A 72089-nucleotide genomic window follows, 5' to 3' on the forward strand; every position below is an offset into this window, starting at 1 on the left:
GGAATCTGATGATAACAAAGCACACTATCTCTGTCAAAATAATTCAGAAATAGGAGAGATAAAAGTGAGATCAAATAAAGATGACATCATGGATAAAGCTAAACTTAAATTGTGTGTAAAGTATGGGAAGGATTTGAGAAGAATGAGGGAAAAGTATTCCTGGAATGGGCAGCAATACTAATGAAGACTGAATAAAAAGATTTAACATAGAGGCCAGAATGACCGTACAGCAGGTAGCATGCAGCCGACCCAGGTTTGATCCCCAGGATCCAATATAGTCACCTGAGTCAGGAATGATTCTTGAGTGCAGAGATAGCCAGAAGTAATCCCTGAGAGTGCTGGGTGTGCGGCCCCCGCCCCGCCCCCCCCCCCCCCCCCCCCCCCCGCCAAAGTGGAGTACTTACCATTATGTGGAGTGGTTATGCTCAGAAACAAACACAAAGTAATGCAATGTAAATTGAGTAGTTATATTATGTGAGTTTTACAAATTAGGCATTAGACATTCAGGAGGTACAACTGCTGAAACTGGGAACGCCTCACCAGAACTGAGAAATTTCCATCAGGATTTTTTTCAAAGAGAAACCTAAAGAAACTTGGTGGTGGATGAGGCATAGTAACTTTGCACATCAAAACCAACAACATAAACCCTATTGTGACCATATTACCTAAGTACAATAAAATGGGAGAGAGAGAGAAAAAAGAGTGAGAGTTACAGAGAGAGAGGGAGTGAGAGAGACACAGAGAGAGGGTGAGAGTGAGAGAGTGCTCTGCCTAGCTAATTACTAAAGAAATGGAGACTAATAATGGTGATACAGGGAACAAAATGAATAAGGAGCTTGTAGATATGGGCAACTTAATTTAAAAAGTTACCAAGTGCATATATGTGCCAAACTAGAATGGTACTGGTTTGGGTACTTGGGGGGTTTTAAGGATTACATAATAAGAGTTGCTCATTTATGAAGTTTATAGCTTAGGTATAGGAGATTTCTGACCTTGTCTATTTCTAGTCATCCTGCAGCCTCAGCCACCAGCATTTAATCCATCACAGGAAGCCTGATGGCAAATGTGCTTGAAATCTACAGGTACACCGGAGAGTGAAGCATGACTCTCCAAGAAAGAATCTCATTATAGAACACCAAATTGAAATTGGAAAGAGATTACTAATCCCCTACACAACATCAGACATACTGAGAATTGGAGGAATTCGTCTGCTGGGAAGAACCCCAAACAAATCAGAGCTTTTTCAAATTTCTGGTTGAAGACTTCAAAAGACCTATCATAATGATGTTTACTGAAATGAGGAAATCAGTTGAAGAGAATGTCAACAAGGGCAAAGAAAGTATGAGAAATATTCAAACAGAAAGGATATAGCTAAAGAATATAGTCGTTGAACTAAAAAATACAACAACATATTGAAAGAAGATTAAGATTGTACTATTAAGCTCAAAGATAAGGTAGAAACCATTAAAAAGAATTAAAAAAAAGAAAAATTAAGAAATGAAGACAACATAGAACAACATTGTTGTCCCAATGTGCGTGGGACAACACCAAGAGGAACAATATTCACTTTATAGGAGTTTCAGAAAGACAAGAAAGCAAGAGGAAGAATTCTTAGTTGTACCAAAATAACAATGCAGATCTTCCCACAAACTAACAGAGACCCTGATCTAGAAGCTCAAAGAGTTCTAAATAAAACAACCCCACACGTATTCAAACTAAGACACATTGTCAAAAAGTAAAGACCAATCAACCAACTAACCAACCAACCAAACAAAAAAAAATCTTAAAAGCAGCAAGAGAAATGCAAGGACTTAATCACATATTAGAGAACCCCCTTAAGATTCAAAGTACAATGCAGTAAACTGGTAGCCTACAAAATCATTAAAACAAAATATTGGTACATTTCCATATGCAAAGAATGACTAGAAGGGAAAGAAATTAAGCAAATTATCCCAATTTCTATCTGCATCAAAAAGAATCAAGTCACTAGGAATCAAAAAAAGAGGTGAAAGATTTGTATATCAAAAATAGTAAGTCATTATTAGAAAACAATAAATTAAAAAATATTTCATATTCACTGACTAATTTGGGAACTGCTGCTGCTGCTCAGTATCAGAGCACTTACGTTGCAGTGTAAGGCCCTAGGTTTGATTCCTGGTAGTAAAGAAAATAAAATAAGATAAAACAAAAATATATTCATGGATTGGAAAAATTAACATTGTAAAAGGGCATTCTTACCCAAAACATTATGCAAATTCAGTACAATCCTTGTCAAAATTCCAAGGGCATCCTAAAAGAATTCAGGACATACATTACTAAAGTTTAGAAAACTACACAATTCCCTGAGTAGGCAAAACAATTTTGAGAAAAGAGAATGGGTGATATCATGTTCTTAAACTATAGTATAAAATCTATGGTTTATAAACTGACTTAAACTATATTATAAAGCTATTTTAATGTGAGCAATATGGTATAGAAGTAAATGCAAACACTCAAACCAATGGATTAAAATTGAGAGTCTGGAAATAAACCCTCACATGTGTGGATGGTAAAATTGTGGAGTCAAGAGTTATGAAATAGAAGATCGAAAGCCTCTTTAGACAAATGGTATTTGAAAACTGGATAACCACTACAAAAAAATTAAATTGGATCACTATCTCAAACTAAGCACAAAAGTTAACTCATGTTAATGGGTCAAAGACTTAGATACTGAACCTTAATCCATAAAATATATGAAAGAAAACACAGGAAAAACACTTTATGATATTGACTTCAGTGGTATACTCAGGGATTCCATTCTAATGCCAAGAGAAACAAAAGCAAAAATACACAAATGGGATTACACCAAACATCTGACAAAAGACTAATATACAGATATAAAAGGAACTAAAAAATCTTAGCAACCCTAAACCAAACTACTCCAACAAAGAACGAGGTAAGGAGCTGACATATACTTCTACAAAATAGATAGTTAACATGTGCATGAAAAACTTCATCATCGCAGATGATCAGAGAAATGTAAGTAAAAAAAGACGAGATAGCACTCACACCGCTAAGAATGGCCTGTTTCAAAATGTCCAGAAATGGCATAACCTTGTGGATGTATGGCGAAAAAGGAACCCCCATTCACTGTTGGAAGAAATATAAACTGGTTCAGTCTTAATGAAAAATAGTAAGATTTCTCAAAAATTAAAACTACCACATAACCCAGGAATCCCATATAACTCCTAGAGTTATAATACCATGAAAAAAAGAAACTTCCCTTGATAAATTGAGTTGGTGTTGAGTGAGAAGAGATGTCTGAAGATAGAACATGAAACAATGCAAGCATTTAAAGTCTGGGAAATCTTCAACAAGTGGTGCTGGGAAAACTGGATAGATACCTGCAAAAAAATGAACTCTGATTTCTGTCTAATGCCAGGCACAAAAGTCAGATCAGCACAGCGGTAGGGCGTTTGCCTTGCACGCAACCAACATGGCCGACCCGAGTTCGATTCCTCCGCCCCTCTTGGAGAGCCCAGCAAGCTACTGAGAGTATCTCGCCCGCACAGCAGAGCCTGGTAAGCTACCCGTGATGTATTCAATATGACAAACACAGTAACAACAAAGTCTCCAATGAAAACGTTACTGGGCCTGCTCGAGCAAATATCAATAAACAATGGGAGGACAGTGACAGTGACAGTGAAAGACCTCAATATCAGACATAAATCCATAAGGTACACAGAGGCAGAACTCTCCATGACATTGAAGCTAAAAGCATCTTTAAGTATGAAGCAGCATTGACCATACAGGTGGAAGCAAACATAAACAAATGGGACTACATCAAACTAATAAGCGTCTGCACTTCAAAAGAAACAGTGACAAAAATACAGAAAGACCCTTCAGAATGGGAAAGAATATTTAGCCAATACCCATCTGATAAAGGATTTATATCCAGGATATACAAGACACTAGTAGAATTGTACAAGAAAAAAAAAAAACCTTCAACCCCATCAAAAAATGGGAGAAGAAATGAACAGAAGTTTCCTCAAAAAAGAAATACAAATGGCCAAAAGGCACGTGAAAAAATGCTCCACATTGCTAGCCATCAGGGAGATGCAAATCAAAACAACAATGAGATATCATCTCACACCATAGAGACTGGCACACATTCAAAAGAACAAAAGCGGGTCTGGAGCAATAGCACAGCGGGTAGGGCGTTTGCCTTGCACACGGCTGACCTGGGTTCGATTCCCAGCATCCCATATGGTCCCCTGAGCACCGCCAGGGGTAATTCCTGAGTGCAGAGCCAGGAGTAACCCCTGTGCATTGCCGGGCATGACCCAAAAAGAAAAAAAAATTTAAAAATAACAAAAGCAACCAGTGCTGGCGTGGATGTGGGGAAAAAGGGACACTCGTTCACTGTTGGTGGGAATGCCCACTAGTCCAGCCTTTCTGGAAAACAATATGGACAGTCCTTCAAAAACTAGAATTGAGCTTCCATTTGACTCCGCAATACCACTTCTGGGAATATATCCCGAGGGTGCAAAAATGCACAGTAGAAATGATATCTGTACCTATATGTTCACTGCAGCACTGTTCACAATAGCCAAAATCTGGAAACAACCAAGTGATTTAGAGCAGATGACTGGTTAAAGAAACTTTGGTACATCTGCACAATGGAATACTATGCAGCTGTCAGGAGAGATGAAGTCATGAATTTTGTATATAAATGGATAGATATGGAGAGTATCATGCTAAGTGAAATGAGTCAGAAAGAGAGGGACAGACATAGAAGAAGTACCTCATTTGTGGATTATAAAACAACATAACATGAGGCTGACACCTAAGGATAGTAGATACACGGGACAGGAAGATTGCTCCATAGCTGGAAGCCTGCTTCATGAGCAAAGGGGAGAAGGCAGCTGGAATAGATAAGGGATCACTGAAAAAATGTTGACTTGAGGAACCGGTCGGGATTGGAGGTGTCTGCAGAAAGTAGGTAAAGGACCAAACATGATAACCTCTCAGTGTCTGTATTGCAAACCATAATTCCCCAAAGTAGGGAGAGAGCATGTCTTCCATGGAGAGAGGGGGAGGATGGGAAACAATATACCGGGGATATTGCTGGTGGGGAATGTGCACTGGTGGAGGGATGGGTGTTTGATCATTGTGTGATTGTTACCCAAACCTGAAAGCTTGTAACTATCTCACGGTGATTCAATAACAATTAAAAAAATAAAATTCTGGGCAAATAGGCTTCCTCTTCAAGCCCTTATTCTCCATTCAACACATATCTTTCATGGTTGTCTCTATGTGTCTTTGCTTGCTGCTGTTTTCCACTTTGTAGAAGACCTAAAGAAGCACATGTAGGAATGACATCTGCGCATGTATGTTCACTGCAGCACTGTTCATAATAGCCAGAATCTGGAAACAACCTGAGTACCCAAGAACAGGTTACTGGTTGAAGAAACTATGGCACATCTACACAGTGGAATACAATTCAATTGTTAGTAAAGATGAAATCATGAAATTTGCTTATAAGTGGATGGGCACAGAGAGTATCATGCTAAGTGAAATGAGTCAGAAAGAGAGGGACAGACACAGAATGACTGCACTCATTTGTTTAATATAAAAGTAACATAATATGAGACTAACACCCAAGGACAGTAGAGACAAGGGCCAAGGATATTGCTTCACATTTGGAAGCCTGCCTCATGAGCTGGGGGAGAAGGCAGCTGGGACAGAGAAGGGATCACTAAGTCAATTATGATTGGAGGGATCACTCGGGATGGGAGATGTGTGCTGTAAGTAAATAAAGGACCAAACATGATGGACTCTCACTATCTGTATTTCAAACCACGAAGCCCCAAAGTAGAAAGAGAGTAAGAAGGACATTTTCTGCCATAGAGGCAGGGGATGGGGTGGGGTGGGGGTAGCAGGAGGGATACTGGGGACATTGGTGGTGGAATATGTATCCTGGTGGAGGGATGAGTGTTCAATCATTGTATGAAACTCTTCTCATGGTAATTCATTAAAAAATAAAAATTAAAAAAGAAGTTAATGCTCTCTCTTGAATGTGTGCTTTCTTTCTTTCTGCTTGCATACTTCTACATAAATTTTGTTCAATAAAATCTTGCTTCACTAAAAAATTTAAAATTAAGCCAGGACAAATAAAAGCATCTGATAAAATAAAATGAGAAGAACGTTGGGTGTGGGAAAATAGTTTAACAAAAATATGACACAACAATTTCAGAAGTCATTTTGAAAAGAATTTTCCAAATGGAGAAAATTTACCATATTTGTAAAACAAGAATGAGCGAAGAAAGTGTTGAGAAAGGAGATGAACTGTTGATAGCAAAGCAAGTTCATCCTGGATTGTCATTACTTACCAGAGAAATGGAAATTGATGTCTTTGCAGCACATGCATGTCAGGAAGTCGGAAATAAATTTCATTGAATAAGAGATTGGGCTTTGAGGCCAGAGAAATAGTATAGTGGTTAAGCTGCTTGCCTTGCATGTAGTGGACACTGGTTCAGAACTCGGTATTGCATATGGTTCCCTGAGTACCACTACGTGTAATCCTTGAACACAAATCCAGAGTAAGCTTGGAGCACTCTTATGTATGGCCCTCAAACAAAAAACAAACAAAAATATTGTGTCTTCAGGAGGTTCACTCCATGACTTGGAGGCCAGCCGCTCATGCTAGGGGAAAAGGCAGCTCAGATAGAGAAGGGAACACCAAATAAAGGGTGTTGGGAGGATCCTCCCAGGATGAGAGATACATGCTGAAAGTAGACTATAGACCAAACATGATTCCCACTCAATGCCTCTTTTTCAAGCCACAGCACCCGAAAGGAGAGAGAAAACAAAAGGGAATGCCCTGCCACAGGGGTGGGGTGGGATGGGAGGAATAGGACCTGGGAGGGATGCAGGGAGCACTGGAGGTGGAGAATAAGCACTGGTGGAGGGATGAGTACTCAATCATTGTGTAACTGAAACCCAAGCACAAAAAAATTGTAAGTCTACAACTGTACCACATAGTGTTTCACTAATAAAAAATATTGTGTCTTAAATTCCTTAAATTGTAAATTACTCCATCCCTGATAGTCATGTTTAATTTATTTTTAAGCAATTTATTCATATTTATAATGATTGACTAACACACCAGTAAAATTAAAAGATGGTAGATTTTCCTTTCTAGTAGTTTCTGGAGATATGAGACATGAAAGGTGTATTTTTTGCTATTTCTCTTAGCACAAAAATCATGTTTTACAGTCTAGAGGCTGAGAGACTAGACTTAAGTAAAACTGAATATACTAACACATGAGGGATGCCTCCCAAACAGTGCACAAAGGGCCCAAATATTATTACTAGTGATTCTCAGCCAACCAGGCCAGTAATTCAATGCTCAGAGAATGAGGAGTTGCTTGGGTTCCATGAAACACTAGACCAACAACTGGCAGTGCTCAGGAGCCTCCAAAGCTATAACAGGGAGTGTTGCAAGGGACATGTGGTGCCAGCGATGGAAATCAGGTTATGGCACATGTGAGGCATAAGAAGACTAGGGCCAGAGAGATCTGACAGAATGTAGGGCACTTGCCTTGCAGTGGCCGATTTGTGTTTGATTACCCCTAGCACAGCCAGCAGTGATTCCTGAGCACAGTCAAGAGTAGTCCTGAACACAGGGATAGAGAATAAAGCATATGAAGGCAAATGAACAACTAAAAGCTTCATTTATGTCGCAGGGTGATTAAAAGGTAAAATTTTGCGGACTGAGAAAGACAATGGCCATATGAACTCACTCATACACAGAATCTAAACATTAAAAAAATTAAAGCTCTGCTTTCCAGAGCTGAGGTTTGGAGTGGATAAGTAAAGTGGGTGAAGGAGCTCAAGGGAACAAACAAAAAGTTATTAAATAAATATCCTACAGATGTACTTTATAACAAAGTGACTATAGTTAATGATAGTGCATTCAAGGACTTAACGCAGAAAACCAGCCGCTTGGAGCAGAAAAGCGAATGGACTATGTGTTAAACCACGACATCAGGCCTGCCCGGAGGGGAAAGGGTGTTGCCCCATTCGCCCTGGCCTCTCTGGAAAGAAAGATGGCGGCCGCACGGGAGCCTTGTGGACAGCAGGTTTGAGCCGGGGGTCGGGGGCAGCAGGGACCTCATGGGAAGGGGGGCGCTCCGGTCCGTCCTTCACGCCCGACCGAGGTCACCAGTTGCCCCCCACGAGCGGCTCTCCAGCACGGCCACGACTCCAGAGCACAGAAACCAATCTCTTAACTATCTAACTTTTAATAGAAATACTTCCAGGGCTAATAAGTAAAATAGCAGAAATCAAAACGGCCGCGCGACATCATTTAATTCTTAAACCCAGCTTTAGAAAGCAAATCATTTCACAACGCTTTTTCAGCATGTCTGATTTGGGGGGGGATCGTAAACTCTAAATAATAATGGTGCAACTTATATCGAAACAATGAATCTAGTCAAAGTAGATAGAGTGTTAACTAGAACTCATCTGCCTCACAGGAATTGGGAGGGGTGGGAGGTGGGGTTCTATTGGGGTTCGCGGTTAAAAATAAGTATTGGTAAAGGGAAATGTGTTTGATATTTACATGACTGAGACCTAAACCTGAAAGCTCTGTAACTTTTCCCACAGTGATTCAATAAATAAATAAATTATAAAAAAAACAAAAAAATGATAGTGCATTGCATATTTGGAAGTTTCTAAGAGAGAAACTCTCATCAAAGAAAAAATAATTACTATTTATGGGAATGGATCTTGCTTACATTGATTTTGGTAATGGTTTCACAATATATTCAAATATTAAGTCATTATATTTTGCACCTGAAATTTATTCCATGTTATATCAGTTATACCTCAATTTTCAGAAAGAACATACACTTCAACTGGTTTCAGATTTAACACTTTCATCACAGTGCAATATAAAAAAAACACTGTTTTCCTGACTGGAGATTCTTACATACTTGCTTGAAAGAATTCTTGCCCATTCCATACATACATGATTTTGCTTGGAGGGAAGAAAAGATGAAAAATAAGAATGATGTAGGCCACAAACACAATCTGAAAGATTCATCTGCTTTTCTAGAAAAGTCTGACCAAATATTCTTCATTGACCTATGTGGATGTATAAAAATAGGTTTGTATGTACTTTACGTTACAGCTATTCAATAACATTACAGAGTGGAACTAGGAGAGATAGAAAGACTCAAAATATTTCATGCCCTGAAACAAGTAATATTAACTTGTCAAAATCATAATAGGACAAGAAACAGTTTCCCATCTATTGACCCTCTAATTCAGGTCTTAGTAATGATTAAATCTAGGGATTCTGCTTAGTCCTTTACAGATGACATCATAAAGATTATCACTCTGCCTCCAACACCATTGACAAACTATCTTCCTCAGCAATTGTCAAGATGCCGGAAATCCTACCTTGAGGAAAACATTCCATCAAGTATTGAAAACTCAACTGCTGATTTTCTTCAAGTATTAAAAACTTCAAGTTTTAAAAACCAAGCAAGTTTTGTTAACTAAGCTTGGTAACACCATAGGCTAAAAAATCCTAGCCAGAAAACAATATTCTAGCTTCCTTTTATATCTCTAAGATAGTTACTCCAGTCATGCTTCATTATTTTCCACTTTCTGGGATCTTGCTTACTTTTCTCAATCTCATTTCCCTTCCTTTTTCTGTCTCTCTTTGTTTCTCTGTTTTGTGGCTCTGCCTATGTATTTATGTCAGTAATTCTCTTTTATGCACACACACACATACACACACACACACGTTAGAAATTCTTGATTTAAGCTTCATCAACCAAGACTCAATCAAGAGCTGTCAGTGATTGTTAGTTTAGCTGAGCATATAGTAAATATTAGGGAGGACAAGGCAGAAATTCTAAGAAACTTAAGGGGATGGCAGTAAATAAAATTGTGTCTTGGGCCCAGTGTAAGACACATATTCAGAATCAAGGGCTATATATACAAGTAATGATAAGTCAGACAGTCATATAACCTTTGATTTCAAAACTGAAGTCTTTGAATTTTGTGTGTGTGTAGTATGCTGTGAGCTGGGTGTAATCTAAAGTGTATAGTGTAACTGAGCTGTTTCATACTGCTTTACCCAAGGGAAAATAATCAGATCTCAAGAATACCACTGAATTGTCTGTGTTTTTTAGATTAAAGGAAAATTCCATTTTTATCACTGCTGAAGGATAAAGCTCAACATTCCTAAAATAGTTACTTAAAGCAGCAAAATTCTAAATCTTTCTCAAATTCATGAAAACAGATAAAATTAGGAACACAAAGTATGATTTGAACACTTTGATAGATTTGAAGCTATGCAAGATATAATCCAGGAAGAATTAAAAAAATTAGACTTTAAAGTGGTTTCTTTTTATGGGGAACTTATGATAACAAGTCTACCATTAAATATGGCACATTCATTTTTAAAATTAAATTGAAAAAGCAGGGAATCTAGATAGTGGTTATTTTTTAATATTGGTAGTTTTAAGGGAAACGAATTAAAAAATGTGTGCTGGATAAAATAGGAAGTTAGGGGAAAGATCAACTTTGTATCTAGCTCTAAATAATTTATTTGGTCTCATCTTATTTTTTGTAAATCATCATAGTAGGTATGCTGGGATGAGTGCTGTGTCTATACAAAGTGAAATGCTGAGTGGATTTGATTAAAAATTAAACGCAGGCCAGGAAAAAGATTTTACAAAACTCTGCTCTGTGTTGTTCACATATGGCCTAGGCTCTGTGTAATCCTCACATTCAATAGTTACTTCTGGTTTTCAAAGAACAGGGTCATTTTCTCAGCCTACACTTCTCATTAAGTTCCAAACACATCCCTAGGATATGAAACCTCCCCTTTGTCTTTCACCACTCCTAGTAAAGCCAGCTTGTTCAGACAATACTGAAAGGGGTTCCTCTTTGGTACTCAGACAGGATGTTCCATTGATATATTTTGCTGGGACAGACCATAAGCATTCGCCTGTTGGTGTCTCATACAAATGTCAACTGTTTCTACCCAGACTGAATTAACCGTGTGATTTTTTCAGCATTCTGAAAGAATTTATTGAATATGTAGTTTGTGCAAGGTGCTGGGCTAAGCTCTAGGAGAGGAAGAATGTTGGAGGGAGAGGAGAGGCTAGAGGAAGTGTCACAGATATATAAAGATAGAGAGATGGTAGCATCTGTCTTTAGCAATAAAAACTATTATTTATTATAATATTGGGCAAGCAGAGTCTCCTGCCTCCGCACCTGGCTGTCCTCACTGGAGCCCCTTGGAGGAGGGTGGGTTGAGTTTCCCTCCCCACCTTGAGCAGAGCCTCAGCAGCTGAAGACCTCCAGTTCCAGCCACAGCCATGCTTAAGACCACTCTCCACACGTTCGGACGAGCCTCACGAATGAAGGAATTGGCAGAGGAACCCAGGTGTGTGGGACCTGGGGCGTAGATCTCCAAGCCTACTCGGATTAGGACTGGGGCCTCCTCCACCCAGATCCTCCATCTTCCAGTATGTAGGCGTTACATCCGCCAACTGCCCCCTGCACCATGTAATTCCATCAACAGCCAAGACCCAGAGACTATAAAACCCTGCTCCCAGAAGCGCACAGCTGCATTTGTGGCCACACATCTTATTATCTAGTTCTTACTCTGGAGAACCTGGCAGGCTACCAAAAGTATCCTGCCCGCACGGCAGAGTCTGGCAAACTCCCTGTGGTGTATTCAATATGCCAAAAACCAGTAACAATTATGGGTCTCATTATCCTGGCCCTGAAAGAGCCTAGAATGTGGCACTTTTTTTAAAAAAAATTTTATTAGTGAAACACCATGAGGTACTTTTTAAAATCTCAGGGCTAGGACGAAGGAGACATTACTGGGGCCTGCTCGAGGCAATCTATGAACAACAGGATGACAGCGACAGTGAATATTGGGCCAGAGGCTAAGGCAGTGAGATGACACAACAAAATCCCCATAACTACTGGAGAACTTCACTGGGGACTGCGTGTTTGGAATTGTCACAACAGGTGCACTGTATCCAATAGAAACTTCACTGAGGCCTGAGTTTTCTGGAATTGTTACAATGGGTACACCATGTCTGGTAAAACAGGATCTGACAACCATCAGTGGCGCAAGAAAACCAATTGAAATAGTGCCCACTTCTTGGCTTACCCAACCCCTGCTTTTTTTCCAACCCTATAACTCTAACTCAGTTTATGCCCACAGCTTGACTTTGGCTCTATGAGAGAACTGCATACCTTGTCTGGGATCTCTTAAACTCTTTTGCTGCATTTTATTCATCTCCTCTCCTCTCATTGACTCTCTGTCAGGTTTTATGTTTATTAATAGTTACTCTCTTCCAGGTACTGTGATGATGGCTTTATATTAGTGATAAAACTTCAATCTTACCATTTGACAATATTCCCCACCTCAACTTTTTTTTGGTGGTCTTTTATTCTTTTGGTGCCTCACCTGGCGATGCTTAGGGGTGACATCTGTCTTTGTGCTCAGGAATTGCTCTTGGCAGTGCTCAGGGTATCATATGGGATGCTGGGGATCGAACCTGAGCTAGCCACATGCAAGGCAAATGCCCTACCCTCTGTACTATCTCTTGTTACCCCCACATTCCCTTTTTAACCTATAAGGAAACTGAGACTTAGAGAGATAAGCTCAAAGTCATACAGCATAAAGGTTTGAATTTGGTCTTTTTGAGGCCAGAATTAAGAATGTGTCAGTAGTAAAGAGTAGAACACTCTACTGTGTCCAAGGACTTAGAATCTGGTAAGGGAAAGAAATTATACAATACACAAATAAATGGCCTAAAATATGCCACAAAACATAAGTAAATTCTTATGTGGAAACAAATATACAATCAATTAATTTCTGGGAAGACTTTTAGGAGAGAGCCAAAGGTGAACTGGGACTTAAATGAAAAGTGGGATTTGGACAGGTGGTGTCAAGGGAAGAGTATTTTAAGTAAATGAGTTAAATCACAGAATTACATGTACAATGTATGTATAGCATTACATGCATCATAAAACACTTGTCACTTTTCACTTGTCATCCTGTTGTTCGATTTGCTCTAGCAACAGTGACATCTCCATTCGTCCCTGCCACGTGATAGTGTAGCCCAGCGGTGTATTGGGGGATCTTTCAGGGTCAGGGGAATGAAACCCCTTATTGTTACTGTTTGTGGTATATCGAATATGTCATGGGTAGCTTGCCAGGCTCTGCCTTGTGGGCAGGATACTTTCGGTAGCTTGCCTGGCACTCCGAGAGGGCCAGGAAATACTGCCATCATAAAACAAGGGATAACAATGAAAAGTTTATAAAGATTTGTCCTTATTGCCAAATACCTTGAATACTGTGTGAGGTTTTTTTTCTGAAATAATACAGGGAAAGCCAACAATTTGAATTTGTGAATTCAAATGATATAATCCATCTGAGATTTGGAGTTTTGGTGGCAACTTAATGGTAAAGGTAAAGGTAAAGGCCCTCCCGTTGATCGTCGATTTGCTCGAGCGGGCCCAGTAACGTCTCCATTGGAGACTTTGTTGTTACTGTGTCTGGCATATTGAATACTCTCGGTAGCTTGCCGGGCTCTCCAAGAGGGGCGGAGGAATCGAACTCGGGTCGGCCATGTTGGCCGCGTGTAAGGCGAACGCCCTACCCGCTGTGCTATCGCTCCAGCCCTGCAACTTAATGGAATGACTATAATAGAGACCACAAAATCAGAGACCAGTTGTGCGAATATGAATATTGTTTACTTGAGGGCCAGAACCAAGGCATTTTAATGGGAAACGGGGTAGAAACAAGTACTCTGAAACACTGATGATAATCACTGGAATTGGTAACTAGGCATAAGGGAAAGGAATTATTTGAATAGTATATAATATCTTGATTTAGCAATTAAGCAGTTTTTTTATGCCTCTAAGACAGGCAACATAGGAAAGAAACTGAATTTGGGATGTTGCAGGGTGGAGAACACCATGAAATAGGCGATTCACATGGGACTATGCAGCAGGGAGTTTTTAATTTTTTCTAAAAGTCGGAGGATAATATAGATTGAATGTCACACAGAAGAAAAATTTAGACTAAAGCAGCATTTCTTACTTGGGGGAGGAGTCTATATGGATCTTTGTGGGCCCCCAGATATTTTAATGGGGCCATAGGTAAAAGTAACTCAAATGGGAGTTACTGCATGAGATTAGCAGGCAACTGATAGGGGGTGGCATTCAAAGAAAGGAAACAGGTAGAAGGGGCCAGCATCAGGATAGTGGTTGAGAACACTTGTCTAAAACGAAAATGAGACTATCTGGGAAGAAAAATATAAGAGAATATTTTTGTGTGTATCTCACAATGGGGCAATCATATGTAAAATGCATTCTAATAAAGCCTAAACTTTTTGATGAATTGGTGAGGGGAGGATGGTGCGAGGGTTTGCTTACAGAATCACTCAAAGAATCTAAGGCTTCTATATACAAAGTGTGTACTTCAGCTCATAGAGCTACTTTCCCAGTCCTTAAAAGTCGCTTGTCAGAAACTTTCTCAAAGAAGAAATCCAATGGCAAAAAAGTACATGAGAAAATGGTCTACATCATTAATCATCAGGGAGATGCAGATCAAAACCACAATGAGATACCATCTCACACCTCAGAGACTGGCCCACATTCAAAAGAACAAAAGCAACCGATGCTGGCGCGGATGTGGCGAGAAAGGGACACTCGTTCACTGTTGGTGGGAATGTCGACTGGTTCAGCCCTTCTGGAAAACAGTATGGACGATTCTCAAAAAATTAGAAATTGAGCTCCCATTTGACCCAGCAATACCACTCCTGGGAATATATCCCAGAGAGGCAAAAATGTATAGTCGAAGTGACATCTGCACTTGTTTGTTCATTGCAGCACTCTTTACAATAGCCAGAAACTGGAAGAAACCTGAATGCCCAAGAACAGATGACTGGTTAAAGAAACTTTGGTACATCTACACAATGGAGTACTATGTAGCTGTTAGAAAAGATGAAGTCATGAAATTTACATACAAGTGGTACAACATGGAAAGTATCATGCTAAGCGAAATGAGTCAGAAAGAGAGGGATAGACATAGAAAGATTGCATTCATCTGGGGGATATAAAGTAACAAAATATGAGATTAATACCCAAGAATAGCTGAGATCAGCACCAGGAGGATTACTCCATAGCTTAGTGGCCAGTCGGGCATTCTAGAGGAAAGGGCAGCTCAGATAGAGAAGGGAACACCAAATAAAGGGTGTTTGGAGGATCCTCCCAGGAGGGGAGATGCATGTCGAAAGTAGACTATGGACTGAACATGTTTGCCACTCAATGCCTCTTTTGCAGACCACAACACCCAAAAGGAGAGAGAGAACACAGGGGATTGCCCTGCCACAGAGGCAGGGGGAGATGGGGGGATGGGGGTGGGGGGATATTATCCATGGTGGTAGAAAATGGGCACTGGTGAAGGGATGGGTATCTGATCATTGTATAATCAAACCCAAGCACAAAAAATTGTAAATCTACAACTGTACCTCATGGTGTTTCACTAATAAAAAAAGAAAAAAAAAGTCGCTTGTAAAGTGAAGCTGAGGGGCCAGAGAAATTATATGGCATGTAAAGCTGCCTTGAAAGCAACTGAACTGGGTTCAATCTTGGCAAAGCATATAGTCCCTCAGGCATAACCAGAAGTAATCTTTGAGTACAGTGTCAGAAATAAACCCTGAACACTGCAGGATATACATAAAAATAAAAATAAAAAATTAAGTGCATCTGAAATAAATCCAAAGGAAGAATCAGAGAAAACAATAAAGCTTGGTTTTCAATTTGTTTGTTTTGTGACTATCTGCTTATCGCTGATAACTTAGAGTAGGTATTAAAGGACTGTGTGGTGAGACCAGAAATAGGACGTGAAGCCTAAAACCAAAGCAAGGTAGTCCATCTGACTGGAAATTAATGCAGGTAAAACTTTCTCAGGGTGACTTCCTTAGCAAGTAACTTAGATTATTCTCTATGTTAAGCTTACCACCAAGGGAAGTTTAAGCAGATTAGTTCTTTCCCTGAGAATTCCTAAACCACACATCTACACTCAAGAACTTTTGGGAGAAGCTACTTTTGCTTTTTCTCCAAAATCACCACACAGAAATGATTCTTGTGCTCGTTGGACAGTAATATCTCTAGGCATGTTGCAGTATTACATACAAAATTTCCCTGGGAGAATTTTAAAGTGTCTCAAAGGATTTCCACAGATAAAATGCTGAAGATCATGAGCTCAGATTTAAAAATTATCCCTAAAGCAACAAAGAAGCGAGACTTTATAAGTGGGAGCCTGCAAAAACATACAAAATATGTAATAATTAAAAATAATATATTAAATACAAGACATATATTCTTCATAAAAGGAAAGGCTACCGTATCAGGTCTACTCCTATCTCAGTGCTTGTGTTCACTCCTGGTCGTGCTATTGGTGACTCTGTGACTGTGGGGGTTGAATCTGGGTCTCTTGAATGAACACCATGCACTAAGTCTGCTGAGCTACCTTTCTTGCCACAGGAAAGAGAATTCTGAGTTGATTAAGAAATAAACTATGTGGGTGGAGAAATAGAATAGGGTTAAGGTGCTTGCCTTGCATGTGGTTTGATCCCCCAGTACTGCATATGGTACTGAAGCACTGCCATGAGTAGTCTCTGCACAATATGAGGTCTGAATCCCATATACAAAAAATAAAATAAATTGAGCAGCAGGTTTTAAATTTTTATTGAATATTTGGTCTTGGACCTTACCAGTGGTGCTCAGGAGCTACTCCTTGATCAGTGCTCAGGTGACTCCTGGTGGTGTTCAGGAGATCATGCGGTGCTGGGATCAACCCCATTCCCAACGTATCAATAATTTTCATACTATTCGTATATTTGCATCTTATTCAACTTACTGGGTACTATCATCAACCTGCTTTCCAATTCACAAATTCTTTTTAGCTATCTTGTCAAATTCATCAAATAAGATTTTATATTGTACTTAAATAAGCACTTTTTCAATTCTGTATGTTTTAGTTGTTGTTGTTGTTTCTGTTGGTTGTGGTGGTGGTGGTGGTGGTGGTGGTGGTGTGTGTGCGTGCGCGTGTGTGTGTGTTTGTGTGTGTGTGTGTGTGTGTGTGTGTGTATGTGATTTGGACCAAATTGAACAGTACTCAGAAGTTGCTTCTAGTAGTTCCCAGGGAACCATACGATATTGTGAATTGAACCTGAATCTTAGACAAGCCTGTTGTTTGGGGATATCTCTGTGGCTAGAGTACATTCTGTTTATATCAGAGGTCTAGTTTCAATTTCTCAAGCATCACCAGGTGTAATCACAGAGTAGTGAGTTAGCAGTAACTCCTAAGCATTACTGGGTATGGACCAAAATACAATATATATATATATTTAAATAAAAAATTAAGTTTGACAACCAACATAAGCTATCTCAGCTTTACCTTCACATCTCCATCTCCTACACAACTTAGCCACATATGCAGTGGCACAACAGCTCAATTTACTGCACCTCCTACTGCATATACTTATACCACCCATCAGTGGGTGAAGACCAGAAGGGAAGGAAGATAGAAACACCCAGAATAATACCTCAGATATTCCTAATAAAGCTAACTACAAAGGTTATGGGGCCGAAGGATAGTACAGTGGGTAGATCACTTGCCTTGCACATGGCACACCTGTGTTTGATCTCTGGCATCCCATATGATCCCCCAAGTTTGTATGGAATAATTCCTGAGTACAGAGCCAGGAGTAACCTCTGAGCACTGGTGGTATGACTACAAAACCAAACCAAAACAAAACAAAGGATTCACTCTCAGCACAGCAGGAATACAGCAAACACAATGAGAAAATTCATGTAGAAATCCACCAAGTTCAAAGAGTAATAGTAGTATGGAAAGCTCAACCAATACCAGACAACTGTGTTATCTCTCAGAGAATTAATTTAATTACGCCATGTTGAGAATGTTTAATAAACTCAAAAGAATGATGGCACAGTTAGTTATCAAAGTACAAGAAAGTATGAAAGCAGAAATGAGAAAATCATAAATTAAAAGTATAATAGGTGGTATAAAACTCAAAAGAAGGTCTAATTAGCAAAATATCAGCTAAGGAAAAGATCAAGGAAGTCTAAGATGAGATGCAGAAAACCTTTAAAAAACAACAGAAGACTGCAAAAAGTGTAAAAGAAATGAACATCTCAGAAAACTATGGCGTAAGTTTAAGAGGATCAATACAAGTGTTTTCAGTTCCCCTGAAGAACAGGAAAGAAAAGTCAATGAAAAACCACTAAAGAAATCATAGACATTAATTTTTCAGAGTTGAATAGTGCAGGCACCCAAATCCAAGAGGCTATATGCGTCCCATAGAAAGTAGACCCAAATAGAAATACACGAAGACATATTGTAATAAGAATGACAAAAGCCAAGGACCAAGGCACTATTGAAAGCATCAATACCAAAAATGGAATTTGCATACAAAGGAAATTCTCTAAGATTAATAGTAGATCTATCAAATGAGACTTTACAAACTTGGATATAAAGGGATAGAGTAAAAAAACAAATAAACTCAATGGAATAAACCCCTCCTCAAGAATACTTTATTCAGTTGATTAACATTCAAATTTGAGGGAACATCTAAGGCTTCATAAAGATGCAGAAGCTTAGAGAATTCATAACTTTGAAACCAGTGTTGCAAGAATGTAAAAATCAAGGGGAGAAGAAAACAAGAAGTAATGGGTGAACAGGTATCATGGCTTCAGTTATACCAGTGATACGGATGGTGGTATACCATATATCCAAAACACAGACTAGACAGAACCAAAAACATGAGCTCTATGTTGCAACCTTTGAAACTTTGTAATGTGCCCATCAAGTGGAAAGATGGGGCATGGGGTAGGGGTTAGGGGTGAGGATAGAATATGGGAACGCTGGTGGAGGGAAGTTGACACTGGTGGAAGTTGAAATATTATATGCCTAAAACTCAACTATCAATAACTTTACAAAGATTTACAAAGAGTCCTTTTTTAAAAGGACTCTGATTCTATTGGGGTAAAAATAGCTTCTTTTAAAAACAAGACAAAATTCTTAGCACCTTGTCACAGAGTATGGCATTCACTCATAATACTTATAGTTTCCCTCACTAGATTAAGAAAATCCTGTTTTCCATAGGTTTTTATTTTTATTTTTTTTATGGTTCCATACAAATTTTATTTATTTTTTAATTGAATCATCATGAGATACAGTTACAAAGCTTTCATGTTTGAGTTTCAGTCATACAATGATGGAACCCCCATCCCTCCACCAGTGCACATTGTCTACCACTAGTGTCCCCAGTATCCCCTCCCCCTCGCCTGCCCCAACTCCTTTCCCTGCCTCTGTGGCAGACACTTTTCCCCATACTCTCTACTTTTGGGCATTATGGTTTGATATACAAATACTGAGAGGATATCATGTTTGGGCCTTTATCTACTTTCAGCACACATCTCCCATCCTGAATGATCCCTCCAACCATCATTGACTTAGTGATCCCTTCTCTATTCCAGCTGCCTTCTCCCCCAGCTTATAAGGCAGGCTTCCAACCATGGAGCAATATTCCTGTCCCTTGTTTCTACTGTCCTTGGGTGTCAGTATCATACTATTTTATACTCCAAAATGAGTGCAGTCATTCTATTTCTGTTCCTCTCTGACTCATTTCACCTAGCATGATACTCTCCATGTCCATCCACTTATAAGCAAATTTCATGACCTTATCTTTCCTATCAGCTGCATAGTATTACACTGTGTAGATGTACCAAAGTTTCTTTAACCAGTCGTTTGTTCTCGGGCACTCGGGTTGTTTCCAGATTCTGGCTTTTGTGAACCGTGCTGCAATGAACATATAGGTGCAGATGCCGTTTCTACTGTGCTTTTTGTACCCTCAGGATATATTCCCAGAAAGTGGTATTGCTGGGTCATGGAAGCTCAATTTCTAATTTTTTTAAGGAATGTCCATATTGTTTTCCCAAAAGGCTGGACCTGTTGGCATTTCCACCAACAGTGAAAGAGAGTTCCTTTCTCCCCAACCGTGCTAGCATTGGTTGTTCTTGTTCTTTTTGATGTGTGTCTCTGTGGTATATGATGATATCTTATTGTTGTTTTGATTTGCATCTCCCTGATTATTAGTGATGTAGAGCATTTTTTTAATAAATTTTTGTGCTTGGGTTTCAGTTATACAATGATCAAGTGCCCATCCCTCCACCAGTGCCCATCCTCCCCCACCACGGGTCCTAGCAGCCCTCCCACCCCCCATCCCCCCCCGTCCCACCCTGCCGCTGTGGCAGGGCATTCCCCCTTGTTCTCTCTCTCTTCTTTTGGGTACTGTGTTTTGCCAAAGAGGCATTGAGTGCCACAGGTTTTTATACTTTACAATAATGAATTAATGCTTCATTTATACTGCAAGTTCTTTGTTCAGGTAAGCCTTTTATGTCTTTATAGAGAATTTTATTACAATGTTTTATTGCTAGTGCAGACACAGCATTATCTATGATAATATTTTAAATGTAAAGCCAATATTTTCTTTTAAGAATAAAACACTTTTTGGGTTGGCCACACCCAGAAGTGCCCAGGTCTTACTTCTGGCTCTGAGCTCAAGGATCAGTCCTGATGGTGCTTGGGAGACCGTATGGGGTGCTGGGGATAAAACCTGGGTTGGCTGTGTGTAAGGTAAATGCACTGCTCCCTTGTACTATAGATCTGGCCCCTAGGATAAAATATTTTTAAGCTTTTATAAGACTATTCATATATACACATATATATATAAATATATGCCTCTCAGAGAGCCCACCAAGCTATCAAGAGTATCCTACCTGCATGGGCAGAGCCTGGCAAACTCCCCATGATGTATTCTATATGCCAAAACCAGTAATGAGAACAGGTCTCATTCCCCTGACTCTGAAAGAGCCTCCAATTGTTGGGAAAAGATGAGTAAGAAGAGGCTGCTAAGCACTGTTTACAATAGCCAGAATCTGGAAAAAACCTGAGTGCCCGAGAACAGATGACTGGTTAATGAAACTTTGGTACATTTACACAATGGAGTACTATGTGGCTGTTAGAAAAGTTGAAGTCATGAAATTTACATACAAGTGGTTCTACATGGAAAATATCATGCTAAGCGAAATGAGTCAGAAAGAGAGGGACAGACATAGAAAGATTGCATTCATCTGGGGACCATAAAGTAACAAAATAGAAGACTAACACCCAAGAATAGCCGAGATAAGTACCAAGAGGTTCACTCTATGGCTTGGAGGCCAGCCGCACATGCTAGGGGAAAAGGCAGCTCAGATAGAGAAGAGAGCACCAAGTAAAGGGTGTTGGGAGGATCCTCCCAGGATGGGAGATGCATGCTGAAAGTAGACTGTAGACCGTACATGATTGCCTCTCGGTGCCTCTTTTGCAAACCACAGCACTCAAAAGGAGAGAGAACAAAGGGGAATGCCCTGCCAAAAAGGCCGGGTGGGATGGGAGGGATGGGGGGTGGGAGGGATACTGGGATCAGTGGTGGTAGAGAATGGGCACTGGTGGAGGTATGGGTACTGGATCATTGTCTAACTGAAACCCAAGCACAAAAATTTTTACGTCTACAACTGTACTTCATGGTGTTTCACTACTAAAAATTTTTTAAAAAAAAGAAAAAAGAAGAGGCTGCTAACATCTAAGGGTGTGGAGAAATTACTGGCACCTGCTCAAGTAAATCAATGAACAATGGGATGACAGTGATACAGTGGTGTATATATATATAATATATATATATATATATTATATATATTCCTCATTCTCCTAACTTAGGAGTCACAACTAGCAGAGCTCCAAGGATCATATGGGGTCCCAGGAATAAACCCTGGGTCAGCTGCATGCAAAGCAATCACATTACTCACTGTGCTTTATCTTCAACCTCATATTTTCTTTTAACTATTTATTTATTTATTTAAAATTAATGTAGGAGTATTGCTAGTTGTTCAGCCATTGATTAAACTGATTGAATTGAGCATGAACTCCACATTAATGTTTTATTTTATTGTATCACCATGAGATAGATTTACGAAGCTTTCATGTCTGAGATTCAGCCATACAATAATGGAACACCCATCTCTCCACCAGTGCACATTTTCCACCACCAATGTCCCAAGTATCACCCGCCCCCCTCACATACATACACATCGCAGTCCTCACTCTGCCTCTATGGCAGACAATTTACCCAATACTCTCTCTCTCTAATTTGGGGCATTAATATTGCTCGAATTTTACCACCACCATTCAAGCCTACCTGCCAGGGCAGATGCTAGATATTATATTTTCCATAGCTCATTTCAAATATCATGAGAGCTCGTGTGGCAGCAATTGTAAATGTAAAGTTCTAGATTGTAAATGGTTGTGTTCCAGAGACATCTCTGTATGGCACTAAGCCATTTTGGGATTCAATTGGGAGTCTCTGGGCCAGGGCTGTTGGTGCGCTAAGATGGTGTCCAGAGGCAAATTGTGGGCATGACATCCAGTCTGCTGGGTGGGCAGAGACCCGGGGAGGGAAAGCCCAGGTCCTCTACAATCATGTGGCTTGAAAATTTAGTCCTGGATCCCACATACCTGGGCCTTGCTTGTGGAAGCTCTGGGTCACTGGGATTCCATCTGGAGTAGGTGGGGAGACTGCACCTGCTCCATGTGGGGTGTCCCGGTGATATTGGCTCTGTATATGGGGCCTGGAGAGATCTCCTCTGGCACTGTGGTGAAAAATATGGGATGCTTCACGAATTTCCTTGTGCAGGGGTCATGCTAATCTTCTCTGTATTGTTTCAATTTTAGTATATGTGCTGCTGAAGCGAGCACTTCTTTTAACTTTTAAGAAATTCTCCCTTCTTCACTCTTATTAAATTGTATATTTGTGGGATTTATCTATTTCATGTAAATTTTAAATGTGTTAGCATATTTAATTATACCATCATTAAAAAGTTATATACCTGTAAAAAAGGAAAAACAAAGATCTTGAAAAATACTTTTTATCAACTTATTGATTCATAATTTTTGGAAGTTCAGGGGTATACACATATACACCTATATGTGTATAGGTGTTACCACGTCCACAATAAAATTAGGGATATCTCTCATATGTGAGGTATTAAGAAAGAAATGGAACAACAAATCGCCAAAGGCATCAGAATTGCAGATTTTGTCTACAGATTTATGTTTACCTGACTGGGGTTGGGGTTCAGAGGTGGGGGTACGAGGAAGAGCCCTTGGGACACTGGCGGAATGAAGCAGACATTCTGGTGATGGATGTGCTGTTGGAAAAGCATTATTAACATTATTGCAAATCATAGCATTCAAAAAAAAAAAAAGAAAAAAAGGTTAATCTCAATAGTTTAAGTACAAAGGAATAAGTATTTCCAGAAGAGAAACTGCAAACTACATCCTCATTCTTCAACGCATGGTCTGTGGACTAATGCTGGTCTGTGTTAATTTTCTGGCAGTCCACCAAAATCTTCTCTTCAACCAAAGCAGTAGCTGATGGTGCACTAGTTAAAAACATTAATTTTATAATATTTTATTTAGTAAATAAACACTATCTACATTAAAAAATAAAAATAAATCCTGCTGCTCAATTTTCATAGTTTATTTTTAATGATCTTAGAATTCTCTTTCCTGAAGCTGGAGAGAGAGCTTAGCAGGCTGAGTACATCCTTTGTATGTGGAAGCCCCATACAATCCCCAGCACTGCATGGTCCCCAAGGCAGTTATTAATTTCCATCTTTCATTAAAATATTCTCCTTAGGGGTCAGAAGGTACAGCTGGCAGGGCCATTTGCATGCAGCCAACCCATGTTTGATCACCAGCACCCCAGATGGTCCCCCAAGCACTGCCTGCAGTAATTCCTGAGCAGCACCAGAAGTAACCTCTGAGTGTCACTGTCTGTAGCCCCCAAACCAAAAAACAATAATTCTCTTTAAACACAGCAGTCTCTCTCTTTCATGTTATCATTCTCTCACACTCTCTTCACTCTCTCTTTCTTTCCATTTCTATCTATTTTTATTAAATACTCTTATTCAGGGAATGTATTAGTAAAAAAATTCCAATATGTGACATGAGCATGAATAGCGTACCTTTTGAAAAGTTTACTTACCTGCTTTCATAGTCTGAGCCAAAAAGTACAAGCTTATTTCTCCTTTCCTTTCTTCTACCCTCAATTTACTTGAGAATTTTATCAATTTCATCTGGATATTTCGTATGTTTTAAGTTTTGTCTCTGATTATGATATTCCCACCTCAAGCCCTCATTCATCTTAATACAACTCTATTCACACACTACGAGTTCATACAGTTCATTGTGCAGATACTGAATAAAAATTGAAATTAAAAGGTGGTCAATAGAAAGTTTAACAAAAGCATATCTCTCATTGTCATGTGAATAATTGTATCATCCATATCAAATAAATAACACCACTTGAAGTCATGTTCTATATTTTATACTTATGCTCTAAAAAACCTGATTCCAAAAATGCTACACACAATGTTTGTGTGTATGTGTATATGTGTGTGTGTTTATGTATAAAGAGAAGTTTGTTCTTGTTGCAAGCTGATATGTAATTCTACAAGAATTTGCTGAATGTTTACAATATTTACCTGCTATTTATTGTAGAGAATCCAAACAAATGCACACAAGGGCTGGAGAGATAGTACGACAGGTAAGATGCTTGCCTTGCCAACACGCAACACAGGTTTGGTCCCTGTCATCATATATGCCCCCCTGAGGCCACCAAGAGTAATCCCTCAGTGTAGAACTGTAAGAAAACCCTGAACACGGCTGGATATGGCCCAAAACAAACAAACAACAACAACAAAAAGACCAAACAGTGCAAATTAAGAGCATTAAGTAATGCCTATCACAGATTATTATACAGATGTCAATTTACAGTGGAATCATGTCCTTATGCAACCACCAAAAGAAAATGTGGCAAATAGTCAAAAATACTTTTAATACCTTTAACCTACCAACATTATTGCTTAGACCAACCTACGTTTAATGTGCTCAAAGCACATATTAGCAGACACACATGTGTATGTGTGCATGTGCATGTGTGTGTGTATGTGTTTGCCTTTTTTCCCACTAAAGAATTTCAGATAAATGCAATAGGGATGAGTCAAATGAAGGAAATAGCATATTTACATTTGGAGAAGATAAGATAAAATTCCATAAGTCGGTGTTGAACTGGTCTTCAATATGAACAAGATTTGGCAAGCAGAGATTTCGGGGAAGGGCTAGTGGAAAGTTCCAGCTTCCAGGTATGAATGAGTATAGCTAAGACCAAAGGAACAGAACTTGTTGAGGTGCATCAATTTCATATTTGCATTGATCTTTTTTGGGGGCTTTTTGGGTCACACCCGGTGATGCACAGGAGTCACTCCTGGCTCTGCACTCAGGAATTATCCCTGGCGGTGCTCAGGGGACCATATGGAATGCTGGAAATCGAACCTGGGTTGGCCGTGTGCAAGGCAAACACCCTGTGTTTGTGTTATCACTCCAGCCCCTGATCGTGAAGTAAGAACCAAATTTAATCGAAGTGGCTGAAACACATGAGAGCTTATTTATCTCACGTAATAAACAAGATAGGTGGTAGGTGGTAATTGTTAAACTGCTCAGAAAAGTCCAACTGGTTGTAATTCTCATCATCTTTTCCTCAAAATCTCAGAATGTCTGCTGAAATATTAAGCTTGCATTCAAATCCTAGGCAGTGGGGATGTGGCTCAAAGGTAAAATGCACACATGAGACCTGGGTTCTATCCCTGGTACTGCAAACAAATGAACAAACAAAAAAGCATCAACAATAAACAAATTCCAGGTAATGAGTTGAGGGAAGGCCAAAGGCAAAAAGAGATTTCCTCAAAGTCTCTCTCCCTGTGACTTGTGCTTATATCTCATTGTCACCTCTATTTTCAAGACTAGGAAAAGTAGATAATTTTTATCAAGATCACTTGATCACTTGATATCCTGTTACTCATCGATTTGCCCGAGCGGGCACCAGTAACGTCTTCATGCATCCCTGTTGCATGCTACATAGTCCAATGTCATGTGCTCATTCTAGGAACATGAAGAGCCTCAAACCGATCGTTCAGAGTCTTGACAAAGAAGTCTGACGATCTCGTATGTGGGCGGCCAAGAGATCTTTTGACGTCCTGTGGAATCCAGTCGGTCATCTCTAAATATCATTATGTGTCCAGCCAATCTGATTTTCGATGCCTTGGCAAACGAGACAGTGTCCCTGATTCCTGAGCGTTGATGGAGGTCGGAACTCTGGATTCTTTCTCTCATTTGAGTGAAGCGTGATACTCCAAGCATAGCTCTTTCAATTCCTCTTTGAGAGACCTGAATAGCGTTCTCATCTTGTTTTTGTAGGGCCTAGGTCTCTGAGTTGTATGTTAATGCAAGAAGAACAGTGGAATCGAAGAGATGTGCTTGAAGTTGAAGGTTCTTCATCCTCTTAGTTATTTCTTCGATGCTCTTGAAGGCATTCCAAGCCGCTCTCTTCCTCATGCGCAACTCAGGTGCCAGGTCATTCATCATGTTGACTTCTCGACCTAGGTACACATAACTGTTGCATTCAGAGATGGTCATTCCTTTGACAATGAATGGAACATCAGGAACAAGACAGTTTCTCATGAAATTGTCTTTGTGAGATTCAGCTGTAATCCGACATTTCCACACAAATGGTCGAAGTCGATCAGCATTTGTGCTGCTTGGCTGATGTTTGGTTTTATTAGAACGATTTATCAGCAAAGCGGAGGTGGTGTAGATGCTGACCATCTATCTTCACTCTCATTCCTTCCCATTCCAATTGTCTCATGACATTCTTGAGGGTGGCACTGAAGAGTTTCGGTGAAATAGTACCACCCTGCTGAACCCCTCTCTTGATATCAATGATCAATTCTTTGTAGAATGGTGAGATCCTGGTAGTGAATCCGTAATGCAGCTCATGGAGGATCCTAATGTATTGAGTTTGAATGCCCTGATTGGCTAGGGCTTTGATGACTGCTTCTGTCTCAACAGAATCAAAGGCCTTCTTTAAGTCAATGAATGTTTAGACAGAGCGGCATCTTGAACTCCCGAGAAACCTCAATGAGCTTGGTTATTGTGTGGATATGGTCGATGGTGCTAAATCCTTTGTAGAATCCAGCTTGCTAGCATGGTTGTCCTTCATCTAGTGTTCTGCCAATCCTATTCAGGATGACTAGAGTGAACAGCTTGTAGATGACAGACAATAAGCAGATTGGGCCATAGCTGCCAATGTCGTGGATATCTCCCTTCTTGTATAGTAGTACAGTCCTGCTGGTTTTCCACTGGGACGGAACCTTGCATTCAGACAGGTAGCGTGTGAAGAGCTGAGCCAGTGTATTGATGAGTACTGATGGTAGGTTCTTCAGGTGTTCAGGTCTGACCTTGTCTAAGCCAGGTGCTCTTTGTTTCTTTACCGTCGAGATGGTGTGTCATTGTATAATCAAGATACATTATTATAATGAAGAAGTAGTGGAGAAGAGATACTGGGGAGGTGGCAGTCTGTAATAAAACAGAAACAAGTTTGATTTGAGCATTAAGAGTGTGTGTAAATTCACTAAGCCAGGGGGCAGCTGTGAATTCACTATGGCGGGACTTGGCACTCTGTCTTTCTCGCCGTCTGCATCTGGTAGTCTCATACCACTTCTCCCACCCCAGTGAGGCCGATAGTAAAGGGCAGACGAAGGAAGGAACAAGGGCCAGGCTGGTTGATTGTTAATCTCAATTGTAGTTTATTCCAATCTCATCTCTCCTTGTTTCCATCTCTCCTCAGTATTCTGTCTCTTGCAATCTCTAGTATTTTCTCGCCTAGTATTCCCCCTTTTTGTCTTCCCATATTCCGTCTCCCTGTGTCCTCTCTCTCTCTCTGCTTTCTCTGTAACCGTCTCTCCTACTGACTCTGACTCTCTCTGCCTCTGGCTCTCTCTTCCCCCTGCTTCTCGCTCCGATTGCTTCTGGCTCCCACGCCTCCGACTCCCTGACTCTCTCTCTCTGCTTTTCTTGACTGAATCCTTCTGATCTTACTTCCCCCTCTGATCTACAGTCTTAGTTTATATAGCAATCACATAGGGTGGTGATACAAAGGTGGGGTTGAACATTCAAATCAACAAAGAGAGGTAAAGCCACTCTTCCAGGAGATTAACTCAAGGAAAAAATCTCATCTAAGGAGATTACTCCAGATTACTAGGAGAACCACTCATGGGCGGGATTCCATCTAGAGTGTGTTGCTTTCTTCTTTCCTCAGCTAGTAATCCACTTAAATAGTTGTAGTAAATTTACTTCTAATATTTCTAACAATCTCATCCTGTATGAGCACACTAAGACATATATCAAGTATAAAGTTTGGTTCTTTCTGAGCACATCTCACTATATATTCCAGACAACAGTCCTCAGGCCAGGTTAGTCTTCCCAACCTCAGCAGGGTCCTTATCCAGTTACCTCTTTTGGGTCATGACAGAGTTTTTCTATGACTGTGCTCTTAATTTATAATTAAGTATTATGGCGCTTGGCCTGGCCCATTTCCATGCCAGGGTAGCTCACAGCTCGTCAGGATGCTGCTTCTGGGGTGGTAGGAAGTAAGAGCAACTGAGTTGAGAATTCAGATGTCTAGGAGTGAATATTATTTGGACTCAATTAACTCCCAAGTTACAGAAGCATAATATTAACTGTCTTCCTGTGTCCATGTAAAAAGGACATTGTTTTAAGGTAAACCATGCAAAAGACATAACTTAAAATACAAGTTCAATGTCCTTAAAAGGATCTGATCTTACAAGTTAGCAGAATATGATTAGGAAAAAAAGGTGATTAACTGGTTGGGGAGGAGAGCACAGAGAAGAGTTTACAGATAAATAAAGAAATGGGAATGACTTGGGGCACTGTGATGGGTGTAATCCGATAAACCTAAATTCCCTGAGGCAAGGCTGAAAGGACAAACCAGTGTTATCCTACAAGTGGGGATAGTTTTTATTAAATAGAAATTAACTAATTTGAAAAGGAGTATGAATGTCTTGTGTCTGGCATTATTTCTGCTTTTCTATAATTTTCCACTTGGCTGTAATGCTATTAACTATAAGGGTGGCAGATAAAATGGGAACACAGAAGTTGCTCAGGGTTTTCCCAGAATAGTCAGTGATGCCTGAACTAAGTCTATGGAGAACTATGTGCTAAAGTGAAGGGTGGCTTGGACAAATGTCCTCAGGTAAGAAGAAGGGGAATTCTGGGAATTTCAAGCATTTTCTTGCTAGTTGGTGTAAAGTGCAATATGTATAAGGCAACAAAATAAGAGAGGTTGATAGAGATCAGAATGATAAGAAATTGTAAGCAGTGCTCAGGCATTTGGGCTACAACACTAGTATTTTAAAGGTATAATTGACATAATATCAGATTTAGATTGCAACTTAATTATTATCTACTTGTATATATTGTAAAATGTTCACTACTGTAAGTTCAGTTAACATGTCACCATACATAGATACAAATAACTAGCTTTTAAATAAAAAAATACCAACACAATATTTTCTTGATTACTTGCTTTAATATCTGCTGCTTCTCCCTATAAGTTTTATAAGGGCATCTATAAAACTTTATCGTATCCATTAACTGTATTCTGGGAACCTAGCACTATGTCAAGTCCTTCAAGTTTATCTAATGAATCTACGTTCTTTATGGAATAAAATGTGCAAGCCATTGGATTAATATCCAAAGGAAAATTTTTCATTACATGAATTCCTTTAAACTATAGCTACCAGTGATTAAAGAACAAGACATTTATTAGGGGAAAAAAGAAGGAAGGAAGGTAGGAAGGAAGGAAGGTAGGAAGGAAAGAAGGAAGGAAGGAAGGAAGGAAGGAAGGAAGGAAGGAAGGAAGGAAGGGAGGGAGGGAGGGAGGGAGGGAGAAGAAGAGGAGGGAGGGAGAGGGAGGCGGAAGGAGGGAGGAAGGGAGGAAGGGAGGGAAGGAGGGAGGGAAGGAGGGAAGGAGGGAGGGAGAGATGATGAGAGGAAAGTCTCAGCCCATAGTGCAGGGTTTTTTTTTTTTTGCTCTTTGGGTCACACCTGGCGATGCTCAGGGGTTACTCCTGGCTTTGCGCTCAGGAATTACTCCTGGTAGTGCTCAGGGGACCATATGGGATGCTGGGAATTGAACCCGGGTCGGCCGCATGCAAGGCAAACGCTCTAACTGCTGTGCTATTGCTCCAGCCCCTGCAGTGCAGTTTTAAGGGAAGTTTAGCATGACTGTTAGTGAGTCCTTAAGATAAAATAACCAAATGAGTCCAGTCCACCAGTATCAGTCCTGCCTGATATACATGCAGTGCTCATTCATAGGCAAGGAGGTGTGACTGATGCAAGTGCAGTGATGATTTCAACAGTATGATTGCAACAGTACAACAGTAGCAACCAGATCTGGAAGGCATACTCTGGGAGGCATTCTTGGGGTGGGGTGGGGGGTGGTGCTCCTGATTTCCTTTGTGTATTTCCGTATTTTAATTTTTGAGATGTTTTTGTTTAAATTTGTTTGCTTTCCACAGTCCTTTTATAGATTATGAATCTGACTTTAATACAGGACACTTAGAGGTAGCTTTTCAGTCCCAAAAGGCAAACATCATGTACCCCAGTTATCTACTTGCTTTTTCCCTGTCCTTACTATTTCCCCGAATTCTGTTCCCTCCATTGCTGTTGTTGACAGTGGTGTGATGGCTAGGAATCACACATGCCTAGCAAAGGTGCCTACACATTTATTTGTGATGCTCACACACAATCTGGTTGCAGGCTTACTGGGGTGTTGCTCTGTTGCTCACACATATGCTCATGTGGGGTCACACTTCCTGTACTCAAATTTTACTTACAGTGCTCTTGGGAGTGAGGGGTCATACTCCTTTAGTTCTGCCTTTAGTTGTGGTTTTTATACTCACCACCCGGCTATGGTGTGGCCAGTAACTCTTTGCAGCACTGGCAGTTGCAGAATAAAACCGCCAGGCTCAAACAGCACCAGGCAGCAAAGGCGGGGAGGCGGGGGGGGGGGGGGGGGGGCGGGGAAGGGTTGAATTCATGGTCTTATGATCGCAATACAGTTGCTCTGAGGCACTTAGCTATCCCTTAGGCCCATCACTTAATAGTTTTAAGGATACAATTCTATCTGGTTGTGTTACCAGAAATTTCTGACTTTCTAGAACCTATAAAATCAGATATTCTGTGAGCTATCTGTGTTATTCTATTTGGGGTAGATGCAACATTTTCTCTGTGATCTTGGGTTAATTTAGGTGGCTTCATAACCTATCATGGAGACACAACAAATAAGTGACAAGACTCTAAACCTGGATGATCTGATTTTTTACAATTTTTTTCCCTAAAGAACTATATGACATTGCCTATCCATTTTTTTTAACTGACCATGATTTTTATAAGGGCCTTCTTACTTCTCCCACCACCCATGCTCTCAGATGAGAGTTTCCTTAGGGTGAAGTCGATGTGATATTAAATAGGAATTGAAGAAGTATTCCTGGTAAGTGTAAAGGGGGGATAATCATTCACAATTTTAGAATTTCAGGACCATGCGGCCATTTGATATTCATGATATTCATAATAAGCAATAGAAAATAAATTATCTAGCATCTGCCTGTGGCAGGCAGGCTTGAATGGTGGTGGGAAAATTCAAAATAGTGGTAGCAGGAAGGTGTACTGATGGTGGGATTGGTGTTGATATATTGAACGTAATCAATTAATACAAACAAACTTATGAAAATAAAATTTTAAAAAAAGAGTAAAGGGAGGAATAAATGAACCTTTTATAACCGAGTTGTAGTCATTCCCAGTCTTGCAGTTTCTGAGGCTTTGTAGCTCTAAGAAGTCCTGATTATGAATTCTTGTGTATCCTCACATAAATACTTACTATTGATACCAGAACTGCCAGGACAGTCCTTGTCATTTATCCCAATGCCTGAATTGCTTGCTGAACCAATAAAGAATCTAAATAGTTGAAGCTTTAGAAATGTGAGAAGTATGATGCTTTCCACTCAACAAGGAAGAAAAAGTCAAGAGGGGGGAACTCTAAGATAATGTTTCATTTCAGTGATTTGGGGGTTGTGCAAGGAACTAGCTCAGTCATATTGCCTGGGGGTGGTTACCAGTGTCTGCAGACAGAAAAGGAAATGACAGCAGCTTTTGATGAGAATAGAAGGGCAAATAAATATCTTATTGAGAAGCAGGTAAATTGGCTGAGTACAAGAAGCCTGTAATAACTCAGAGCTGGCAAAGTTGTTGTCTGGCAGTCCACCTCTCCCTTAAAGCTGAGCTCGATGGAATCCATATTGTTCCTTACTCTGAATCTTCATATGAGGTTTCAGCTTATTATTGAGCATAAACATGAAGGGCCTCTTTGTTTTTTTCACTTTCTTCTCTTCAAAGGCCATACAACCTTAAGCAAAATTGATGATTTGACAATAATTTAAGACTACAGTTCTTTCTTTTTAAAGTTCCAGAAAACAATATATAGAAACCACTCCTGACACCCCCACCGCATATTTAAACTGCTTTTTTATTTGCACATTAGAAGTTTAGCAACATAAATGAGCCATAGTCAAAAGAAATCTTTGAAATATTAATGAGGCTCATGGAGAGACAAAATATTATCTTGAACTGTCTCATTCCCATTCCTCATTATGATAAAGGTATCAAATTATATTTTATTGCAGTTCTGGGGAAACATTATTTCTTCATTATTATTTTTTTGTAGGAAGGAAGACCCATCAGTGTTCTAGGACCTCTAGGGCTATTCCAGGATCTATTTTGTTTCCAGGGATTGAGCCCAGGGCCTTGAACAAGTCATTTGTAATACCACTTGAATCACATCCCAATACAGATATATAGGTATGACATACAGATATATTTTTTGGTTTTTAAGTAACACATGGCAATGTCCAGGGACTTAATCCAGCTCTGTGCTAGAGGTTTGCTCTGGTGGTAGTGTTCAGGGGACCAGGCAGTGTGGCAAATCACACTTCGGTCTCCTGTATGCAAAGTATGCTCTCAGTTGGTTGAACTATCTCTATGGTCCTCAAGGATGCAAAACTGCAAAGTGAGAATTTTCTATTCACAGGACCAACTTATTCTTCACCACTATTTCTTTTTTGTTCTCTAGAGCCTCTCTTCTCAAAATGCATTCTCTAGCTAGAAAAGAATAGTGAGCAACTTGCGTTTTACAAAATCTTTCTACTTTAGTAGAACTTTTTAGGGTATAAATTATCTCAGTAGCTGAATTTAATTAATAATTTAATTTAATCTAACTTAAATTTAAATTAATTTCATTAATAAGTTATCAGCACTTTAGGCTTAGACAAACAACATTGTTAAGGACATCACTTGGGTAGCAAGTGAAATCAGGTTTCTTGTTGACTTCATATTCTATTTTTTAGACTTTTTAATTATTCAGTCTACAAAAAACATAAAATGACGGCACTTGTGGAATATAAAATAACATAGTATGAGACTAATACCCAAGGAGAGTAGAGACAAGGGCCACGAAGATTGCTCCATGGTGGGAAGCCTGACACACATGCTGGAGAAGAAGGCAGCTGGGATAGAGAAGGAGGCATTAAGTCAATGATAATTGGAGGAATTGCCCTGGATGGGAGATGTGTGCTAAAAGTAGACAAAGTGCCAAACATGATGGCCTCTCAGTATTTGTAATGCAAACCATAATACCCCAAAGTAGAGAGAGATTAAGAAGAAAAGTACCTGCCATAGAGATAGAGGGTGGATTGGGGTAGGAGTTGTGGGAGGACATTAGTGGTAGAAAATGTACTCTGGTGGAGGGATGGGTGTTCGATCATTGTATGACTGAAACTCAATCATGAAAGCTTTGTAACTGTACCTCATGGTGATTCAATAAAAATGTTTTTATTAGGAAAATATTAAATAGATAACATTGATAAATACATAATGCAAAAATATCCAGATGTACAGAATTATTGAAATTAAATTTTAATAAAGTTCCTGTGTTGCAAAAAAGTCCACAAAGTGTTCAGACAAAAACAAGACAAAATAATGAATCCCCATGTGGCCACTATTCAATCATATCAATTATCAATTCATGGTCAATATTGTTTTATCTAGACTCCAACGAGATGGCATATAACATCAATATATCATACACATATATGCAACTTTATTTTTAAAATGCTTTTGTAATTTGTAACCAGTTATAATATTTTAGAATTTTAAAGATATAACTTGGGCTGGAGCGATAGCACAGCGGGTAGGGCGTTTGCCTTACACGCGGCCAACATGGCCGACCCGAGTTCGATTCCTCCGCCCCTCTCGGAGAGCCCGGCAAGCTACCGAGAGTATTTGATATGCCAGACACAGTAACAACAAAGTCTCCAATGGAGACGTTACTGGGCCCGCTCGAGCAAAATCGACGATCAACGGGAGGGCCTTTACCTTTAAAGATATAACTTTACCCTTCCTTCTGTGTATCAGGCTTACTACACACACCACCAAATTTCCAGTGACATCCCACATTCAAAAGAGACCTCTGTATACCTTCCAACCTTTCAATTTTCATTTGCAAAAGGTCAAGGTAAAGGCCCTCCCGTTGTTCGTCGATTTGCTCGAGCGGGCCCAGTAACGTCTCCATTGGAGACTTTGTTGTTACTGTGTTTGACATATCGAATACATCACGGGTAGCTTGCCAGGCTCTGCTGTGTGGGCGAGATACTCTCGGTAGGTAGCTTGCCGGGCTCTCCGAGAGGGGCAGAGGAATCGAACTCGGGTCGGCCATGTTGGCTGCGTGCAAGGCAAACGCCCTACCGCTGTGCTATCACTCCAGCCCCTCATTTGTAAAAATTACGATATATATCTTTAAAAGATATGCAATTAGGGGCTGGAGCGATAGCACAGCGGGTAGGGCGTTTGCCTTGCACGGGGCTGACCCGGTGTTGATTCCCAGCATCCCATTTGGTCCCCTGAGCACCGCCAAGAGTAACTCCTGAGTGCAGAGCCAGGAGTAACCCCTGTGCATCTCCAGGAGTGACCCAAAAAGCAAAAAAAAAGATATGCAATTAGGAAAACATACATACCTATAATACCGCTAAAAACTATTTTTAGCATCATCAATGTTTGATACATGTTTGATCTCCCCAATTACCTCATAATTTTTTCTCGTGATTTCTTGAACGGGGATCCAAACAATGTCAATATTATACAATAGCATTGTAATGTCATTGGAGTTTCTTATAATCTGTTTCTTTTATCTTTTTTCCATTTAATTTATAAAAAGAAATTAAAAAACAATTCTCTTAAGCTCATAGATATTCCATGTTAAGTACATCCTAAAAGCTATGTTCTGGGAGGGAATGCCCTGTCTCAAATATATTTCTTGTCTTTAAATATAACTCCCTATTTTTTGTAACATTCAAGGCAACCAAACATTAAAAATGATCTTACAAATGTTTTTCTATTCTTTAAAAACACTGAACAATAAACTATTTTGATTAGCTAGTATTTATTAAATAATAATATGCCAGAAGTCAGCTCTCAAAAACAATGTCTAGAGTTCTATCAGTAGAGAAGTCTGTTAAGACCTGGTATCTTTAAACATCATAAGTAATCCTTACCAATCACCAACACTTTATAAAGTCAGACTCAGACAACTTAGTTGTGTAGATAAGTACAAGAACAAGCAGAAGAGCCCAAGAAGCTCTAACTAATATATCAGCCTGATCAGAAGTAAAACAGACTCAGGGAGCAGAGAGAAATCCTAAGAAGCAGACACTGGCGTGGACCACCTACTTGGAAAAAAAACGGCATGTGATAGGGACTTATTTCACAATTTTGCTGTTGACTTATTTAAGGTAAGTCTGGATGCTTTTAAAATATTTATGAACCAGAATGATATGTTGCTGAGGCTGACTTTCTCATCAGTGACTGAAGGAAAACATTCAAGGAACATGCAGGCTAACAGTAGAGAAAAACAGCTGGTAGGAAGTGCTCATATCAAGACTTCACATCTGCACTCCAGGTGCCAGAGCTGATGCTAGGGGTGATGTTTTTAATTTAAATGGTGCTATCTCAGCTCTAGTCATCTGACTGTGTACAAACAGGAGTCCACACAAGGGAGCTGGAAGGCCCCAAAACAGCCTATCCCCAAAGGACTCCTCTGTGCAGCCTGGGCAACCATTGGAAGAAGTTACTCAGGAAAACACAGAAAGAGGCTCTTTACTCACCAATGTATGTCTATTTCATACTTCAAACAACCACTCTTGCTTACAGGCTGAATCTATTTTGTCATAAGCAACATCTCTGCATTTCTAAAAATGTGGGGAGATGTTGGCAGTATGACGCTCTGCAACAACAACAACAACAACAACAATAAATATAAACCCAGAAATAGACAAACAAAACCTCCCCAAAACCTGTTGGTTTTACCATCAACTTAGGAAAGTCATTTAACTTCTTGGACATCAGATTTATTGATGGTTAAATGGGGATAAATTTTACTCAGTCCATGTCATAGGACTTGTTATGTACAAGTAAATAATGTACAAGTACATAAACCAGAATGCATAAACAAATCTATGCACTAGTACATATGACAAAATAATACCTTAGACCTATGAAGCTTTGTGAATGGATTAGTATAAAAACAATATATTGCTATATTAAAGCTCTGACATCAGCATGACAGTGAATGTATAAAGGGAGCCAATGGGTTTTAAATTTACATTTCCTCATAGAAAACATCACGTTTATTAAATCACCTCAGGAAAATTTCTGAGCAAATATGAGGTTAATGAAACAACCAGACCCAGAAAGAAATAAAAATAGAAGCAGAGAAAGACATTTACTTGGAAAAATCTAAACTTGGTTCTTGAATCTTGAAGTTCATGTTTTTCTATCACATTGTGTTTAAGTTGAACAATGTGGCTGAACTTTCCCACTCTGACTAGTGCAGGCTTGGACCGGAAACAAAGGCAAGTCATTCCTGAGGCTGAGACTCAAATAAACAAATCACAGGACAGCTGCAAACTGGAAAGCAAATGAGACAGCTACTGGAGTAATCCGACTAATAAAGGCCTCTCTAGAGCAACACCCCAGAGGCCAAGAGCTAGAAAGTCTTCCTTTTTGGAAAACAGAGCCTGGAGAACAACTGGAAGGAGGAAGCTCTGCTTATGACTTTATTTGAACTGCTTTTCCCTGAATAGGCCTGGAGTAGAGGAACAATTTTTTTCAAAGTTAAAAGAATGATATTTTACCCCAAGGACAGTAGAAACAAGGTCCAGGAGGACAGGTCCATGGTTGGAAGCTTGCCACAAATGATGAGGGGAGAGGGCAGTTAGGATAGAAAAGGGACCACTCTGACGATGATAGTTGGAAATGATCACTCTGGAGAAGAACTCTATGTTGGAAGTAGGTAAAAGAACAAAAATGATAACCTTTTAGTACCTGTATTGTTGCAAACCACATTGCCCAAAAGGAAAGAGAGAGAGAGAGAGAGAAAAAAAGAGAAGAAAATTACCTGCCATAGATACAGGCTTGGGGATGGGAGGGAAACTGGAAACATTGGTGTGGTGGGAAATGTACACTGGTGAAGGGATGAGTGTTGGAACGTTGTATGACTGAAAGACAATCATGAATAGCTTTGTAACTGTGTATACACAGTTTATCTTCAATAAAAAAGAAACCTACTTTTGAAAAGGCTATTATTTATAATGGTGAACTCTCTAAATGAACACTGAGATTTGCATTCTTTTCCTAAGCGAGGCTGATTCACCAGACATTCTTGTCAGAGAACTGGAAGAGATTTTAGAGATTTTCAACAGGAGGACATAGAAGAAATGGGACTAAGAGGGTGGAGTTAACAATGGTTCCAAATTCCCTTTGCTCTGCACTATTTCTTCAGGTTCCCAAGGGAAGGAGGATTTTATCTGTCAAATGAAGCACCAGCTGTGGAAATGTTGTTAGTCAGGACTCAGGACTCTGTAGACTGTAATTAGTTTTTTTTTATCTCTGATTACTACAGCAAACAAATCAATATCAACCCAATATAAGACACAAAAGAGTCTTCTAATGTTGAAGTCTCCTATTCAAATGAAGGTATAAAGCCATTGGCATTTTGTAATCATGGTGAAACGAACGAAGGTTCATAGATTCTAGAGCTGGAAGGAGCAAAGAAATCTTTTCCAAGCTTCCTCTTCTACATATAGGCAAGGGGCATAGAGTCTAAATTTACTTGATGAGTGAAAGAACTCCTATTTACTCAAAGCATGGAGACAAAGTGATCAGTGGACTGTCTATTTCCAATACTCTCTTCTTTCTCAACCACATTCTCAAATTCTTCAATACTCACATACTATTTTTTTCACACTACTCCATCACTTTCTAGTCTCTTATTATTACTCATTCTTCTCTATTAAAGGAAGGCAGAAAAAGAGAGAGAAAGAAAAGGTAAATAATGTAATACCATACATAGAAATTAAAGAACTGGATCTAAAACCTCAAAATATAAAGTACATAGAAAAATATGAATCATATACTTAGGAAAAAATTTTGGGAGGTGACCGAAATATTGGTTATATACTCAGGAACAATATTAATAGTGGTGAGGGTAGAAAAAGCAAAAATAAATGAAAATAAATCAAGCCAGAAAGTATTTGTAGGAACTGGAGTGATAGTACAGTGGGCAGGACATTTTCCTAGCATGTGGCTAACCTGGTTAGATCTCTGGCCCCCTGTATGGTCCCCTGAGCACTGCCAGGAGTAATCCCTGAGAACTGAGCCAGAAGTGCACTGACAAGTCTGTTCATCTCCCAAAATTATTTGTATAGAAATAAAAACAATCACCAAAATGAAAGGCACTGAATGCATTTGCACTTCTTACATGTTATAGGGAACTAAATTAAACAAAACTCAGCCAAAACAAAATCCCAATCAAAATGGTAAAAAGCTGGACCCAAGACAAGGAGTTGCCAAAAGATCAGAATACAAACTTCTGAAAAAAAATACAGAGGACCAAACAGCACAAGTATATGATAAAGTGCTCAAATCAGCAGAGATGTCTCCTCACTCTGTGCCAGGCTGACTTCATTGAGTACCTCGGAGACAGGTGGGTGTGCTCCAACGCCTGCCCCAAAAGAACCTCAGCAGCCTCAAACCTCCAGAAACCAATCACTACCATGCTAACGGCCGATCTTTACAGGCTTGGCACAAGTCCCTCATGCATGAAAATGACTCTGCTGAAAAACCCAGGTATTCAGGTTTTGTGACTGAAATCTCCAGCCTTGCATGGAGTCAGGAATGGGGCCCCCTCATCCCATCTCCTTGTGCTTTCAGTTCTCCGGCAGTCATGCTCATGAACTGCCTCTGGGCGCCATAGAAGCTCATTAATGGCCATGATCCAGAGACTCACAAATAAATCTCAGAAGAGAGCAAAATGCTGCCGAGATGTCTTGGGACCCCAAAATCACCATCCAGTTAAAAATCTAACTCCAGCTCTAACACCCTATTTAAAATTTTAGAATTCCTGGAGACATCTCATACTTATGCGACTGTTATAACAAGAGTAGCACACCACATTTAATGGGGTATAAAGTAGAAGGCGACCGACCTTGATTTTATATATATAATATATACACATATATATACATATATACATATATATGTATATAGTTAGTGATATCTTATATAGGGGTGTAGTGGCTCCAGGGTGAAATACAATTTTCACACATTTTTCTCTAAGGAAAACTTTTTGGATCATTTTTAGTGGATTATTCATAACAAGAAACACAAAATAAATTATTCGGCATCTGCCTTTGGGGCAGGTTTGGGTGGTGGTGGGAAAATTCAAAATAATGGTGGTGGAAAGGTGTAATGGTGGTGGGACTGTTGTTGAAATATTGAATGTAGTAAATTATTTTGGGCAACTTTATAAAAATATATTTTTTTAAAGTGCTCAAATTCAATTTGGGAAGTGAAAATAAAAACTACAATGAACCCCCGTGACCAAGACCTTCCACAAGCAAGGCCCAGGTGTGTGGGTTCCAGGGCTACATCTCCAGGCCGCATGGTGGCAGAGAAACTGGGGTCTCCTTCCCTGGGTCCCCGCCCTCCCAGAAGACTGGCTGTCATCTCCATAATTAGCCTCCGGGCACCATCTTAGCACACCAACAGCCCTGGCCCAGAGACTCAGCAGCAAGTCCCAGATGACACCACAGCACCGGAGATCTCTCCGTGCCCCATATGGAGCCAATATCACCGGGACACACAGATGGAGCAAGTGCAGTCTCCCCACCTACTCCAGATGGAATTCCAGTGATCAAGAGCTTTCAAAGCAAGGCCTAGGTATGTGGGATTAGGACTAAATCTTTAGGCCACATGGTGGCAGAGGACCTGGGCTGTCCCTCCCCAGGTCACCACCTGTCCAGAAGACTGGCTGTCATGCCCACAATTTACCTCTGGATGCCATCTTAGCATACCAACAGCCCTGGCTCAGAGGCTCCTAATTGAATCCCAAAATGGATTAGTGCCATACAGAGATGTCTCTGGAACACAACCATTTACAATCTAGAAATTTATATTTACAATAGTGCCTGCATGAGCATTCATGATATTCAAAATGAGCTATGGAAAATATATTATCTAATCTCTGCCCCTGGCAGGTAGGCTTGAATGGTGGTGGGAAAATTTGAGCAAAATTAATGCCCCAAATTAGAGAGAGAGTGTTGGGGAAGTTGTCTGCCACAGAGGAAGGGTGAGGACTGAAATGTGTATGTATGTAGGGGGGGTGATACTTGGGACAATGGTGGTGGAAAATGTGCACTGGTGGAGGGATGGGTGTTCCATTATTGTATGACTGAATCTCAAACATGAAAATTTCATAAATCTATCTCTTTGGTGATACAATAAAATAAAAAAGTAATGTGGAGTTCATGCCCAATTCAATCAGTTCAATCAATGGCTGAACAAATAGCAATACTCCTACATTATTTAAGAAAAAACACAATGAAATTTCAGCTAACAGAGGTAAAAATGACATAATAATGAAAGTATGCCAGAGAAATATTACAGTGCCTAAAGCCTTCCATACAGTTACCGAAGTTCAATCTCTGGTAGTATTTATATTTCCCTAAACATCACCAGGAATGAACCCTTATCACTTATTTTGTGCCTGATCTTAAGCAAAAGATTTCAACTTTTTCCTATTGACTGCATTACCTATGTGTATATGGATTTTACTATGTGTATATGGGTTGTGTGTATGGTCTTTCCTATATTGAGCTCCTCCTACTTCTATTGTGTTGAAATTTCTTTGTAAAATCATAAACCAATATTTAATCTTGTTAAAGCTTTCTTTGCATCTACTAAAATTATTATATATGTTTTAAATTTTCATTTTTAATTATGTGGCATATCACATTCTGCTACCTGTCTAAATGCAAGGTTCCGTCCCAATGGAAAATCAGCAGGACTGTACTACTGTACAGTCCACGACATTGGCAACTATTGTCCAATCTGCCTATTGTCTGTCAACTACAAGCTGTTCACTCGAGTCATCCTGAATAGGATTGGCAGAACACTAGATGAAGGACAACCATGCGAATAAGCCAGGTTCCGAAAAGGATTCAGCACCATCGGCCATATCCATACGATAACCAAGTTCATTGAGGTTTCTCGGGAGTTCAAGATGCCGCTCTGTCCAACGTTCATTGATTTAAAGAAGGCCTTTGATTCTGTTGAGACGGAAGCAGTCATCAAAGCCCTAGCCAATCAGGGCATTCATACTCAATACATCAGGATCCTCTGTGAGCTGTATTATGGATTCACTACCAGGATCTCGCCATTCTACAAAGAAGTAATCATAGATGTCAAGAGGGGGGTTCGGAAGGGTGATACCATTTCACCAAAACTCTTCAGTGCCACCCTTGAGAATGTCATGTGATGACTGGAATGGGAAGGAATGAGAGTGAAGATAGATGGTCGGTAACTACACCACCTCCACTTTGCTGATGACATCATTCTAATAACACCAAACATTAGCCAAGCAGCACAAATGCTGGCCAACTTCGACCGTGAGTGTGGAAAGTCGGACTTCAGCTGAATGTCAAGAAGACAATGTTTATGAGAAATAGTCTCGTTCCTGACGTTCCATTCGCTCTCAACGGAAGGACCATCTCCAAATGCAACAGCTGTGTGTACCTAGGTCGAGAAGTCAACATTCCAGGCAGATAATGCAAAGCCTGGAAATGATCTTTAGAAAAGTAATAAAACTTAAAAAGAAATTGCCTTTCCCTGAAGTGCGCAAAGGCATCAGTAGCACTTCGATTTGAGGTGAAAATCATGAGCATATTGGAGAAAATGATTCACTAACCAGATAGACAAATGGAGGCACCACCAGAGAAAAGCAGATTCACTTAATCACTTAATCACTTAACTTCCCGTTAGTCGTCGATTTGCTCGAGCAGGCGCCAGTAAAGTCTCCATTTGTCCCTGTCCCGTGCTAGTGTAGCCCAATGGCATCTGTTCGCTCTGGGAACATGAAGAGTCTCAAACCGATCATTCATGATCTTGACGAAGAAGTCTGACCATCTGATAGGTGGGCGGCCACGCGGTCTTTTGACATTCCGTGGAATCCAGTCGGTAACAGCTCTAGTCCAGCGGTCGTCTTTAAATCTCATTACGTGACCAGCCCATCTGATTTTTGACACCTTGGCAAATGAGATAGCGTCCCTGATTCTTGATCGTCGACGGATGTCAGAACTCCGGATTCTTTCTCTCATTTGAGTGAAACGTGATATTCCAAGCATAGCTCTTTCTATTCTTCTTTGGGAGACCTGAATAGCGTTCTCATCCTGTTTGCGTAGGGCCCAGGTCTCTGAGGCATATGTTAATGCAGGAATAACAGTGGAATCAAAGAGATGTGCCCAGAGCCGGAGGTTCTTCATCCTCTTAGCTATTTCTTCGACGTTCTTGAAGGCATTCCAAGCCGCTCTCTTCCTCCTGCGCAGCTCGGGTGCCAGGTCATTTGTCATCTTGACTTCTCGACCTAGGTACACATAGCTGTTGCATTCAGAGATGGTCATTCTATTGAGAGCGAATGGGGCATCAGGAACGAGGCTGTTTCTCATAAACATTGTCTTCGTAAGAATCAGCTGTTGTCCTACCTTTCCACACTCACGGTCAAAGTCGGCCAGCATTTGTGTCGCTTGGCTGATGTTTGGTGTTATTAAAACAATGTCATCAGCAAAGCGGAGGTGGTGTAATTGCCGACCATCTATCTTCACTCCCATTCCTTCCCATTCCAGTCGTCACATGATGTTCTCGAGGGTGGCACTGAAGAGTTTCGGTGAAATGGTATCACCCCGCCACACCCCTCTTTTGACATCAACGATCACTTCTTTGTAGAATGGTGAGATCCTGGTAGTGAATCCGCAATACAGCTCACGGAGGATCTTGATGTATTGGGCTTGAATGCCCTGATTGGCTAGGGCTTCAATGACCACTTCTGTCTCAACAGAATCAAAGGCCTTCTTTAAATCAATGAACGTTAAACAGAGCGGTATCTTAAACTCCTGAGAAACCTCAATGAGTTTGGTTATTGTGTGGATATGGTCGATGGTGCTGAATCCTTTGCGGAACCCGGCTTGCTCTGAGAAGAGCAGATTCAGAAAAGGAAAAACTACTGGAGAATCTAAAGGTCATGTTAAGAACATGAAAATACTAACAAGATTGCTTTCCCTGTGTATACACCCAGACTAACTTTTTGTATGGAGAGAAATCCAACCCAAGACATTTTGGAAAAATTCTACGTAACTCCCAGAAGCCATTCTCTGCCTGTTTCCTTGGGAGAAGCCCATGTTCTCTCTTAAACACAAATCTCTTTCTGCTCTCACATCTCTCTATCTTTCAATAAAACTATTTTGACAATGTGGACATTCCTCAAAAATTAGAAATATGACCCATCAATATGATTTATAGAAATATATCTCAGGGATGCAAAATAGCACAGTATAAATGACATCTGCATTTGTCTGTTTATTGCAGCACTGTTCACAATAGCCAGAATCTGGAAACAACCCGAGTGTCTGAGAACATATGACTGGCTAAAGAAACTATGGTACATCTACACAATGGAATACTATGCAGCTGTTAGAAAAGATGGTCATGAAATTTGCTTATAAGTGTATGGACATAAGTGAAACATGTCAGAAAGAGACTGTCAGACATAGAATGACTGCACTCATTTGTGGAATATATAATAAAATAATATGAGACTAACAACAATGACAGTAGCGATAAGGGCCAGAAGGATTGCTTCATGGTTTGGAAGCCTGCCTCTTGTGCTGGGGGGAGAAGGCAATTGGGATGTAGAAAGGACCACAAAATCAATTATAGTTGGAGGGATCACTCAGAAAGGGATTTGTGTGCTATAAGTAGACAAAGGACCAAACATAATGGCCTCTCAGTATCTGTATTGCAAACCATGATACCCCAAAGTAGAGAGTAAGAAGGAAGGTATCTGCCACAGAGTCGGGGAATGGGAAGCATTGGGGTGGTGGGAGGGATACTGTGTACGTTGTTGGTGGAAACTGCATGCTGGTGGAGGGATCATTGTATGATTGAAGCTCAGTCATGTAAGTTTTGTAACTGTATCTCATGGTTATTCAATTAAAAAAGAAAACTGTTTTGTTTTATTATTTTGCCTTCTCCTGAAATTCATTTTTGTGAGGGAAGGCAACCTGGAACACTTGTGAGAAAGTTATTATTGAATTTCATTTTTCTGTAAAGAACAATTTCTTGTTCCAGCTTCCTTAGGACTCAGGTTGCAGGAACGAGTTCCGTTGCCATGTAGAATAAGTGAACTCCAGGCGCAGCTTGATGTTGCCTCATGCTGCTGGAGGGATGGGAGCTTCTGTGCTGTGCATGCTAGCTGCAGACTTTATTAGTTCTGACCATATCAGGAACTTCCACAGGGTGGTTGAGGTAGGTCAACCAGAAAGGTAGAAGTACTGTTTAACATCTTCCCACTTCATTCATGCCATATAAAATTTTTATTTTCCCATCTTCTCCCTATCACCCCAGTTACTTTTGTTGTTGGAGTTCTTTATGCAGTTTCAATATGTCAATATTCAGAATTTATTCAATAAATTTATTGCATAGGAGGTTAGTTTTTCAGTATCTGATATATAAATACTTTCTCCCATTCCCATCCTATAAAATTGGAAGCAAAGAGATAGGTAGAGACCTGTTATGTATATTGGGAGTAAAACACTGTCTGGAATCAAAACTAGCCCAAAGGCATGATGAACTTTGAAATACAGCACCCATCTGAGGATAGGAAGATGGGAAAGCCATTGAGATGCAGATTTCCAGGCCTCCAGCATCACTGACTCCCTGTGAGGAAAGGATCCACCCATGGAATAAAGACCATGCTAAGAATATGAAAAAAGGATCAACAGCTCTGAGCTCACCTCCTTGGAAGTCATCCTAGCAACAGACTTTGGGAGGCAGTTTGGGTAAAATGAACATAAAGATGCTTATTTCCCCATTCTAGGGAAGAGGCTTGCATTTCAGTGAGATACGTATAGAAATGTTACCTGCCCTCACAGAAAAGACTTTCAGGAGGTCACAAGTCAGTGAAATAATACAGTTTTACTTTATGGCATGAATTCCCCTTCTTGAATATTCACTGCCAATCTACTTGGGAAGTGTTCTTGACTGTCCTCACTCTGGAGAAATCCATAGTCTCTCTTGAGCCCCAAGCTTTTCTCTCTCCCCTCATATTTCACTAAGCCAATGTCTTTAGGTAAAACTGTATTATTTCACTGACTTGTGACCTCCTGAAAGTCATTTCTGTGAGGGCAGGTAACATTTCTGGAAAATCTGGGCATAGGCTAGGATAGACTTTCCTAAATAATGATTTCTCCCTTCAGCCTGAATCCATTGTTCCCTGAGAACTTGAGAGTCACCTTGTGGGACTGGTGAAACTGGTGAGGCATTAGCATTCATGTCACATAGATGCTCATAGTAGAGCTTTACAGTCTTCACCCACCCAAGGCATTCCCCAGACGGTTAGGGTGGCAAGATGAATAAAGAGGTGGAAGCATTGTTTTCCTGAGGCTACCTGTCTCATTCTCCACTTCACCCAAGTCACTTATAACAATAGGCTCTTTCACATTAGTTTGTTTTGATGCATGGAAATTTTTAGTTTAAATGTGTAGTTACATTTGTTGTGGGTAGAAAGGTTATTTTTAGCAGAAGTAGGATTTCCTAAGTGCCTTATGGATGTGGGGAGGGAAGGGATGACAGCCTCAAAATGGGAACAAACAGAACCCCAGGCTGCTTTATTCAGGGCACCCCAAATGGGGGTGGACAGGTGAGGTCCCTCTGCACCCCAAGGGACTCAGTCGCAGCAGCCAAAAGCCTTCAAACTCAACGGCCGTCATGCTCACAGCCGCTCTCCACACACTCGGGCTGAGCCTCACCCATGAGTGAATCCACAGAAAATCCAGGTATGCAGGACTTGTGACTGAAAATTCTAGGTCCAAAGAAACCTGGAATAGGTGACTTCCGCCCCATGTCCGCCATTTTCTGGCAACTTGGCAGTCACTCCCACAAGCCATAATCTCATCAATGGTCATAATCCAGAGACTCATTGTTCTTTCTCCGAAGAGAGCATAAAACGACTAGCCATAGCCATGACACCAGACCCTGCTCCAGGCTTCTTCATTCGGGACACCCTGGAGGACGGTGGGTTGAGGCCCCTCACTGCCCCAAGGGACCCAGCCCTGGCAGCTGAAAACCTCCAGAACTCATCTGCTGCCATGCTTACGGCCACTTTCCACACTCTTGGGCCGAGTCTCACTCATGAGTGAACCTATTCCTGAACCTATTCCTGTGTGGCTGTGACATATCATATCTCACACTACTCATACTCCAAGAGTAGTGCACCACATTTGATGGGGTTTAAAGTAGAAGGTAACCAATCTTAGAGGGAAGTATATTTTTACAGATTTATGTATGTATATATATATATATATATATATATATGTATATATGTACACATCCAAAATACGGTGGTGAGAAGGAGTAATGGTGGTGGGATTGGTGTCTGAATATTAAATGTAATCAAGTATTGTGAACTACTTTATAAAAGTAAAATAAAATTTTGAAAAAAGAAGGAACACACATGTAACCTCTCAGTACCTGTATTGAAAACCACAATGTCCACAAGTAGAGAGAAAGAGAAAGAAGAAAAGTGCCTCCCATAGAGGTATCCTGGGAGCAGGGGGTGGGGAGAGTGGCAGTAGGAAAACTTAGGACTTTGGTTGTGGTAAATGTACAATGTTGGACAGATAGGTATTGGAACATGATATTACTGAAACCCAACCATGAACAGCTTTGTAATTGTGTATCTCACGGTGATTCAATAATAAAAAATGAGTCTACTGCCTTGACTCTACTATTACTACTTCCCTTCGTACCCACTTCAGTCATTTGGGGAAATTCCTAGGGAATTTTAGGACTAATGAAAATCTGTTATGACCTAGTGCAGTGTGGACCTTATATGTCACCAGCCTCACAAGGAAGCTGTGATACTGCACAATTGTTATACTTGACATGATAAATAATTTCTGTCACCCAATTTTGTCGGGATCCATGGAACATAAGATGGAGAGAGAAATTGCTCTTAACAGGAAAGTCATTCAGTCCTAAATTCTATCCAAGCTTTTCCAGTCCCATTACCCTACCTCACAAAAAAAAGAATTAAAGAAGAAGACAAACAGTGAAGTTAAATAATTTTGTTTAAAGAAATTCACCTAGAAGGCCAGAGAAATAGTACAAGGGGTGGGATTCTTGCTTTGCATGCAACCTATCCAATTTTGATCCCCAGCATCCCATATGTTCTGCCAAACACTGCCAGGATCAATTCCTGAGCACAGAGACAGGAATAAACCCTGAGAACTGCCAGATGTGGCCCCAACCTCCTCCTCCCACAAAAGAAAAAAATGTACTTAGAGAAATGTGAGGGAAGAGAAATAGAGGGAGATAGACAGGAAGAGAAACCTAGAGTACACTTTCAGGTGGAGATAAGACTTATCTCCAGAGTGGAAAATGAGCCTACATGCCTTTACAAAGTTAGTTTTATTGTAGAGCTTTTTCCAAATTGCTCAGAGTTTTCTGCATACAGAAAAGTTAATCTGGGTTTTGTAGTAGGGAAAAAGCCTTGGATTCTTCATAGCTCTTCCATATTCTCATCATGACATTAAATTCTTTTGTAGTTTATCCTTTTATGAGAGGGCTCACCCTTGTCTATATGGGTGATTCTCTATCTGACTCATTTTCTGTATCTCCAAATACCTTAGGAATTGTATCTCAAAGAGTTGGACAATTTCTTCTGAGTTTCATTATATCCCAGCACCATACTCCATCTATCTGCCTGCAACACATTTGTCTACCTTTGTTTCGCTTGATAATACATATTTTTTAATTTTCAAACTAATTTATTTTTCAGAATCTAAAGTTTTCTGAATCCTAGTTGAGAAACATTCCCCATCCTGGATGATAATACATATTATGATACAGAAAACATTATTTTCAGGTTATAGTGTAGCAGGGAAAAGATGCTTGCCTTACATGTGACTGACCTGGGTTCACTCCCCAGCACCAATATGGTTCCTTGAATTCCAACAGCAGTGATACCTGAGCATAGAGTGAGGAGTAAGGCCTGAGTGTGTCCCTCAAACAAACAAAGTCCCCAGAAAATATCATTGTCAACTCCAATGTCATGAAGCTTAATGCATTAGTCTTGTTTTAATAATGTTTTTCATATTTTTAAAACATGAAAAATTGAAAAGAATAAAAATATGTTCTGACATGAAATTCAAATTCCGATGCTTGCAGTTTTGCTAGAACACAGCTGCGCTCATTAATTTTTGTACCATATATAGTTGCTTTTAGAGCTCTAAGATTAGAATTGAATGGTTGCAAAGTAATTGAATTGGTTCTCACATCTATTCACATTCCTGCTTAGTGCTCAATAAATTTCAGTAATACATTTTAACTGTACTTCACTTAAGGTGTCAGATCAGATCACGATCCTCCCGTTGTTCACCAATTTGCTCGAGCGGACCCAGTAACGTCTCCATCATGAGACTTGTTGTTACTGTGTTTGGCATATCGAATACCTCACGGGTAGCTTGCCAGGCTCTGCCGAGCGGGCGAGATACTCTCGGTAGCTTGCCAGGCTCTCGGAGAGGGGCAGAGGAATCGAACTCAGGACCGCCATGTTGGCCGCTTGTAAGGCAAATGACCTACCGCTGTGCTATCGAGAGCAAATGTGTCATGTCATACATACATACATATAAGGTGTCATGTCATACATATCTCTACATTGCAAAATTTTTATTTAATGGAATCAACAGTGCATTCTATTATGTCAAGAACGGAAAATGAGCTTTGAATAAACTGTAGTGTTAATGACTTGGTTATCTAATTAGATGGTTTATTAGTTCATTTGGGCTGCAATAATAAACTACCATACACTATATTACTTAAACAATACAAATTAATTTCTGGAGCTGGAGACTACAATTCAAATTAAAGGTGAAAACAGGCTAAGTGGGGAAAATTCTCTCCTTGGGTTTCAGATAGCTGTCCTTTCAATAAGTCCTCACAAGGCCTTTCCTCTATGCATGCAGATGGAGAGAGATAAGTCTTGCTCTTTCTTCGTATAAGGCTACCAATCTTTTTTAAAAGCGTTGGTGTAAATTCTTTTTCTTTTTCTTCTTTTGATTTTTTCTCTTTTTTAAAAAAAATTTAACGAATCACTGTGAGATACAGTTACAAACTTACATACTTTCATGATTACATTTCACTCATACAATGATCTAGTGCCCATTCCTCCACCAGTAGCCATTCTCCACAGCCAATGTTCCCAGTATCCCTCCAGACACCCCTACCCCATCTCCCCCACCTCTGTGGCAGGCACATTCCCTTTTATTCTCCCTCCTTTTGGGGTATTATTGTATGCAATACAGGTACTAAGTGGCCATCATGTTTGGTCCACAGTCTACTTTCTGCATGCGTCTCCCATCCCACTTAGTGATCCCTTCTGCATCCCAGCTACCTTTTCCCCCAGCATGTGAGGTCAGCTTCCAAGCCATGGAATGATCCTCCTGAGCCGTATCTCTACTATACTTCCATGTTAGTCTCCTAGTATGTTACTTTATATTCCACAAATGAGTGCAGTCATTCTATGTCTGTCCCTCTCTTTCTGACTAAATTTCACTTAGAATGATACTCCCCATGTCGATCCACTTATATGAATTTTCATGATTTTATCTTTTCTAACAGCTGCATGGTATTCCATTGTGTAGATGTATCAAAGTTTCTTTGTTAGAGGAAATCAAAAGATTCCTAGAAACGAATGAAAATGAGAACACGAGTTACCAAAACTTATGGGACACAGCAAAGGCTGTGTTAAGAGGAAAGTTTATAGCTCTACAAGCATTCCTCAGGAAGGAGGAGCGAGCACACATAAGTAACCTAACCTCACAGCTTAAGAGCTTGGAGAAGGACCAAAAAAAGGAGCACAACCCGAACAGGAGAAAGGAAATAATAAAACTCAGAGCAGAGATTAACGAGATGGAAACCCAAAAAACAATCCGAAAGATCAATGAAACCAAAAGCTGGTTCTTTGAGAAAATTAACAAGATAGATAAGCCTCTAGCAAAACTCACAAAGAAAGGGAGAGAGAAAACCCTAATAAACCGAATCAGAAATGAAAAGGGGGTCATTACAACAGAAACCACAGAAATTCAGAGGATCCTCAGGGAGTACTTTGAGAAGCTTTATGCCACGGAACAACAAAACCTCGAAGAAATGGATAAATTCCTAGACTCCTACAGACTCCCAAGGCTGAACCAAGAAGACCTGGAATACCTGAACAGACCTATCACCATCAAGGAAATTGAAATGGTAATAAAAAGTCTCCCCAAGCACAAAAGTCCTGGCCCGGATGGATTCACTAGTGAATTCTTCCAAATCTTTAAAGAGGACTTACTCCCAATGCTCTTTAAGCTTTTCCACGAAATTGAAATATCAAAAACACTTCCGAACAGTTTCTACGAAGCAAATATCACACTGATACCAAAAGCAGACAGAGATACCACAAAGAAAGAGAATTACAGGCCGATATCCCTGATGAACACAGATGCAAAGATCCTCAACAAACTACTAGCAAATAGAATCCAACTACTCATCAAAAAGATCATACACCATGACCAAGTAGGATTCATCCCAGGGATGCAAGGATGGTTTAACATTCGGAAATCAATCAACATAATCCACCATATCAACAAAAGAAAAGATAAAAAGCATATGATCATATCAATAGATGCAGAGAAAGCATTTGATAAGATCCAGCACCCCTTTATGATGAAAACCCTAGCCAAAATGGGTATAGAGGGGACCTTCCTCAACATAATTAAAGCCATCTACCACAAGCCTACAGCAAGCATCATCCTCAATGGGGTAAAACTGAGAGCCTTCCCTCTAAGATCAGGGACGAGACAGGGATGCCCACTCTCTCCACTGCTGTTCAATATAGTACTGGAAGTACTTGCAATAGCGATTAGGCAGGAAAAAGATATTAAGGGCATTCAGGTAGGAAAGGAAGAAACCAAGCTCTCACTATTCGCAGATAATATGATACTCTACTTAGAGAACCCAATAACTTCCACCAAAAACTCCTAGAAACAATAGACTCGTATAGTAAAGTTGCAGGTTATAAAATCAATACCCAAAAGTCCATGGCTTTCCTATACGCAAACAGTGAGAGAGAAGAAAGCAACATGAAAAAAACAATCCCGTTCACAATTGTGCCCCAGAAAATCAAGTACCTAGGAATCAGCTTAACTAAGGAAGTAAAGGACCTGTACAAAGAAAACTACAAAACGCTACTTCAGGAAATAAAAGAGGACATGAGGAAATGGAAAGATATCCCCTGCTCATGGGTCGGGAGACTTAACATTGTCAAAATGGCAATACTACCGAAAGCATTGTATAAATTCAATGCAATCCCTATAAGGATACCCATGACATTCTTCAAAGAAATGGAGCAAACACTCCTGAAATTTATATGGAACAATAAGCCCCCACGAATAGCTAAAGCAATTCTTGGGAAAAAGAAAATGGGAGGAATCAACCTCCTGAACTTCAAACTCTACTACAAAGCAGTAATAATTAAAACAGCATGGTACTGGAACAAAGGCAGAACTGCAGACCAATGGAACAGGGTTGAATACACTGACATCTCCCCTCAATCATATGCTCATCTAATCTTTGATAAAGGTGCAAGTAATGTGAAGTGGAGTAAGGAAAGCCTCTTCAATAAATTGTGTTGGCATCATTGGACGACTACATGCAAAAAAATAGGCTCAGAACTCTGCCTAACACCATGTACAAAAGTAAGATCAAAATGGATTAAAGACCTCAACATCAGACCAGAAACCATAAGGTACATTGAAGATAAAGTTGGCAAAACCCCCCATGACATTGAAGCTAATGGTATCTTCAAAGATGCCACGCCACTGGCCGAGCAAGTGAAAACAGAGATAGATAAATGGGACTATCTTAAACTAAGGACCTTCTGCACCTCCAAAGAAACAGTGACCAAAATACAAAGACAGTCTACAGAATGGGAAAGGATATTCACCGAATACACATCTGACAAGGGGTTGATATCAAGGATATACAAAATACTGGTTAAACTCCACAAGAAGAAAACATCCAACCCCATCCAAAAATGGGGCAATGAAATGAACAGAAACTTTCTCAAAGAAGAAATCCGAATGGCAAAAAAGCACATGAGAAAATGCTCTACATCATTAATCATCAGGGAGATGCAGATCAAAACCACCATGAGATACCATCTCACACCTCAGAGACTGGATCACATTCAAAAGAACAAAAGCAACCGATGCTGGCGTGGATGTGGCGAGAAAGGGACACTCCTTCATTGTTGGTGGGAACATCCACTGGTTCAGCCCTTCTGGAAAACAGTATGGACGATTCTCAAAAAATTAGAAATTGAGCTCCTATTTGACCCAGCAATACCACTCCTGGGAATATATCCCAGAGAGGCAAAAATGTATAGTCGAAGTGACATCTGCTCTTGTTTGTTCATTGCAGCACTCTTTACAATAGCCAGAAACTGGAAGAAACCTGAATGCCCAAGAACAGATGACTGGTTAAAGAAACTTTGGTACATCTACACAATGGAGTACTATGTAGCTGTTAGAAAAGATGAAGTCATGAAATTTACATACAAGTGGTACAATATGGAAAGTATCATGCTAAGCGAAATGAGTCAGAAAGAGACGGATAGACATAGAAAGATTGCATTCATCTGGGGGATATAAAGTAACAAAGTATGAGATTAATACCCAAGAATAGCTGAGATCAGCACCAGGAGGATTACTCCATAACTTAGAGGCCAGCCGGGTATCCTAGAGGAAAGGGCAGTTCAGATAGAGAAGGGAGCACCAAATAAAGGATGTTTGGAGGATCCTCCCAGGAGGGGAGATGCATGTCGAAAGTAGACTATGGACTGAACATGTTTGCCACTCAATACCTCTTTTGCAGACCACAACACCCAAACGGAGAGAGAGAACACAGGGGATTGCCCTGCCACAGAGACAGGGGGAATGGGGGAATGGGGGTGGGAGGGATATTATCCATGGTGGTGGAAAATGGGCACTGGTGGAGGGACGGGTATCTGATCATTGTATAATTGAAACCAAAGCACAAAAAATTGTAAATTTACAACTGTAAAATAAAATAAAATAAAATAAAGGGAAAAAAAGTTTCTTTGTTTTAATTTAGTGAATCACCGTGAGATACAATTACAAACTTACAAACTTTTGTGTTTACATTTCAGTCATACAATGATTGAGTACCCATCCCTCCACCAGTTCCCATTCTCCACCGCCAATTTCTCAGTATCCCTCTCACCACCCCCACCCCATTTCTTCCACCCCACACCCGTCTCTGTGGCAGCACATTCCATTTTACTATCTCTCTCCTTTTGAGTGTTGTGATCTGCAATACAGGTATTCAGGTATTAAGTGGCCATCATGCTCAGTTTATAGTCTACTTTCAGCACACATCTCCGATCCTGAGCGGGCTCTCAGAGCATCCTTTACTTGGTGATCACTTTTCTATCTAAGCTGCTCTCTCCCCAAAAATGTGGGGCCGGCTTCGAAACCATGGACCAATCTTCCTGATCCTTATCTCAACTCTCCTAGGACATTAGTCTCCCATTCTGCTACTTTATATTCCACAAATGAGTACAGTCCGTCTGTGTTTGTCCCTCTCTTTCTGACTCATTTCACTTAGCATCATACTCTCCATATTGATCCACCTATAAGCAAATTTAATGGATTCATCTTTTTCACTTAGCATCGTACTCTCCATATTGATCCACCTATAAGCAAATTTCATGGCTTTATCTTTTCTAACAGCTGTGTAGTATTCCATTGTGTAGATGTACCAAAGTTTCTTTAACCAGTCATCTGTTCTTGGGCACTCAGGTTTTTTCCAGATACTGGCTATTGTAAACAGTGCTGCAATGAGCACACAAGTGCAGATGTCGTTTCTACTATAGTTTTTTTTTTTTGCATCTCCGGGATATGTTCCCAGAAGTGGTATTGCTGGGCCAAATGGAAGCACATTTTCTAGTTTTTTGAGAAATATCCATATTGTTTTCCAAAAAGGCTGGACCAGTCGGCATTCTCATCAGCAGTGAAGAAGAGTCCCTTTCTCCCCACACTCATGCCAACACTAGTTGCTTTTGTTTTTGGATGTGTGCCAGTCTCTGTGGTGTGAGATGATATCTCATTGTTGTTTTGATCTGTATGTCCCTGATGACTAGCGATGAAAAACAATTTTTGTGTGCCTTTTGGCCATACGGATTTCTTCTCTGAGTAAGTTTCTGTTAATTTCATTGCCCCATTTACTGATGGGATTGGTTTTTTTCGTTTTGTAGGATTCAACCAGTACCTTGCATATCCTTGATATGAACACCTTATCAGAAGGGTTTTGGGTGAAGATACTTTCCCATTGTGTAGACTATCTTTGTATTCTGGTCACTGTTTCTTTTGAGTTGCAGAAACTTCTTAGTTTAAGATAGTCCCATTTGTGGTTAAAGAAACTTTGGTACATCTACACAATGGAGTACTATGTAGCTGTTAGAAAAGATGAAGTCATGAAACTTACGTACAAGTGGTACTACATGGAAAGTATCATGCTAAGCGAAATGAGTCAGAAAGAGAGGGACAGACATAGAAAGATTGCATTCATCTGGGGAACATAAAGTAACAAAATAGGAGACCAACACCTAAGAATAGCCGAGATAAGTACCAGGAGGTTTACTCCATGACTTGGAGGCCAACCGCGCATGCTAGGGGAAAGGGCAGCTCAGATAGAGAAGAGAGCACCAAGTAAAGGGTGTTGGGAGGATCCTCCCAGGATTGGAGATGAATGCTCAAAATAGACTATAGACCAAACATGATTGCCACTCAGTGCCTCTTTTGCAAACCACTGCACCGAAAAGGAGAGAGAGAGAACAAAAGGGAGCGCTAGCCACAGAGACAGGGTGAAATGGGGTGGAGGGGGGGTTGGAGGGATGCTGGGATCATTGGTGGTGGAGAATGGGCACTGGTGGAGGGATGAGTACTCGATCATTGTATAACTGAAACCCAAGCACAAAGATTTGTACATCTACAACTGTACCTCATGGTGTTTCACTAATAAAATATTTTTTAAAAAGTTAGTCCCATTTGTTTATCTCTGTTTCCACTTGCTTGGTCAGTGGCGTTTCATCTTTGAAGATACCTTTAGCTTCTATGTCGTGGAGGGTTTTTCTGACCTTTACTTCAATGTACCTTATGGATTCTGGTCTTATGTTGTGGTCTTTAATCCATTTTTATCTGACTTTTGTTCATGGTGTTAGGTAGAGGTCTGAGCCCATTTTTTTGTATGCAGCTGTCCAGTTTTGCCAGCACCGTTTGTTAAAGAGCTTTTTTCCTTGCCCCACTTTATATTTTTTTCTCCCTTATCAAAGATTGGGCTGGAGCGATAGCACAGCAGGTAGAGCGGTTGCCTTCTACACTGCCAACCCAGCCAACCTGGGTTCAATTCTTCCGCCCCTCTCAGAGAGCCTGGCAAGCTACCGAGAGTTTCTTGCTCAGACGGCAAAGCTTGGCAAGCTCCTCATGACATATTCAATATGCCAAACACCGTAACAACAAGTCTCCCAATGGAGACGTTACTGGGCTCACTCGAGCAAATTGATGAACAATGGGAGGACAGTGCAGTGGTACAGTGCTATTAAAGATTAGATGATCATATATTTGAGGGTGTGTGTAAGGATATTCAACCATATTACATTGTTCTGTGTCTCTGTCTTTGTTCCAATATCATGCTATTTTAATTATTACCACTTTGTAGTATAATTTGAATTTGGGGAAGGTGATGTCTCCCATATTCCCCCCCCCCCCAAGAACTGCTTTAGTTATTTGTGGGGGCTTGTTATTCCATATGAATTTCAGGAGTGTTTGATCAATTTCTTTGAAGAACATCATGGGTATCCTTATAGGGATAGCATTTAATCTATATAATGCTTTAGGGAGTATTGCCATTTAGACAGTGCTAATTCTCCTGATCCATGGGCAGAGGATATGTTTCCATTTCCTCATATCCTCTTTTATTTCTTGAAGTAGCATTTTGTAGTTTTTCTTTTACAGATCCTTTACCTCCTTAATTAAGCTTATTATGAGTTACTTGATTTCTGAGGCATGATGGTGATGAGTTTGCTTTTATCATCATTTTCTGCTATCTCATTATTTGAATATAGGAAAGACATGGATTTTGGGTAATGATTTTATAGCCTGCGACTTTACTATACAAGTCTATTGTTTCTAGGAGCCTCTTTTAGAGGCTTTAGGTTCTCTAAGTATAGTATGATGTCATCTGCAAATAGTGAGAGCTTGACTTTTTCCTTTTCTATCTGGATGCCCTTAATATCCTTTTCTTGCTGAACTGCTATGGCAAGTACTATCAGTACAATATTGAGTAGAAGTGGCCGTAGTGGGCATCCTTGTCTTATCCCTGATCTTAGAGGGAAGACTTTTAAGTTTTTCACATTGAGGATAATACTTTAAATAGACTTGTGGTAAATGGCTTTGACTATATTGAGGAAAGTTCCTTCAATGTCCATTTTGCTCATATTTTTCATCATAAACTGGTGCTGGATCTTGTCAAATGCTTTCTCTGCCTCTGTTGATATGATCATATTGTTTTTACCTTTCCTTTTATTGATATGATGAATTATGTTGATTGTCTTACGAATGTTCAACTATCCTTGCATTCCCAGGATGAATCCCACTTGGTCGTGGTGTATGATCTTTTTGATGAGTCGTTAGTTTCTATTTGCTAATATTTTGTTGAGGATCTTTGTATCCATGTTCATCAGATATATCAGCCTGTAATTTTCTTTCCCTGTGGTGTCTCTGTCTGGTTTTGGTGGTAGGGTGATATGTGCTGCATAGAAATTGTTAGGGAGTGTTTCTGTTTCTTTAATTTCCTGGAAAAGCTTGAAAAGTACTGGCAATTTGGAAGAAATATGCTAGTGAATTTATCTGGACCTGGGCTTTTGTTTTGGGGAAGACCTTTGATTATTGTTTCAATTTCCTTGATAGTGATAGGTCTATTCAGGTATTCCAAATCTTCTTGGCTCAGCTTTGGGAGGTTATAGGATTCCAGGATTTTATCCATTTTTTCTAGGTTATCCTGTTTTGTGGCATTCAAAGTAATCTTTGGTGATCTTTTGAATTTCTTTGGTTTCTGTTGTGATGTCACCCATTTAATTTCTGATTTGCTTTATTAGGGTTCTCTCTCTCTTTGCGAGTCTTTATAGTGGTTTATCAATCTTGTTTATTTTCTCAAAGTACCAGCTTATTGATCTTTTGGATAGGTTTTTGAGTTTCCATGCCGTTAATTTCTGCTCTAAGTTTTAGTTTTTCTTTCCTCCTGCCTGTTTTTGTCTCGTTTTGTTAGTCATTTTCTAAGCTCTAAAGCTGTAATGTCAAGTTTTTTATGTAGGCGCTTTCATCCTTCCTGAGAAATGTTTGCAGAGCTATAAATTCCCACTGAACACTGCTTTGGCTGTGTCCCACAAGTTCTGGTAGCAGTGTTTTTATTCTTATTTGTTTCCAGGAATCTTTTGATTTCTTCCTCAATTTCTTCTCTGACCCACTTGTTTTTTAACATTGAGCTGTTTAATTTCCAGGTTTTTTTTTTAAATTTGATTCTCCTTTTCTGTGTGTTATTAATTTCTATCTCAGTGCATCCTTGTCTGGAAATCACGATCACGATCACGACCACCCTGTTGTTCGTCGATTGCCTCGATCAGGTGCCAGTAACGTCTTCTTCGTCCTAGCCCTGAGATTTTTTTTTAAAGTGCCATATTCAAGGCTTTTTCAGGGTTAGGAGAATGAGACCCATCATTGTTACTGGTATTTGGCATATTGGGTATACCACGGGGAGTTTGCCAGACTCTGCCGTGTGGGCATGTTACATTTGGTAGCCTGCCAGTTTGACCGAATTAGGAATGAGATGATAAGATGATAAGCTTCCAGGAGCTGAGTGTGATGATCTCTGGATCCTGGCCGTTGTTGGAGTTACACGGCAGTTGGTGGGTGTAACTGTCTAGTTACTGGCAGGTCCAGTCCCAAACTGTATAGGCTTGGAGATCTCAGCCCCGGGTCCCACACACCTGGGTTCCTCTGTCAGTTCTTTTATGCGTGAGGCTCATCCAAGTGTGTGGAGAGTGCTCTCAGCATGGCCTTGGCTGGGCCTCGGTGGTCTTCAGCTGTTGGGCCCTGGTGGAGACAGTCAGGCATAGGGTAGGAGACTCTGTCTTGTTCTCTCCCAGGAGCTGAGTGTGATGATCTCTGGATCCTGGCCGTTGTTGGAGTTACACGGCAGTTGGTGGGTGTAACTGTCTAGTTACTGGCAGGTCCAGTCCCAAACTGTACAGGCTTGGAGATCTCAGCCCCGGGTCCCACACACCTGGGTTCCTCTGTCAGTTCTTTTATGCGTGAGGCTCATCCAAGTGTGTGGAGAGTGCTCTCAGCATGGCCTTGGCTGGGCCTCGGTGGTCTTCAGCTGTTGGGCCCTGGTGGAGACAGTCAGGCATAGGGTAGGAGACTCTGTCTGGAAATATAGCTGATATAAGTTCTATCTTCCTGATTCTATTGAGGTATGTTTTGTAGCCTAGCATGTTGTCAATCTTTGAAAATGTTCCATATGAATTGGAAAAGAATGTGTATTCAGGTTTTGGGGGATAAAAAGCCCTGTACACATCTATTAGCCCTCTCTCTTCCATTTCTTCCTTCAAAGTCAGAACTCCTTTGCTGAATTTTAGTCTTGTTGCTCTATCAAGAGATGATAAGGTGGTGTTGAAGTCTCTGACTACTATGGTGTTGCTAACAATGTCCTTCTTGAAGTCTATTAGCAGTAGTTTCAAGTATTTTGCTGGCCTTTCATTGGGTTCATATATGTTTAGGAATATGACTTATTTCTGCTGTTTATATCCCTTGATTATTATAAACTGGCCTTTGCTGTCCCTTCTAATCTTTTTCTGCCTGAAATCTATGTTGTCGGATACTAGTAAGGCCACTCCAGCTTTTTAGAGTGAATTGTTTGCTTGAAAGATTCTTTTCCATTCTTTGACTTTGAGTCTGTGTTTGCTCTGACTGTTCAGATGGGTTTGTTGTAGGCAGCAGAATGATGGATTCAGTTTTTTAATCCATTTTACTACTCATTGTATTTGATTGGTGCATTTAGATCATTGACATTGAGAGAGATTATTGTCATGGGGTTTTGTGCCATTTCTTTTATAGAGGCTTGTCTTGCTTGTAGGGTTTTGTCTGGTCTTACAGTAGGCCCTTTAGTTCTTTAAGATTGATTTTGAGACTATGAAGTTCCTGAAATAATCTATTGTTCATTAGCGTTTGAGTGAGAGTCGAGCTGGATAAAGTATTCTTGATGAGGTGTTCATTTCATTGAGTTTTTCACTATATCCCACCATTGTCTTTGAGCTTGGACGATTTCTTCTGGTAAGTCTGCGGTAAATCTAAGGGATGCTCCTTTGTATGTGATTATCTTCTTTGACCTTGTTGCTTGCATAATTGTGTCTCTATCTGTGGTATTCATCATCCTGATTATGATATGTCTTGGAATCTTTTCATTAAGTCTCATTTAGCTGGTACCCTTTGGGCTTCATGGATCTAGATGCCTGCATTCTCCAGTTCTGGGAACTTCTCAGCAATGATATGTTCAACTGTTGCACTTCATTGGGGTAGCCTCCCTATCCACAAATGGCCTCTCTGGCTCCTGATCAAGCTGCTTAATGGCCATGATCCAAGACACTAAGAAACAAATCTTGGAACCCGCAGCTTTTAAAAAATTTTTTATTAGTGAAACGTCATGAGGTACAGTTGTAGACTTATAACTGTAGGTACAGTTGTGCTTGGGTTTCAGTTATAAAATGATTGAGTACCAATCCCTCTGCCAGGGCCTATTCTCCACCACCAATAATCCCAGCATCCCTCCCATACCCACCCTCCATCCCATCCCACCCTGCCTCTGTGGCAGGGCATTCTCTTTAGTACTCTCTTTCTTTTGGGTGCTGTGGTTTGCAAAAGAGGCACTGAGTGGCAATCACGTTTGGTCTATAGTCTATTTTGAGCATTCATCTCCGATCCTGGGAGGATCCTCCCAACACCCTTTATTTGGTGCTCCCTTCTCTATCTGAGCTGCCCTTTCCCCTAGCATGTGCGGTTGGCCTCCACGCCATGGAGTAAACCTCCTGGTACTTATCTCGGCTCTTCTTGGGTGTTAGTCTCCTATTTTGTTACTTTATGTTCCCCAGATGAATGCAATCTTTCTATGCCTGTCCCTCTCTTTCTGACTCATTTCGCTAAGCATGATACTTTCCATGTAGTATCACTTATATGTCACACGTTAAAGCCTGGTAAGCTACCCGTGACGTATTCAATATGCCAAACACAGTAACAACAAGTCTCACAATGGAGAAAGTACAGGGCCTGCTCGAGCAAATCGATGAACAACGGGAGGACAGTGACAGTGACAATGACCACTTGTATGTAATTCCATGACTTCATTTTTTTCTAACAGCTACATAGTACTCCATTGTTTAGATATACCAAAGTTTCTTTAACCAGTTACCTGTTTTTGGGCACTCAAGTTTTTTTCCTGATTCTGGCTATTGTAAACAGTGCCGCAGTGAACAAACAAGTGCAGATGCCACTTCAACTATACTCTTTTGCCTCTCTGGGATATATTCCCAGCAGTGATATTGCTGGGTCAAATGGGAGCTCAATTTCTAATTTTTTGTGAATTGTGCATACCATTTTCCAAAAGGGCTGTACCAGTTGGCATTCCCACCACCAGTGAAAGAGGGTCCCTTTCCTGCCACATCCATGCTAACACTAGTTTCTTTTGTTCTTTTGGATGTGGGCCATTCTCTGTGGTGTGAGATGATATCTTACTGTTGTTTTGATATGCATCTTCCTGATTATTAATGATTTAGAGCATTTTCTCATGTGCCATTTTGCCATTCGGATTTCTTCTTTGAGAAAGTTTTTGTTCATTTCGTCGCCCCATTTTTGATGGGGTTGGATGTTTTTTCTTGTGGAGTTCTACCAGTACTTTGTATATTCTTGATATCAACCCCTTGTTGGATGTGTATTGGGCGAATATCCTTTCCCATTCTGTAGACTATCTTTCTATTCTGGTCACTGTTTCTTTTGAGGTGCAGAAGCTTCTTAGTTTACGATAGTCATATTTGTATATCTCCGTTTTCACTTGCTTGGCCAGTGGCGTTACATCTTTGAAGATACCGTTAGCTTTAATGTCGTGGAGGGTTTTGCCAATCTTGTCTTCCATGTACCTTATGGATTTTGGTCTGATGTTGAGGTCTTTAATCCATTTTGATCTTACTTTTTACATGGGGTTAGGCAAAGATCTGAGTCCATTTTTTTGCATGTAGCTTTCCAGTTTTGCCAGCACAATTTGTTAAAGAGGCTTTCCTTGCTTCACTTCACATTTCTTGCTCCCTTATAAAAGATTAGATTATTATATGTTTGGGGGGGAGATGTCAGTATATTCAACCCTGTTCCATTTGTCTGCAGCTCTGCCTTTATTCCAGTACCATGCTGTTTTAATTATTATTGCTTTGTAGTAGAGTTTGAAGTTAGGGAGGTTGATTCCTCCCATTTTCTTTTTCCCAAGAATTGCTTTAGCCTTCGTGGGGGCCTTATTGTTCCATATGAATTTCAGGAGTGTTTGCTCCATTTTTTTGAAGAATGTCAAGGTATCATTATAGGGATCACATTGAATTTGTACTATTCTTTGGGAAATATTGCCATTTTGACAATGTTAATTCTCCCGATCCATGAGCAGGGCATATCTTTCCATTTTCTCGTGTCCTCTTTTATTTCCTGAAGTCGAGTTTTGTAGTTTTCTTTGTACAGGTCTTTTACTTCCGTAGTTAAGCTGATTCCTAGGTAGTTGATTTTCTGGGCACAGTTGTGAACGGGAACCCAGCGTCTTTTGGCAGAAATCCCTCCCGATTTAATTGTTAAAATTTTGGAATTCCAAAATCGTGTGGCCACTACTGCAGCTGCGTGACTTCATATGTTATTCATAATCAGCAATAGAAAACAAACTGTCTACGGTTGCTTTTTCAGCAGATCTGAGTGTTGGGTAAAATCCCAAATAATAATGGTGGGTCTGGTGTCGAAATATTGAATGTAATCAAAGTAGACAGAGAGTGTTGTGGAAATCATTTACCCCACAGGTAGGGGGAGGGTAAGGAATGGGGGGGTATACTGGGGTATTTGGTGGTGGAAAATGGGCACTGGTGAAGGGACGGGTGTTTCATCATTGTATAACTAAGACTTGACCTGAAAGCTTTGGAACTGCTCTCATGGTGATTCAATAAATAAAGTTATCAAAAGGGGAAAAAAGTAAGGCAGAGTTCATGCCCAATTCAATCAGCTTAATCAATGGCTGAATAAATAGCAACACTCCTACGTTAAAAAAAAACAAACACTTGTGCTTGTAGGTTTCCTAATCAATGGAAATGGCCTACTTGAATTTGGCAATAAAGTGGTGCCAGAAGCTCACATCTGTAAACTCCTTGTTTTTTACTTGACCTGCTCTAATTCAGTGCCTCAGCAGGTAACAACCACATAATGACCAAATTTCACAGTAACTGCATAGCTTCTTTTAATTCAGCATCAGAGTTGGTGTCAAGTATTCAGAAGTATGAAGCTACTGATAACTTCAACTTTAGCTCTAGAGGCAATTCCTGGCACCCTAACTGTGAATAACCCAGTAACTTGTAGGTCTCTTCACATTTGATGACAAAATTGAGGGCCAGTACTGATAACTGTGAATCAGGCAGTTATCCTCAGACTCACTGAATTTGTACCATAGACACTCACAATTGGAAACCATGGCTATTGTCCAGACTTACAGGCCCTCATGGAGTTACAAACATGATGAAGAGATAAGTGAACTTGCCTGCAATTCTGGAAAGAACTAATATCATAGATCTATACAAGCTATCCAAGGAAAACTTCAAAGCATCATTATGCATGATGTATAGTGAAATGGAAAAAAAATCAATGAAGGAAATCTTCAACCAATGCAGAGACAGTATTAAGGAAAGTACAAGAAAACATTAAACAATTTAACTAAATAATAGAGACTTTAAAAAAGTAAAATAGAAGGGCTCAACAGTAGAATGGAAAAATAAAACATTAAAATCAGTGAACTTGAAGATAATGAAGAGAAACCATCCATAATGACCAGTAAAAAGAACAAAAAATTTAAAATAAATGAATACACAAGAGTTGTATGTAATGGGACAGAAACAGTAGGAACAATATTTACATCAGAGACATCTCAGAAAAAGAGAGACAGAAAGTGTCAGAATACATGAATAAGTGGTAACTAAGGACTTTCAAAAACTGAGAAAACAATTAAATGCTCAATTCCAGGAAGAGTTCCAAACAAAATAAACCTAAATAGATGCACACTGAAATTATACTTAAAATAACAAAACTCAACAATATACTGGTTCCTAAAAGAAGTAAGAGTAAACATGGTGTTTCAGAACTTTTCTTTATGACATCTTATTATCTCATTCCTACTTTGGACAAACTTGCAGGCTTTCGAATGTGGCCTGCCCACAGGGCAGAGTCTGGAAAACTCCCCGTGGCCTACCAAATATGCCAAATACCAGTAACAATGATGGGTCTCATTCTCCTAAAGAGCCGTGAATATAATCTCAGGGCTAGGATGAAAGAGACGTTACTGGGGCCTGCTCGAGGCAATCGACGATTAACAGGATGATGAAATGAAAATGAAATGAGCATAAAATGAAATATCATGAAAATATATGAAGCAGTTTATTTTTCTTTTTTTAAGAATGGAAAGTGGAAATAGACATGAATGTAAACAGTGATGGTTTGGTAGTACCTAGGAAGCATTTATTTATCTATTTTTGCTTGGAGCTATAACCAGTAGAGTCCAGGGACTACTCTGGACACCTTTACCTTGGGTATTTCTCCTAGATGTGCTCAGGGGGCCATGTGTTTCCAGGTATTAAATCAGGGCCTCTTGGATACAAAACATGGGCACATACTATTGAGATATGTCTCTGGCCCTAAAGCAATTTCTAATAGACCTAAAACGATATTATGCACTAAAGTACAATATCAATTGGGTTGTTTCAACAATACACAAATCAACCAGATAACAAACAAGAACACAGTGTTAAATGAGGAATTGGGCCAGATGAACTTGGTAGATATTTACAGGGATTTTCAGTTCTCCCATCCCAAGTCAAAGATACATTATACTCTAGTGCACATAAAACTTTCTTAAGCCATGGAGTAAACCTCCTGGTATTTATCTCGGCTATTCTTGGGTGTTAGTCTCCTATTTTGCTACTTTATGTTCCCCAGATGAATGCAATTTTTCTATGTCTGTCCCTCTCTTTCTGAATCATTTCACTTAGCATGATACTTTCCATGTAGTACCACTTGTATGTAAATTTCATGACTTCATGGCTTGGAGGCCAGCCGCACACGCTAGGGGAAAAGGCAGCTCAGATAGAGAAGGGAGCACCAAATAAAGGGTGTTGGGAGGATCCTTCCAGGATGGGAGATGCGTGCTGAGACTAGACTATAGACCGAACATGATTGCCACTCAATGCCTCTTTTGCAAAACACAGCACCCTAAAGGAGAGATATAACAAAAGGGAATGCCCTGCCACAGAGGCAGGGTGAGGTGGGAGGGGGGCGATGGGGGTGGGAGGAATACTGGGATCAGTGGTGGTGGAGGGATGGGTGTTCGATCATTGTATAACTGAAACCCCAAGCACAAAATTTATAAGTCTACAACTGTACCTCATGGTGTTTCACTAATAAAAAAAGAAAGAAAGAAAGAAGTGGGGAAAAAACTTTCTTAAGGACAGACTACAGGTTAGGACATAAAGCAAATGTAAATGAAGTCATCACTACATCACAGTATCACTGTCATCCCATTGTTAGTCAATTTACTCGAGTGGACGCCAGTACTGAGATATTAGCAGCCTCTTCTTACTGTCTTTCCCAATGATTAGAGGTTCTTTCATGGTCAGGATAATGAGACCTGTTATAGTTACTGGTTTAGGAATATCGAACACGCCATGGGGAGCTTGCCAGGCTCTGCCCGTGCAGGCGGGATACTCTCGGTAGCTTGCCAGGCTCTTCGAGAGGTATACATATATATATTTCTCTCTATTATTTGTTGCCTACTGTCTGAACTCCATCAAACATGGTATGGTAATTATGGAAAATGGGTAGGAAGTGTCTTATGATCTGATTGAGGCTGCGTGGTTCGGAAAGTGGCCTTGAGTGTGGTGGCAGTTGGGTAGTGGAGGTCGGCTGCCAGGTCTGGGTCCCTTGGGGTGGGGAGGGCTCTCATCCACCCCGAGCGAAAACAGCCTGGCGTGGAGTCCTGTTATTAAGTCATAATGATAGAAATCTTGTAAATTATCTTTTTCTTTTTGGGTCACATTCAGCAATGCACAGAGGTTACTCCTGGCTCTGCACTCAGGAATTACTCCTGGTGGTGCTCGGGGGACCATATGGGATGCTGAGAATCCAGCTCCTTATCAATTATCTTTTAATATCACAATGGAAGAAAACAATTTTGAAAGGAAATTTGGAAAAACCTCACATTTTTCGATTTGTGTTTGAGCCACACCTGGCAATACTCAGGGGTTACTCCTGGCTCTGCATTCAGGATAAAAACTCAAATTTATGGGTACTAACAACATTGAATTAACTATTGAATCAATGAGTAATCAAAGAAGGAAACAAAAATATCATTTGAAACAAAAATGAGGCATGAGATATCAGAAAATATAGACACAGAAAAAGCAGTGCTAAGAAGGATGTTTATAACAGTAGAAACTTACATCAAGAAAAAGTTCAAATAGGGGCTGGAGCAATAGCACAGCGGGTAGGGTGTTTGACTTGCATGCAGTTGACCCAGGTTCGATTTCCAGCATCCCGTATGGTCCCCCGAGCACTTCCAGGAGTGATTTCTGATTGCAAAGCCAGGAGTAACCCCTGAGCATCGCTGGATGTGACCCAAAAAGAAAAAAAAAAAGTTCAAATAGATGATCTAAGCTCACATCTTAAGGAACTAAAAATGAAGAGAAAAAAATCCAAAGTTTTTGGAAAACATGAAATAATAAACAATAGAGTGCATGTGGCTCAGTGGTATAATGCACAACTTGCATGTGAAAGATCTGGATTCAACACCCAGCACAGCAAATAAATACATTAAACAATACAAATGATCAATCATACATTGAGTACAATACAAATTACCAGCTAAGAGCTGGTTATTTAAAAGAACAAACAAGATTGACAAACTCTTAGCTAGATTCTCAAAGAAAATATATTTAGGATCAGAAACTAAAGGGGAAATGTGACATGGAATAATGTAGATACAAAGGATCATACAACTATAAAATCATTACACCACTCAGTTACAAATAAAGTTTTAGAATTCATAAACTTTTGGTAATTGAACCAAAATAAAACAGAAACTCTGTGCAAACCAATTATAAGCAAAAAAATAGAAATAGAAATCAACAGCAATTCCAAACTAAGCTCAAATCCAGGCAGCTTTAATAGTGAATTCTGCAAAACCTTCAAAAATGTCCTAATCTTCTCAAATTCTTCCAAGAATTTGAAAAAAATTTCTTTAAAATATTATTTTTGATGCCAGCATTACTCTGATAGCAAAACTAGACAAGCATATCACAAAAAGAAAAGAAAGCAACAGACCAGTGTCCCTGATGAACTTAGATTTAATGTTTCTCAATAAAATGTTTGGAAATGAAACTCAACAAATGCTAAAAAGCTAAAATCTTTAAATAATAAATCTTGATAAAAAATTTTTATTATAAACCTTAAGATAGATTATATATGATAAATAATGTTAAATTAAACAAAGTAACTACCAGTTTGAAGGGGCTACCTTCAAATAGCCTATTAAGCAATACCTCAATAGCCTATTTAGCAAACCAAAAGCTAAGCTTTAGATGATTCAAAGTTCAGAAAATGAAATATTCAGGATAACCAATAACAGCCACCTCAACTTTTCCAAAAGCGGCAAAAATTTAAACTATTACCGCTCAACTGATTTCCTTAGTTTGTTTCCAGTTTCTCTCTGTAAAGGTCTTTCCCTAGCTTTTGTTGTTGGAGTGCTCTTAACCACTGCCAATTTGGTTAATTTCAGTTAGTTTTGCACAATTTCAAACTAATTTTGCTAAAATGAACTTAAAGTTTTTTGTTTGTATTTTTGGCCACACCCGGTAATACTCAGGGATTACTCCTGGCTCTATACTCAGGAATTATTCCTGGTGTTGCTGAGGAGACAGTATCTGATACCAAGTATCGAACTCATGTCAACCTCAATCAAGGCAAGCATCCTGCCCACTGTACTATCACTTTGGCCCCAAACTTATTTTTTTTTTGTTTCTTGATCAGGCATTATGAGTTTAATAGCTCAGAATTTCATCAGACTATTGTCTGATTCCATTGACAATTAGTAAAAAAAATGTGTTGGGGACCTGGGATGTAGCTCAATGGCCAAACACATGACCACGAGGCCTTGATTTCCTCAGTAACACAGCACACACAAAAAAAGGAATTTGGGTCACCCCCCCCCACACACACACACACACACAAGTTGGTTTCTGAAAAAAGCAAAATATCAAACTTGCATCCTGGTAATGACCAGATGGCTCAATCATCATATATACATAGTCATTTAGGTATTCTGGAAGATAACTCATTTTATCTAGATGTCAATATAGGTGCTGGTGGGTTGTTTGTAATTAAAATGGGGGAGAGTTCATATAAAGAATATAAAAACAAAACACCATTTAATGAAACAGGTGTTCCATGGAGAAGGGTTGTAGGGGTTGGGATGGGAGTGAACCTTTATTTTTCAAAAAGCATGGGTAATTCAATAATGACAGACCACATTAAGGTCAACATTGAAGGCTAATAAAAATAAACCACTCATTCAAGAACCAATTATAAATTCTGTATCAGTGAGTATGCTTTTTAAAAAAAGTCTGAATTTTTGCTTTGACTGTCTTTTGATTTCCTTCCTTCCTTCCTTCCTTCCTTCCTTCCTTCCTTCCTTCCTTCCTTCCTTCCTTCCTTCATCCACTTTCCTTCACCAATGATACCAACTTCCCTTTTACACCTCAGTCTGCCTCTATGGAGGCACCTTCCATTTCTTTTTCTTCTTTTTCTTTTTTCCAATTTAAGCAAGGTAGTTTACAATACTGTTACTGATAGAATATCATGCATATCACATTATCTTTTTTCAGCACCCAGTCCTCGTCCAGTCACCACTTCCCCTTACCATTGTCATAGTGCTCACTTCCCCACCACACCCCAACTCCCAGTGGAAAGGTTTCTATTAAGTATCAGTTCTGCTTTTTGTTTCTATTGCCATTGAACATTAGTTATTCCCTTTCTATGTTTCTATACATCCTGTAAATGAGTGCAGTAATTCTGTGTCTGCCTTATACTTCTGACTCATTTCACTTTGCATGATACTCTTCAGATCATGCATCAGCAAATCTCATGACTTCATCTTTTCTTACAATCAAGTTGTATTCCATTGTGTTTATGTACCATAGCTTCCTTATCTAGTCATCAGTTCTTGGGCACTTGGGTTGTTTCCAGATTTTACCTATTGTGAATAGTGCTGCAATGAACATAGGAGTGCAGATTATGTTTTCTGCTTTGTGTCTCTGGGCCCTTAGGTTATATTTTCAGGAGAGGAATTGCTGATTTTATACAAATTCAATTCCTAGTTTTTTGAGATATGCCCATATTGTTTTCAAAAAAGGCTGGGCCAGCCAGTAGACATTCCCACAAGCAGTAAATGGGAGTTGTTTGCCTCCCTGCCCACCCTGTATCCATGCCAATATAGGTTGTTGTTCTTTTTGATGTGTGTCAGTCTTTGTGGTGTGAGGTGTTACATCTTGCAGTTTTGATTTGCATCTCTCTGATGATCAGTGATAGAATATTTTTTATGCCTTTTGGCTAAAAAATTAGTATTTCTTTGAGCAAGTTTCTATTTATCTCTTCTTTCTACCTTTTTTATAGTGTTGGATTTTTTTTCTGTAAAGTTCCACCAGTGCTTTCAGCACAGCGGGTAGGGCGTTCACCTTACAAGCGGCCAACATGGCTGACCCGAGTTCGATTCCTCCGCCCCTCTCGGAGAGCCCGGCAAGCTACCGAGAGTATTCGATATGCCAAACACAGTAACAACAAAGTCTCCAATGGAGACGTTACTGGGCCCGCTCGAGCAAATCGACGATCAACGGGAGGGCCTTTACCTTTTACCTTATTAAACCTTTATCAGATGAGGGGCTGGAGAGATAGCACAGCAGTAGGGCGTTTGCTTTGCACGCGGCTGACCCGGGTTCAATTCCCAGCATCCCATATGGTCCCCTGAGCACCGCCAGGAGTAACTCTTGAGTGCAGAGCCAGGAGTAGCCCCTGTGCATTGCTGGGTGTGACCCAAAAAGCAAAAAAAATCTTTATCAGATGAGTGGTGGGCAAAAAATTTCTCCCAATCTGTAGGCTGTCTTTGTATTCTGATCATCATTTCTTTTGAGGTGCAGAAATGCCTTAATTTAATATAGTTATGGAGCAATAGCACAGCGGGTAGGGCGTCTGCCTTGCACGCAGCCAACATGGCCGACCCGAGTTCGATTCCTCCGCCCCTCTCGGAGAGCCCGGCAAGCTACCGAGAGTATTCGATATGCCAGACACAGTAACAACAAAGTCTCCAATGGAGACGTTACTGGGCCCGCTCGAGCAAATCGACGATCAACGGGAGGGCCTTTACTTTACTTTACTTACATTTGTTTATCTTTGCTTCCACTTGCCTGTCCAGTGGTGTTTCATCCTTAAAGATGCCTCTAGATTCAGTGTCATGGAGAGTTCTGTCTATGTTTTCCTCTATAAATCTTATTGATTAAGGTCTGATATATAGGTCTTTAATCCATTTGTTTTTTGGTTTTTTTGGGGTCACACCTGGCGATGCACAGGGGTTACTCCTAGCTCTGCACTCAGGAATTACCCCTGGCGGTGCTCAGGGGACCATATGGGATGCTGGGAATCGAACCTGGGTTGGCTGCATGCAAAGCAAACGCCCTACCCACTGTGCTATTGCTCCAGGCCCAGTCTTTAATCCATTTTGATTTTACTTTTGTGCATGGGGTTAGGAAGATATCTAAGTTCATTTATTTTTGCATGAGGATTTTATTTAAAAAACAATAATGTGCACCCAGGAGAATAATGATCTCTTTCAAGTCAGAAATAACTTCTAAATATATTTTTGGCTTTAGTATTTTTTCCATAGCCTTTATATCTTTTAGTCATGAATCAAAACATTATAGTAAGGATATCTAAGTATAACGTTATAGAAGCCATAAGGAAGCAAACATTATAGAAGCCATAAGGAGGCAAAGCAACTGCTATACAAGCAGCCAATGTTTAAGCAATTATAAGCCACTAAGTTTTATAAAAGCAAATTATTTGCTTTTTCGAAGTCCACTAAAAATTCACTTTCACCAAAGCAGTATTAGAGTAGCATAGTTGCTGAATTAGATATTGCCGAATTAGTAAGTTTATACTCCCCCAAAGAGTATTTAGTAACTCAGCACATCGGCAATTTCTAAATTACTGCTTCTTACAAACACAGAGATAACTGTAGGTTACAGTCTAATAGCTCTCCAGACAATTGCTTATTCCAGTTCATCAAGGAGAGATAATTTTACGGGGATTCTTTTATGCAATATAGTAACCAAAATGTGTGAGTATCAGAAGCAGTAGCAAGGTCTTATATTTGTGATACAGGACATGTGGGCTATATCTACAAAAAGATCCTGAACTACAGATCTAATCTTTAAAACACTAAATAATCCTTGCTGATAACTAAGAATACTAATTAAATAAGTGGCTATTAAACAAAGGAATAGAAAATTAGTTGTTGCAATCTTTGGCAAGGTGGATACTAGTGCAGAGAATGCCCATGAGACCCAAAGTAGAATAGGGTTGAGGAATTTTGTCACATTGCTTTTTGTTTGCAAAGGTAAATGTTTTCTAGTAAGACCTAGATGACTATCTCTCAATGCCAATGGTAGGGAAGGTGACATTTTGACATATATGGTCATATAGTAAATTTTTATTTATTTTCTTTTGGGACAACATCTGGC

At 40.0% G+C, this 72089-nt stretch overlaps 1 pseudogene; it reads right to left on the reverse strand.

The window, feature by feature from the left end:
- Window positions 1–22817: 22817 nt before the first annotated feature.
- On the reverse strand, window positions 22818–22915 carry LOC130034362 (uncharacterized; annotated as a pseudogene).
- Between the last annotated feature and the right edge of the window lie 49174 nt (window positions 22916–72089).

This window comes from Sorex fumeus, unplaced genomic scaffold (genome assembly GCF_029834395.1).
Source record: "Sorex fumeus unplaced genomic scaffold, SorFum_2.1 ptg000058l, whole genome shotgun sequence".
Taxonomy (NCBI): domain Eukaryota; kingdom Metazoa; phylum Chordata; class Mammalia; order Eulipotyphla; family Soricidae; genus Sorex; species Sorex fumeus.